This window comes from Camelus dromedarius, chromosome 18, assembly GCF_036321535.1.
Source record: "Camelus dromedarius isolate mCamDro1 chromosome 18, mCamDro1.pat, whole genome shotgun sequence".
Taxonomy (NCBI): domain Eukaryota; kingdom Metazoa; phylum Chordata; class Mammalia; order Artiodactyla; family Camelidae; genus Camelus; species Camelus dromedarius.
The window spans coordinates 23,654,736-23,725,573 of NC_087453.1; the positions used below are offsets into that span (position 1 = coordinate 23,654,736).

At 49.6% G+C, this 70,838-nt stretch overlaps 1 protein-coding gene across 2 annotated transcripts; it reads left to right on the forward strand.

Annotated features, from left to right (window-relative positions):
• The first annotated feature begins 1,817 nt into the window (after positions 1–1,817).
• Positions 1,818–38,611, forward strand: STK35 (serine/threonine kinase 35). 2 transcript variants are annotated; one of them, XR_010376655.1, is made up of 5 exons: positions 1,818–2,307; positions 2,896–3,496; positions 11,982–12,732; positions 33,187–33,213; positions 34,066–38,611. XR_010376655.1 is itself a non-coding variant. In XM_031434073.2 (4 exons), exons 1-3 carry the CDS (start codon positions 2,011–2,013, stop codon positions 12,692–12,694), a joined length of 1,611 nt encoding a protein of 536 aa, XP_031289933.2. In that variant the 5' UTR covers positions 1,820–2,010; the 3' UTR covers positions 12,695–12,732; positions 34,066–38,611. The 2 variants fall into 2 exon arrangements, 1 of the variants encoding a protein (XP_031289933.2); XM_031434073.2 differs by lacking the exon at positions 33,187–33,213 and having other exon boundaries at positions 1,820–2,307.
• The last annotated feature ends 32,227 nt before the right edge of the window (positions 38,612–70,838 follow it).

Below are 70,838 nucleotides of genomic sequence, written 5' to 3' on the forward strand. Positions count from 1 at the left end.
AGAGAGGTCTCAGGAGTAACCAAACCTGCCAACACTTTGACCCTGGACTTCTAGTTTCTGAAACTTCGAGAAAATAAACTTCTGTTAAACCACCCAGTTCGTGGTATTTTGTTATGGTAGCCCTAACAAAGTAATACAGAGGCCTTCCAATCACTACTTTGTTACCATTAGAATAACTGACTCAGGCAAGAATCATTAATGAATATTAAAAACAGTGGGTGAGGGTCTGATGAAAAACAGGATGGTCCCAAAATAACTTCCCACTTCCTACAAAATACTTAGTTACAAAGGGAACCTTGGCAGACACCACCTTAACAAAATGATCAAAGTTAACATCATCAATATTGGAATAAGCCAACATATTGCGCCTCCTGATGTGATACACTGAGGACACAATTTCTTTCAGTGGCATCCTGCCCAAAATGCATAACCTGATTCTAATTAATCATGAGAAAATATCAGAGAAATCCAAACTTAGGGACATCTACAAAATAACTCACCAGTACTCTTCAAAAATGTCAAGATCATAAAGGACAATGAAAATTAATTAATTGCCTTTCTAAATTAAAGGAAACTAAAGAGGCATGACAACCAAATGCAAAATGTGATCCTGACTGGATCTTAGGGAATGCTATATTATTGGGACAATAAGCAAAAATTAAATATGAAAGATGTATTAAAGAATTGTATTATTGCTAAAATTCTCGATTTTGATAATTGTACTGAGATTTTGCAAAAGAATATCCATTTTTTGGGAAATACACATGTAAGTATTTAGGGATTAAAGGGGCACGAGGTCTGAAACTTACTCTAAAGTGGTTTGGGAAAAAAAGCACATATACATATTGTGTACAATATATACACACATATCCACAAGAGAGAACATGATAATGCAAATGTAGTAAAATATAGCAAATCGTTATTCTGGTTAAAAAGTGTATGAGATTTCTTTACTATTCTTGCAATTTATATGTAAATTTGAAATTCTATTGAAAAAAAAGATTAGTCTTTCAATGACCACACTAACAGAAGCGGCCTGTCCCCAGATCCCAGACACTTTTTGGCTCATTCTTTTTCTCTATGACACTTATCACTGTCAAAAAAAGATGCTATATTATTATATATGTGTAAATTATTAATGTATTAGGTTATTTAATATCTAACATTTAGTGTGTGCAAGGCCCTGTCCTATTTTAACCTCACTGAATCCTCCAACTACTGTTCTTCCGTATCATAGATGACTCGAGACACAAAAAGTTAATTAACTTGCACAAGGTCACCCATATGATTTGATGAGGCACAGTACCTCAACCAAGGTAGACTGTCTTGTTTATTGCTCTTTCCCTGGCAACTTAGAACAAAGACGGCACCTAGTGCATTAAAGACATTCAATAAATATCTGGCGACTCAGTTAATAAACTGGGGCACCTACTAGGCATTGAGATACAAAGCAGTGAACAAAATATTAAAAAATTCATGCTTAAGTGGAGCTTACACTAAGCGCTCTTAGCCTTGCATCCAGTTAGCCACTTTATATATAAATATATACATTTCACTTGCGGCTATCAACCCTGGGAGGTAAAAAGCAGTTTACCCACTTTGTATAAGAGGAAACTGAGGCTCCAAGTAGGCAATGATCTGCCCAGGATTAAGGGGCTAATAGGAGACAGGGTGTGGATTCCAGCCCAGTCCTGGCGGTTCCCAGGCACGACTTGTGAGTTAATTAAACCGACCAATCCACTCAACCAATCAGCATTTATTAGGGCCTACTGGGTGCGGCTCCTCTTCTCTCAGAGCCAGAGAGGAAAAGAAGAGGTTGCGGTGCGCAGACAGCTGCGGAGGCCGGGAAGCCACAGCGGATCGCTGGAATTTGGCGCCTATTTTTTGTGGGTTTTGTGTTCTCGCCTGTGATTGGGCCCCGGCGTGGCGTGCCGGGTGCGCCCGGCTGCGGCTGGCCCGCCGACCTTGGCAGGACCCCGGCGGCGCGGTACTCGGCCTGCCTCCCGGGAGATGGGACACCAGGAGCCCCCGCGGGCCCGAGTGAGGGCGGGAGGTGCGGCTTATATAAAGGGGTTACGTAAAGGGCTCAGCTGGCGCGAACACGTGGAGAGCCTAGCCGCCCAGTTCTCCCCTGAGAGCGACGCTGCCATCACCCGTGCAGCTGCAGGCTGCGCCGCACGCCTGGCGCGGGCCACAGCCTCTCGCGCGGCTCCGTACCGGAGGCAGCCCCAGCCTGGAGCAGACCATCCCCAGCCGGGGGCCTTAGGGGGGAAACGGGCTGCCCGGAAGTGGAAGGGCGCCGGCCAGGTAAGGGCGCGGTCCGCGGAGTAAAAGCTAGTACCGAAGCTGAAAGTACCCCCGCCGTCTCGGGCGCCTAGGGAGGGCAGTTGGAGCCCCCTGGTCGGCGCGCTCAGGGACGCCGAACTTTTAAGTCATCCCCTTCCACCCGCGGCCCTGCGGGACTTGGGCCGGTCCGCTGGGCTCCAGCTCGGGCTTAATTCAATGGTCTGTTTACACCCGGGAGATCACAGGGCGGGACGCGGGGAGGGGCATCCCACAGGGAGTCAGGCGGGGAAAAAGACTTAAACAGTCCGAATTGCTTCTTAAGGCGATTTTCCTAGGTCGCGAAATCTGCGGGTCCTCGCTTTTCGTATTGCTACACGATAAATTAACTGAAAAGGCGGGGAGTTTTTGCTTTTCTTTCCGGCTCCCCCCTCTGAGCCACTGCCCTGTGGTTTCGTCTTTCCCGCTTTCCCCTCCCCCGTTCAGTCAGCAGCCGTGGCTTCCGTCTTAAAGGGGCCGCGGCGGCCGGAGGAGGAGGTGGGACGCCCTGCGGCCTGCTCTCCTGGCCTCCCCGCCTCGGCCTGGTCGTTTAACCGCTTCTTCCGCCCGCAGGTCACAATCCAAGGTCCCGCTCCTCCGCGTCCCGGGGCCGGACGGAGGGATGAGGCAGGGGGGGCCCGGGCAGCGCCGTTGCTGCTCCCCCCGCCGCCCGCAGCCATGGAAACGGGGGAGGAGGACGGCGCCCGCAGAGGTACACAAAGCCCCGAGCGGAAAAGGCGAAGCCCAGTGCCGCGGGCGCTCAGCGCGAAGCTGAGGCCGGCGGCGGCGGCCCAGGCCATGGATCCGGTGGCGGCCGAGGCCCCGGGCGAGGCCTGCCTGGCGCGGCGGCGGCCGGAGGGCGGCGGCGGGTCGGCGCGGCCGCGCTACAGCCTGTTGGCGGAGATCGGGCGCGGCAGCTACGGTGTGGTTTACGAGGCAGTGGCCGGGCGCAGCGGGGCCCGGGTGGCGGTCAAGAAGATCCGCTGCGACGCCCCCGAGAACGTGGAGCTAGCGCTGGCCGAATTCTGGGCCCTGACCAGCCTCAAGCGGCGCCACCAGAACGTCGTGCAGTTTGAGGAGTGCGTCCTGCAGCGCAACGGGCTAGCTCAGCGCATGAGCCACGGCAACAAGAGCTCGCAGCTTTACCTGCGCCTGGTGGAGACCTCGCTCAAAGGTAAGAGCGCCGCGGGCCGCCCTGGCCAAGCAGGGCCTGGACCCAGTAAGCTAGTGGGCTCGGCCCCAGCTGACCCCTGGGCCCCTAGACCGTGCTCCTGGTCCTGTCACCCTGGACGTAGACACACCCTCCTTTCGGGACCTGGCACTCGGGCCCTCCTCTCTTTTCAGCATCCAGGTTCAGACCCCAGCACAAACGTTAGCTGGTATTTTCATAACAAGTGCTCATTAAGTGCCAACCATTGTCTTAGTAAGTGCTCAGTAAGTGTGAGCCATTATTATGAAACGTCCTGCTCTCTTAGGGGTTGATTTGGGAGTGGAGGGCGTAGGATTCAGAGTTGGTAGAAGAACTTCAGAGTCCTCCCCGCTCCAGGGCCTCTTCTCTTTCCCTCCCAAAACTAACAAAAAGGAAAAACTTGGCTGGACCCACCCACATCCCCTCCCTGTCTGGTTCCAAATATCCTGACACCCTCCAGCTCCACCCTGCAAACTCTTACTTCCTAGTCTTCATTTTCCTCTGAGACAACCCTCTGCCCCTCTCAGCTCTTCCTTCATCCCAGGGCAGTCAAGCAAATTGGTGGTTTTCTGGCTAAGTCCTCTTGGGGCCTGCAGAATAATAACCCCACAGGTGGGCCTAGAGCTTTCACATAACAACATCTAACATCTTTTCCCTCCAGTTTTTCACATTCTTAATCCTCTGAGGCTGGTTTGCAAGTGGTTTTATTTATAAGAAGGATGGGGCTCAGTGAAGCAAGGCGGGGGTTGCAGTCCTGGGAGGGCTCGTCCTAGTTTTGAGGTTTTACCGCAGTTAGGGAGTGTATTCATCCTGAGTGCTCAGTACTCAAATGTCTTGTCAGACTATAGGTGGCCAAGATCCGTTTGTTCAGAGAAGAGAGGGCCAGTGGGCTAGGGAGGCCCAAGGAGACGTTCTCAGCGGAGAGGTTGCTAATCTGAGCCCTAACTATGCTTCAGATATCTTAGAGTGACTTTAGATAATAACTTTCAAAGTAAATCCTCTCCTCTTTCTATAAATGGAGAAAGTAAAGGTGTAACAAGCATAAGTTGATGAAGGTTAATCAGCATGTAAGGGAAGTAGGGTTGTACTCCTAGTTTCTTTACTAGAATTTTTCATGGCATAAGCGACGGGAACCCAGATCTGTCTTGATTCAAAGTCTCAATCCTGTTTAAAAGGGGTCACTGTACTCTCCTTACCTGGAGGATGAACGAAAGCTGACCTGTAAGAATGGGTAGGATTTCGGGTGGGGTTGGACTGGGCATTTTGTTTGTAGCTGTTGCCTGACTTTAAGATCCTACACGCCCATCCCAAGAGAACTCTCTGTCTTGTTTCAAGTACATTGCTTGACAGTGGATTGCAGGACACGATCAGTATCACCAGTGGTCCTTTTTCAAAATAGGCTTCTGCATTTTATGCCCATTCCTGCCCGATCGCCCTACAAAGCCCACCCTCTCTCCTGGGTGAATATATTTGTTTCAAAAAGACTTTCCAGGAGATGCCTATAGCTTACTGGTATCCTGCAAGCTCTTTATTTCATTCTCAGACTGTCGTCTCCGTGAATAGTGAATGGTCTGGGCTTCATATTACACGACTGTCTTTGGATATAGGAATTTGCCAAAGAATCCCCTTCTACCCTCAGTTCATTGATACCAGTTTTGAAACTTCAACCTGGGGTAGAAGTCTTCACTTCCTCTCCCTGCATACACTGTTCAAACTCTTCATTTGTAGAATTTGTCAAAACTACAGCCAACAGTAGCAGCATAGCACAGTGGTTAATACCGTGCACTATGGGGTCAGACTTTTAGTCCTGGTTTAACTGACTTCAGAAGACAGGGGACAAGTTGTTTAAAACTGTGGGGTGCGTTCCTTTATTCATAGGATAAGGGTCGCCTGTCACAGAGTTGTTTTGCAGCCTGAGAATGTCAGCAAGGGCTCCAAAGGAGGAGAAATTCACTGTTTTTCCAGTAAATTCAGGCTACATCTTGAATCTCCCACCATCATCCCCATCGAGATTGACAGTGTTCCTGTCTAAGTTTCCCAAATTTGTTTGACCATGGAACACATTTGGTTTCCTGTGTTGTCGGCAGCGCCAAGTTGACAGAAACACTGGTATTTTCTTACTCCCTTTGTGAACTAAAACTGAGGCCTAAAAAAAAAAAAAAAAAAAGAAAAATATTTTGTTTTTAGGTCACAGACTTAATATGTCCATTTTAGTTGTTTGGAGTCTTAAATATGAGCCTCTAATGTGGGTCAGTCCGTGTTCTGGGCCCAGGGATGCAGCAGTACAGACCATGCATGTTGTCTCTGCTTATGAAACTGATGTTCACACTTACACGTCAGGTGTCAATTTAAAAAGCAGTAAATGGGCATTGAGCTTTTTGCTAGCAATATTAGAGAACACAGACCCACAATACTCCAGGTTAAGTTTTCTTGACTTCACCTTCCGAGAGTTAGCAGTCTTAATCTGCCCTGGGGCAGATTCCTTCTAGTTTACAGATAATCTGGTTCAGCTCTGTCATTAATCAGAATGTCCTTTGCAGTCACCTCTTGCCCAGTCGCCTGCAATTCACAATAATTTTGAACAGATAAGTGTTAATGTGCCTTAAAGTTTCAATGAACCAAATCCACAAACTTCTACTGAGAGCCTATAGTGATATTTGCAGAAGAAAAAAAAACTCTTTGACCCAAAGGAACTTAATTTGAAAAGTTTAAGGACCTGTAGGAGATTCAAACACTAACCAGGGTCACAGGAGGAATAGGCAAGTTGGCTCATTAACAGCGGCTTTGTACCATGTTCTAGAAATTAACAGAAAAAATGAGAATCAGGAGTTAGCCCAAAGTTAGCAGAGAAGTGGGCCTAGGAACATGTAGATCCGTAGAGAAAAAAGTGGAATTTATTTCACAATTGGGCCAAATAGAGAATGATTGTTTCTTCCTCCGCTGTAGTATCAACTTGACCAGAAGGTGTTCTATAGTTTAAAAAAATTATACATGAATAATCCAATATCAAAGAAGGGGGAGGAGACTTCCTAATGGCAGGTCTTCATCTTAGCCAACTTTGATAGACTTCTGTCTTTGTGTCTTTCCCTCCTCTCTAAACATAGACCAGGTAAGTCCTACGCAGAGTATTATATAGAGAACCGAAGTTGGTCAGTAGTGAGCAATCTCAGACGTCTGACCTGACCTTCTGTTTCACAGGGGAGGAAATGGAAGCCCAGAAAAGGGACAAGGCTTGCCCCAGATGAGTTTGTGGTAGGATTCAAACCACCCTCCCAGGCTTTTTTAAACCAGATTAACAATCCTGTAAATTATTTGATTGATGGGTTGGTGGCTTTAACTTTCAAGTAGTTTTCATTAAAAGAAAAGAGTTAAGGCATCAAGAGTTTGCTTTTATACTCTTGTTTCCATCGCCGAAGGACCCTGTCCTGAATGCACCTAAAACTGGGTTCAAGATTACTGCCACTTAGACAGCAGGCAAGCCTGAGCTCACTGTCAAACTCAAATCCTGGTGCTCTCTCTAAGGTGCACACTGATCTTTCTGACAAAGGCAACAAATAAAGACAAAAAGAAAGAAAAAAAATCCAAGACAACTGAATTAGAAGTTTGGAAACTAGGAGCCTAGCTTATCCTAACTTGGTAAAACTTGTTTCATTTTACCAATTATTTAACGTTTGCTGTACTCAAGATGCCTTTAGGTGGCTTGACATGGGTGGGAATCTCGGCCTGGGGGCTGTAGTCTTGTCTGCACACTGATGCCCAGTGGTGACTGAGCCACACATCGTATTAGAAGAGGCTGTACCACGTTTCCTCCATGAGGCGCACAGAAGACACGTACGTACCCAGACGACCACAGTGCAAGGTTACGAGTGGTGGGTGTCCTGGAAAACAGTAGAGTTCCTCCTGGGAGGAGAGAGGCCTGGGGAAGCAAGGAAGGAAGTAGACTTCAGTAAGCTGTGAAGGGGAGCGGGTGTGGGGAGCGGCCAGGGTCTTAGTGGAGGGGCTGTCGGCCTGCAGTCTCTCAGCCTAGGGAAGCTTCAGGCTCAGAGTCAGGCACCCGTCCCAGGCCTCCAGAAAGCAACTCTGAATTCTCTGCTGTAGGGTGGGGCCTCAGAGTTTAGAGAACCCCAGGTAGAGGTAGAGGTAGCGGCAGCGGCTGAATGGTGATCTTTGGCTACCCTGACATACATAAAAGGCGGCATTAAGGGCCCTGGAAATGAATGGGATACAGTAGAACATTGGTATTGACTGGAGTCAGAAGGCCTTAGTCCCCGTTTCATCCTGTTAATAAAAATAAAACTCATTGGCTGTGTGCCGGGAGCTGTTCTCAAAGCCTTAAACCTGTTAGCTGATTCAATCCTCACAGCCACCTTTGAAAGTCTATAATTATCCCTATTTTACAGGTAAGACAACTGAGGCACTGAGGTTAGTGAGGCTGCTGATGTAAAGCAGCTAAGCAGATAGCCAAGCCCGGATGACGTCCCGGCATCCTGCTCTCCTTGACAGCCGTGCTGCACTCTTGGGAAGGGGCTTAAGTTCTGGCCTCTTCTGTTTTTCTTGGTTGTTAAATAGGCATAATCATACTTCACTCAGAGACCATTTGTTTTTGACTGTGTATTAACCAGTACTTGGAGCACTGCCGGTGCCTCCCCTATGTCTCAGCTGCCAAGGACCCTCCACCTCCTTTCTGGTGTACCCTTGATTGTCTTGGGACAAGCACACAGACTTCTTTCTTGCTATCACAGACTACCTGCCTTCTGGGCGCATTGGGGGTTTTAGATACCAGCCCCAGGAGATAGAAACAGCCCTTACTTAATGGAGAGCTTTGATTAATTGGGGTTGCATTGGGTAGGGCTCTTTATAGTATAAATTAACTCTCCAGGAGAGCTTAGATCCCTAACAACATCAGTTTATTTTCGACTGGAATTTGGCTTTTGGTGGTATGGAGCCAGGGCCCTCCGCAGTGACTCACAAATTCTGGGTGTCTACCTAGTTGTGTTAATCTACACATTCCGCGTGCCCTATACCAGAACATTCCCTGTTGTTGCTGTTTGAAGCCTCTCCAGCCAACAATTCTCATCTTGATTCATCTCAACCCAGTTATTGAGGACCTACTGTCAATAGGTGTGAGTTGCATTGCGGGGAGTGCACAAATGCGGTCTCGTTCCACTGTGATTGCCCGTCCAGGGGACCCAGCACAGCCACTGTTATTTCCCTGCAGCCTGTGAGAGGTGCCCTGGGGGGAGCAGCTGCCAGGAGTGTGGACTCCGTTCGGGGGCGGGAAGGGCGAGTTGTAAAAGGGTGAGAAGTGAGCCTGGCAGGCGGACTGCATGGGCTCCCCCGCTCTGCTGGCTGTTGGTTCTGCAGTGCTAACAAGTCCCTGCTCTGTTCCAAGTTCTGATACCCTTTCATGGCGTTTTCATGGTTCATTCTCTCATACAGGCCTCTCCACTTTAGGCTGCTGCTTTTGTAACCCGGTCTTACAAGAAAATCAAGAGCCATCAGGTTGAGTCACTTGTCCAGCACGCAGGCACTGTGGGGTCAGGGTCTAGGTTTACATCCAGATGTTCTTGTCCAAATTCCACATTCTTGACATACTGCTTTATGACCTGCCAGACACATGAACATGATTCGTCCCCAGTGTTTGTCTGCTTAAGTGTCCAGGCACCTTGCAGGATGCTTCGTGTGTCAGCTAAATCTTACAACAGCCCAGTGAGGTGGGTGTCTCTTCCCAGTTTATGGGGCAGGGATGATATAATCGCACACTTTGACTTTCTGATCTCAGTGTCATCTTTTGCCTGACATGTGGGAGCTGTCTTCTCTGGCCTCCAGTGCCAGGAGTATTGAAGTTGGTAACTTGCTAGGATTGGCTGCAGTCAGGTGGGAATGACGATGGTGGTGGTCAGGATGTGGCTCCCCAAGGTACCTTACCCTCTGCAAAGCGTGTTTCACATCTGTGACTTAACTCACTGTAATAATGCTGGGTGAGGAGACTGAGGCTGAGGGGGTCAGAGATTTGCCCCAGGTTCTAGCTACCTTCCCATCACCCTCAGTCTCAACCACCCAGTAAACCAGTGGGCAGAGTTGGGGTCTAAACCTTGGCTCTTCATCTTCTGCTCTGTGCTCTTCCAGTTACCTGCCTCTCAACAGAAATGCAGCCAGTGTGTTGAGTGCCTCGTTCCCTCCCTCCACCTTCCCGTGATGTGAGGTAGCCGAGAGGCCCAGGGAGGCAATCTGCCTGTAGGAAAGGACTGGCATGCTGACATGCCTCTCATGTTTTTTTGTGGGCAGCTGAGATTCCTGCATGAAAACACATGCTGCAGCTTCTCGTGAAATGAGTCCAAGGCGCTTGCCTGTGCAAGGAAGTGCTTTTTGTCTTTGGGACAAGTAGCTGGCGTCCCCCGTTTCCCTTCTGTCATGGTCACTGATGCTGTGTCTGAGTCGGAGACTGCTCCCTGTCTGGTGCTGTCATCTCAACAAACAGCCCCTCCTTTAGCATCTCTGACCTTTGCTCATTCCCCCAAAGGCTTCCCGGGCCCAGGTCTCGTCTGCCTGCCCACTCACCAACTCGTTCACCTTTTTTTTTCCCTTTCCCTGGATTCCCATAACCTGGACTTACATTATATGTAGTCTGTTTTGCAAAGTTGTTTTCTTTTTACTTCAATTACCATAGTTACCAACTTTGTATATAAAATAATCATCATTCCCCACCCTTTATTTCCCCACTAGAAGTTTCAGTGTTTTCTGATGTGGCCTTTGCAGAAGGAATTTGATAGCTTTTTAATAGTTCCTTTCTGACCCTACCACCAGCGAACATTTCTTGCCCTCATTTTTATGGGTCTTTACTCTGGAGTGTGGATTGATCGGGGCTCAGATCGCCGCTTCATTTTGCAGTCTTTTTAGATAAAGAGCCTCAGCCCGCTAGAGCCAGTGACCTAGAAAGAGGATTATGAGATGGGAAACAACTGATTTTTAAAAAACAAAAACCCATCTGCCCTAAACTGGTTCTACCTGTATTACTTTTGATTGTGAGCAATATAAACAAATTATGTAATTAACGGGGGAAGTGTGGTCTGTCAAATCATGGTCAGAAACCTAAAGCTTTTGGCTTGTCCATCTTCTTGCATCAACATAGAACTTCCAAACCACTGGCTTTGACAGGCTGTGTGTCTTGGTAATTTCAGGGCCTTTTGGCTTGGCGGGGTATTACCCAGATCACCAGTTCTCATAATAAAGAAGAGTAAGTGACGGGTGAAGGAAACCCTCTGGCAGACCTTCATTTTTGGCAGAAGGGAGATACTGGGACTTTTCTCAGAGGACTTGTCTTCAGGGTTGGGCTCAGTCACCAATGGTCCACGTGACCGCCCAGGGCAGACCCAGCCTCCTCGGTGGCAGGATGAGACATCTGCCACTTAGGCTCAAGCTTTTGGGACACTTGTCGTCATCAGATAATTTCATGCTAGGGGTTCAGGGTACCATTAATTGCTTTGTAAAGATTATTGGGATTTGTTTGAAGATGCCAATCACCAGCTTCTCTGGAGTTTCTGTTGTTCAAGAGGAAAGACTTTTGGTGGGGCTGGAGTTTCAAGCCCACACAACTTGACTTCATATTCTGTCTCTACTTCAGACTCCTGTTTACACCTCCCCGGTCCTCTTGTTCCTGTGCTTCGTTATCCATCCCATCTCAGCCTGGAGCTCCCTTCTGCCCACTCCTTACTGATCTACTGCCTATTTTTTAACTTGAGTCCTGACCCTTCGAACTCCTTTAGATCAGGTGACCCTTTCCACCCTTCACCGTTAATAACACCTGGCCTTGATGCAGATGCACCGCTTACGGTGCTTGCTGTTATGAATACCTGTTACTCCTTGAAACTAAACTTCGTAGCAGTGGGCCTGTCATGTACCTAACTAGTGCTAGGTGTAGGGTGGGCTACCAGAAAACACTGAGTTGCAGTGTGCCTCTGAAATAGAATTGTAGTGGCATTCTAGACGCATTGACAACAGTCAGTGGAGGGAAGGGGAGGTCTTTGGCCTGGCATGGAGTGACAAACACAGTGGCTTTGTGGTCATGGATTTGATTCTCTAAGTCTCTGAGCTTCAGGGTCTCAGCATTTCTCCTCACTCTTAGGGTGGTGGTAAATATCAACTTGAACGTCAGATACCGTCACAGATACTCTGTCAGTGTTACACATGGCCATTTACAGGTGAAGAAGCAGTAGAGACTTGGAAAGGTGAACTAAGATGCCTCCTGGCTGTTCAGCCTGTCAGCAGTAAACCAGATTCCCTTACCTTGTTCTCCCTGAGCTCACCCTGTGTGAGTAGAGATGGCTCCTGGCCCGTTGTGCCGGTCCTCTTGCATTGGAGTGATTGTCATCACTGTACCCTTATTGTAACAGGCTGCATCCCTTGAGTCTAAAAGTGGTGTGAATATGTCCATCTCACTCAGGCTCTTTCTGGTCTTCCTTTGATTTAGGAGAAAGGATCCTGGGTTACGCCGAGGAGCCCTGCTATCTCTGGTTTGTCATGGAGTTCTGTGAAGGTGGAGACCTGAATCAGTATGTCCTGTCCCGGAGGCCGGACCCAGCCACCAACAAAAGCTTCATGCTACAGCTCACCAGCGCCATTGCCTTCCTGCACAAAAACCACATCGTGCATAGGGACCTAAAGCCAGACAACATCCTCATCACAGAGCGGTCTGGCACCCCCATCCTCAAGGTGGCAGACTTTGGACTAAGCAAGGTCTGTGCTGGGCTGGCCCCCCGAGGGAAAGAGGGCGATCAAGACAACAAAAATGTGAATGTGAATAAATACTGGCTGTCCTCAGCCTGCGGCTCAGACTTCTACATGGCCCCTGAAGTCTGGGAGGGACACTACACAGCCAAGGCCGACATCTTTGCCCTGGGCATTATCATCTGGGCAATGATAGAAAGAATCACTTTCATTGACTCTGAGACCAAGAAGGAGCTCCTGGGGACCTATATCAAACAGGGGACTGAGATCGTCCCCGTTGGTGAGGCGCTGCTAGAAAACCCAAAGATGGAGTTGCACATCCCCCAGAAACGCAGGACTTCCATGTCTGAGGGGATCAAGCAGCTCTTGAAAGATATGTTAGCTGCTAACCCACAGGACCGGCCTGATGCCTTTGAACTTGAAACCAGAATGGACCAGGTCACATGTGCTGCTTAAAATTCAGGGCAAAGCATCTTGGGTGTTCTTAAAACTCGGTGAGTGCACTCCTTTTGTTCTGCACGCACACTTCCTGGACCACTGGATTCTTCTGCCTGGGCCCGGGGTTGGGGGGGGGGGTGCTGGAAAGTTGGGGGGAACGCGGAGTTGAAGAGAACTAAGTGCTTGTTATCGAAGATTTTCCCCCCCGAGTCTCGATGAGGGGGTGTGGGATTATTTGAGTGCAAGTTTTTTTGGAAAGTCTAGAGAAGTTTTCTGAGTGGATGTTGCGTTTGAGTTGAGTCTCTTAAGTCTTTTAGAAACACTTTCTCATCAGTTAATAAATGCTCACTGTAGAAAATATGCAAAAGAAGTATGGACAGTTTTTTCAGAATAAGCAATATTTTTCCCCTACTCGCATGTCCAATTCTGATAGTTTAGAGCATGCTGTAGTTAGGTATAATTTTGTTTCCTGTCTTCCATTGAACACTAATCTGAGGATTTCCACAGGTCGTACTTTGAAAGTGTGGCCCTCAGTAATTGATGTTCCATAGTACGTAGCGTATTGTAACCATTTCCCCACTTTGGATATCGGATGGTTTCTCCATCTGAGATACTCTAAACAGTGTGTGAGTGCCACATATTCTTATATAGAAATCCTTGCTTATTTAACAGATTTATTACAGACTTTTATTTGTCAAGTACTGTGCTAGGCTCTGGAGGAACATTGATAAGCAAAATCAGAAACTTGCCCCATCCTCAAAGCGAGTACTGCAGCTTAGTCAGGGAGAGAAACATTAAAGCAGTATTTCTGATGGTTGCTTTCCAATGTAAGGAAATTGATCTTTCAGGGAATAGTGCCCAGAGGCAAAAGGAGGGACTTGGGAGCCGAGGAGAGCATTCCAGGTGAAAGGACTAGCCTCTGCAAAGGACCTGAAGCCCAAGGGAGCCTCCAGCAGTTTGGGGTTGGGAAGAATGCAGCCAGGTGGTGATTGGGGAGGACAGTGGCCAGCAGGAGCGTGGCCAGAGCTGAGCTAGAAAATCCAAAAGTATGTGCCAGGGACAGTAGTGGTAGTTCAGTTAGACCAGAGTCTGAGGTGAGCAAGGGAAATAAGAATAGAAATAAGGTGAAACAGGGGACCCTGGAATGTGACCTTGACTTAGTAGGCATGTGGGAACCATCTGTGAACCAGAGCAAAAGATTGTATCACTGAGAAGTTCAGCATGTGCAAATTGAATTGAACTGGAGATTGGGAGATCAGCTGGACCAATTACTTTGTTCACACCAGTAAGGGATGTTGTTGAACCTGGACTGGAGTAGCACTGAGGGTAGAGGAGTGCCTGGATCTTGGGGCTGAGAATTGGCAAGACAGCTGCCAATGTGGAAGTAGGTAAGAAAGTAGTAATAGATATTGGGAGATTCATGTCAATAGATACAAATGCTGACTAGTCAGTATTGGTCAGATTTATTTTCCTTAAAAAAAAAAAATCCCCAACCTTGTTCTGTGGGAATGGAAAGAAAAAGAACAGTGACCACCATAAACACTAGGTATTCTCATATGTACCATTTTGTTTCACATTTGCAGCCCTGCAAGGGGTTAAGTCATTTACCCAAGATCCTACTAATTGAATAATTGAAGGGCAGATATATCTTACTCCTGTTCCTTCCTCCTCCCTCCTTTTTTCCCCAATATGGCGAGTTGGAAGTAAGACACTCTTCAGATTTTGCTGAAGCCTTGAGAGGAGGTGTTGGCGGGCAGAAACTGATCCCAGTGGTCACAGGGAAGGAGCCTCGTCAGCACCTAGGTGCAGAGCCGTCCATTCCCTGCATGGGTGCTTAGTCTCCCTTTCCCATCGGCGCCTGCAGATTTCTAGTTGAGTTGGTTAAGACTGAGTTGATCCTGGTTACACTGCAGTGTTCTCAGTGAACTTACTTCTCGAGTGAGTCACTCTAGGTTTAATTCTTCCATTCCACAAACACTGAGTATCTTCCAGGTGCCAGGCCAGTTTGTCCTACGGCCCAATGAGTAAGAGAGCAACGTTCCCTAGAGCTTGGTTTGGGCTAAGAAGGGTTGGCTGGACAGTGTTTTAATTATATTTCATGCTGTCACTTCCCATTTCCATCTCATCTTGTCCACTTTTTAAAAACCTCTTAGAATTCAACTTTGCCCTGGGGTAGGAGGAAGGTTGACATTGGAAGAGGGACCTGAATTTGGGCTAGTATTATGGGGTTGTCACAACTAATTGAGATCACGGCTCCCATTTGGATATTCATACTTGGGATTTACTCTGTGTTACTGGACAGAGTTAAAGCTAAATGGAAGTGATTGCTTCCGGTAGGAGAAATAGGAGGTGACCTTGAGATAAGAAAAGATCAGGAATATAGTTACTGTCAAGTGTCCCAGACTCTGAAAACTAGTGAGGACAGTGCTTGGTCAGTTGGTTCCTTTCCTGCCTATGTGGGCCTGGGCCCAGGTCTGTGTGACCCGGGGCTGAGCCCTGTGGTACCAAAGCTTCAAGTCACTTGTGGGATAAATGAGGAGTTTGGCTGGTTAGAGAATCAGAGACCTGAGTTGGGAGGAACTATTGAGTCCAAGCTCCCCTCTCTCCCAAACCAGCTTTATAGATGGAGAAGCCAGTTCCATGTATTCACTCAACGTGTTTATTGGGAAACTATTTGCCGGGGGCTATTGCAGGCACAGAAGATACATTCGTGAACAAAACCGACAGTTCTTGCAGTTGTGGAGCTTGCATTCAAGTGGGGAGACAAATGATAAACATAGCTTTGTGGATGAGGGCAATGCAGAGCAGGAGAAGGGAGATCAGAATGCAGCGGGGGAGTGGGGGATGGAGGCATACATATTTTGCCGGGAAAAAGATCAGGGTGGGCCTCCTAAGACGGTGACCTTTGAGCAAAGGTTAGGAGTGGAGGGAGTGAGTCATGAGGACTTCTGGAGGAAGAACATCCCAGACAGTGGCAACAGCCAGTATAACAGCTTGAAGACTGGGTGAGCAAGAGAAGAGTGTAGAAAGAGGCCAGAGAGGTAACTAGGAGTTAACCAGAACAGCCCTTGTAGGCCACTGTAAGGGTCTGGCTTTTATTCTTGGGTAAGATGGGAAGTCATTGGTGTGTTTTCAGCTGTCTGATATCTGACCCTTTTTGAAAGGATCACTGTAACTGCTGTGCTGAAAGTAAACTACAGAGGAGCAAGTGAGGGGATATAAGATGGGAAGCTACTTTGATAACTCAGGTGAGAGAGAATAGCTTCAAACAATGGAGCAGGGGAGGTGTTGATTGGATTTTGGGTGAATTTTGAAGCCAGCCAACAGGATGCTGGATTGAACAGAAGATGTGAGAGAGGAGAATTAAGGGTGGCTCCAAGTTCTTGGCCTTGGAAGCCTTTGGAAGGAGAGAGAGGATCAAGTGGGTTGGGGAAGACATTGGGAAGAACAGGTTTGGCTGGAGAAAGTTAGATTTTAGTCATCCGAAAGCAGGAATGCCTGTTTAGAATCCAGGTACAGAGACCGTGTAGGCAGTTGAATGAGTCGAGTTCAGGGAGGAGATCTGGTCTAGAGATACAAATTTGGAGACGGCTAAGGTACAGAAGTGGGTATAGAGAAGATTTCAAAGCAAAACTGAGCTCAGGCCATCCAGCACTGAGGCTGGGGAGAAGAAAAGGCGCCAGAGAAATAGGAGACCTAGGCATGGTGTCCTGGAAGCCGGGTGAAGAAAAGACACCCGGAGGAGGAAGTTACCAGCCGCGGCACATAGGCAGGTTGAGCGAGATGTGGACTGGGTGTTGACCTCTGGATTTAGCAACTGGGCAGTCCTTAGTGCTCATGAGCAATTTTGGTGGCACGTAATGAGAACCCCCTAGCTACAGTGGGTTTGAGAGAGTGAAGGAGAGGAATTGCAGATGGTGAGAGAATGGACCACTGATTCTTAAAGTTTTTTGGTCTGAAGGCCCCATTACGCTCCTGAAATTGACTCCAGAGTTTTTGTTTTGAGTTATATCTATGGATATTTGTGGTTTGACAAATCAGGACTGAGAAACGTTTTAAATGCTCCTTTCAAATGAATGATAATTTAGTTACATATTAAGATATGTATCATAACTGATAAAAAATAACTTCAAAAACAAATATGTAGTGAGTAGTGTGGCATTTATATTTTTGCAAATCTTAGTATCTGCCTTGGTAGTCAGCGGATTCTTTTGCTTCGGCATTGTAACTTCGGTGCTGTGTCACTCATCATGTAACTTCTGGAAAAAACTTTACCATACTCTTACAAGAAAATTAAACTGAAGAAGGCAAATAATGTCTTAGTATTACGATGAAAAGGTTTGGCTTTGTGGACTCAAGCTACTGACCATGCTTTGACTCTTCCTGAGGAATTTTACTGTGAAAGGGAGCTGAGAAGTAGGGGGAAACCTAAAAAGAAGGAAATTGTTCAAGGGCCCAAATGAAAGGACAGACCTTGTGTGTCCTGATTCCTTGTCAACTTTCCTATTAAACCTGTTGTCAGGGCTCAAACTATAGCTGCATAAAGGAAACAGCTGTCCCCAGTATCAGAGTGATCTAGGGTTGTAGATTTCAGGGTAGTGTTTAAATTGGGGGCTAAATGATTTTAGTTTTTTACAACAATGAATGAAAATGCACTTTGGGTTGGAGACATTGGATTCCTCTGAAAGGAGTGTTGCCTAGTGGACAGTCCAGGATTGAGTCCCATTTCTGTGGTTTCCTGGCTATGTGCCCTCGGGCAAGTGATTTTACCTCTCTGGGTTTTGTCATCTATAAAGTAAAGTAGATCATACTTATCTGATTGAGGTTTTATTATCCTTAAAATAGAATAGATCATATTTATCTGATTGAGGTTGTTGGAATGACAGGAGGTTGTGACAAATACCCTCTCTAAACTGTCTAAATGAAATGTTAAATGGTGAATTTTAGGTACACACCTTGGCTTGAGGTAGAAGCATCCCCATGTCTTCCATTCCTCTGAAGACAGTGGTATTTCTTAGCCTTCCGTCTGAGGATTACCCAATAGCTTTTTTTTTTTTTTATAAACAAAAGTATACTCAAGGCAATGCTGTCCAATTGCTTGTTCCAAAAAAGTGTGTTTTTAAAGATTATTCAATGATGGGTCTTCTCGCTCCCTTATTTGTCACTTTTTGAAGATGGCTAATGATTTCTGATGGTTCCTACCAGACAGCCGCAAGCCTTACCCAAAGCAGGAAGCCAGCAAAAGTGATGGTCCAGGTGCCACTGCCCACGTGTTACCAGGGAGTGCTGTGGGTAAGAAACTCTGCATTCATGGCCAAGTTTGCTGTCTGATAGCAAAGCTCAGTTACTAGGGCCTTTGGAAGCCAGGGCCTTGAATGACATTTATTCAGAGTAGGCATCTCAGGCCTGCTGAAGGGAATCAGATGTTGGTGTGACCTGAGAGGTCATAGAAAATACTCCTCACACTGTATGTGATCTTGGTAACTGCCCGGCATCAGAGAAGAAAATCAGACCTCACTTCTTACTGATGTAATAAGTGATATATTTTCTCCTGGCCTGGGGTCCAGAGATGTGGCTGGGTGACCTGGGTTGACCCTTTGACCTGGGCTTCAGATTTTGCTTCTGTTCTATCAGTTTGAGGGTTTGTTTTGTTTTTGTTTGTTTTTTAGTAACATGGGAGTTCCCATACCTCTAGTTGGGTCCCTTTGCTGGGGACCCAGCAAGACGAGCTTTTCCAGCTCATCTAACAGGCAGTGTGTACGCTCACACTGAAGCTGTAGAAGCCAGTTCAGATCATTTGCTTCCTTTTGGCTAGGATTAGACTTAAATTGTGTCACATTATAGGTATCAAGTTAATAAAAAGGATCAAGTTAATGAAAAGTAAGGGTAAAAACTTAAAAATGGGGGTAAAATGCTTAATTAATGTGGTTTGTTTTAAATAGGAAAGTCTTCAAAACAGAGTCCCTGGGGGATAAATTTAAAAAAGGATTTTAAGTGAGAAATTAGGAACCCAAGTCTAGATAGGTCTCCAGCCTCCTCTCTGGTGAGTGTAACTTATGGGGACAGCCACAAACTAACTAGGCACACAGCAGACATGCCTTTCCCTCACAGGACTGCCCTGACTGTGGGGAGGGGCCATATGAGACCATGAATGACACTTAGCTTCTGGGGGTGTGAGACCGCCACCTGAAGCCAGCCTTCTGAGTCTGGAGGGCTAAGAGGTGAGTCTTTGTTGGAAGGCGATGAGGCCAAAGATGATGACAATGAATGGCTGTCCCTGGGCTGGGTGCTTCATGACAATGATTTCATTCACTTCTTGGCAAGTCATTTCTGAAGCTCCCAGAGCTAGTAAGGGTCAAAGCCTAGATTTGAACCCAGGTCTGAGTCCTTGGCTTTAACCAATATGGTGTATTTCCTCATTGAATTGCCTATAAATTTCAAAAGTTTTCAAAATTCAGCCAACAGTTGAGCATCACGTAGGTTGCATTTCCTGCCCTCCTGGCACTGCGCTTTCCGAGACGAGGGACATGAACCCGAGGCTCCTGGCACCTAGGTGGTGTCCAGCTGGAGGCGCTTTCCTCTGCGCTGAGAAAGTACAGAGTGTGCTGGTAAACAATGAGGTGGCCCAAAGGACAGTGAGCGGGGAAGGCGTCACGGAGAGGGTGTTACTGCTGAAGGGACCCAGGTCGGAAGTTGGATTCTCAGCCCCAGAGCCTCATCCCTCTTAGTGTCCCGTGGAGCCTTGAACTGCCCGAAGGGAGGATGGCAGAGCTAGAACCTCAGCCTCTTTTGAGTCCCTGTCTGTAAGCGGAAGCCCCCACCTTGCTTTATATACCCTGTCTCACTAGACTTCACGGCGCTGGCCGCTAGCACGGACTGTGGGTTGTGTTCTCTTTTCCTGAGAAGGTAAAGCTCAGCGTTCACTGTGGACACCTGGTAGCTCTAGGTCTCGGTACGTGGTCTACAAGACGTCCCTTGGTTCTGGGTCCGTCTACTGGTGTTGGTGTTTCATGGGAGTTCCCGGTCTCTGTAAGGCCAGGCAGCTCCCTGGGCCCCAGCTTTTGCCTCCGCTGTTGCCATCTCTTGACTGCTCCTACTGCAGATGCCGGAGGAAGTGAGTGGTCTGTTATGTAACGGGGCGGGTTGCCCCAAGGATAATCTGTCCCTTGAAGCTCTACAGGATATCAAAGCATCCATGAGGGGACAGGCCTGCCCCAGGGCTGTTGTTGCTCACACTCTCCTCCTCCCTGGCATCCTGGCTCCTTCTAGCTGCCCAGGGCAGCATCCCTGTGGATAAATCAAGATATCTCTTGTAATCCTCCAGCTGCCAGCAAAGCTGCCTGGTGGTTGGGGTCCTTCCAACTCCTGTTTCCTCGGACCTGGGGACGCAGATACTCCGACCACCACCAACAGCTCCTGGTTATAAAAACCTGCTTTGAGGGGTCCTCTGACTTCTGCTGGGCAGAGGCCTGGCCCTTTTATCTCCAGCCCTGAATTAAGCACTTTTTACATTAAATCTTGTTATCATACAACATCTGCATGGCTGTTTTGTTATCTGCGGTCCTTCTGCGGATGAGGAGGCTGAGAAGCACCTTCCTGTGTGCTGAGAGTCAGGATTTGAAACCAGGCATCTGCCTGGAAATTCCACTATTCCATCCTGCCTCCTATAGCCTCTTGAAAAGCAGCTTTTGATGGGTTTACATTTTGAGGCAGATGGTGGGTCCCCCTCCTAGTAGCTCCGCACAGAGGACCCCTCGGGTGTCGGTGTCAGTGTCAGTGCTGCCCGCAAGCATCTTTCAGAGTCAGACAAGGAGCTCAGCCCTGCACATGGCAGCAGGGCCACCATCTGCTCCTTCAGGTGAGAGCACCTGTGTGCGCTCCCCCTTGTGTCCCACCGACACTGCCTCCAACATGGGCAGGTGAGGCAAGGCTGGGATGGCGAGGCACCCACACAACCAAGGGCTGGCAGCAGAAGGCAGCAGCCACACAAGCAGGCACAGTAAAGTTCCCCAGAGGTTGGGAATCGGGACCCAAAGCACACACGCCCCTCCGTAATGGCAGCAGGAGTGTGCTGTCCCTGAGGGATGCTGACAGGGCAGCCTGCGCATCAGGACACGGAAGGGCTCTGATGTGACCAGGGGTACCCTGTGGTCTGTGTTGCCGGGACTGGGCAGAAGCCCTGTTCTAAGTGAGCTTAACCTGGACTCTTGAGGTTGATGGGGATCCAAAGCAAAGTGGCAGGGGTTGTTGGGTTTCCCCCTGACTCATCTTCCAGCTCATTTCTGACTCTTGACCAAAGCAAGGGATTTCATCATTTGTCCCTGTCGTCAGTGTGGCTGCCCGCAACCCCGTGTCGAAAGATTCTGAGTTCAAGTCAGGTTTGGTGAGCACAAGCCCTCCTGGCTGTGGCCGGCACGTGCCCAGCAGTGGTCCTGATAGTGTGGGCCCCAGTGCTGCCCACTCTAGGAGCCCACAGCTCAGCTATGTGCACTTGCTTGTAGTAGGAGTGGCTCAGGGGAGATACAGGAAGTCTGGGAGAGTGGAGGGAAAGCTTCCTGGAGGAGGTGGTGCCTGGGGCTGGTACTTGAAGGCAGGTTTAGGGGCACCTTGTCAGCCAGGTGATAAGTGAGGAGGTTGCATTTCAGGATTTGTCAGAAACTTGCCTTGGCTTACCCAGGCTTTTTTGGGTACAAGACTCAGCGGGCAAGGGGAGAGGGGATCGCTGTCATGGTGAAATCCCCAGCCGGAGGTGTACTTGAGACCAGGGCCTGGACAGGATGCCCAAGTTTCTCTTGATAAACTAGGACGGTGACGTCTCAGCTCCCAGCCCCTTTTCATTTCCACTAGTGAGTCTTCTGTGGTTTTACCAAATCAAAGGAAACGGAGACCTCCTCCAGCACTTCTAGAATTCAGAAGCAGGGCAGGCCTTAAAACTGCCAGCCAAGCTTAAAATAAATCAATACTGTAAAATACTGCAATGAATTTTCCAACTTTAAAGGAATTTCTCTTTTAGTTAGAGGTGCCAGGGGAAAGCGATAACTCAGCCTACACCGTACACAGGTCAGAATTCTGTATTTTGTTTCCTTGTGAAAGAAAGTGATGTCTAGGGACTCAGGAGGAATGGATTAGAGCCACCCCGGCACCCCGTAGAGCACAATGAGGAAGATGAAAATGCTTGTGTTTTCCCAGCCTGCAAAGAGGAGCTGTCTGTGGGGCCTGGGCAGGAAATCTCATGAACAATAACCTTGGCTTTCATGCTTCCGAGGCGCGCTCCTGGAGCAGTGGTGGAAGGCGGGAGGCTGTAGTAGCTCACACTGGATTGTGATGTTGACCCTCTGTTCCAATGGGAAGGTCACAGGTGATGTGAGCTATTGACTCTGTGTTTACTTCCATCACGAACAGCGCCCTTTTGTTTTTTTCCTTTCTGCCTTTTGCAGACATGTTTAAGACATGTCCTTCCAGAAAGTTACAGTCGAGTGCAAATCTAAGGCACAGACTGGAAGGGTGGTGCTGTCAGATCTTGGCAGAATGCATGGGTCTTTTGAGCACAGCCCAGCCTTGTACGAGACAGAAGGAGAGCTGGAAGTCACCAGTAAAGTCTCATTTGTTGTTAGTAACCAGATTGCAGACTTGGATTTGATGAATGTTTGGAAGGAACCCTTGGTTTGCATGGGATAGCAGAAATGAGTGACTGTGCCACACCCCAGACCAAACAACAGGGTGACTTTTACCTTCCAAAGAAAAAAGAAAAAAAAAAGTTATTTGGGCCAGTTGCCTAAACTGAAATCCGGATGTCACCACTGACGTGAGCCAGAGGTCCTCCTCCCTCCCCTACCCTGAGCATCTCAGGGCATGGGCACCAACCAGGTGTAGCACGAAGAGCCTCGGGGAGCACGTCACTCCAGCCTGATGTTTTGGGAGGCCCTAGAAGTCCAGTTGGCCACCTACTCATGGCATTTCATTGAGATGGACATACGATAGTGATGCCATAGCAGACCCAGGTGTTAAGTCTCCAGGATCTGCAGCATACTGACACGGCCTGGGTAAAGTTTAGATAGATTGCGAGTAAGAATTTTGCGACTTCAGAGATCTGGATTCTAACCTGTGAACCGGAAGGTATCCACAAGCTGTTGCTGCATTTCTCCTTGCTCCTCCTTACTGGCTCCTGCCCCCCCCAGCACACACACAGTACAAACCTTAGCACCAGCAGTTCTCAAAGTGTGCCCAGACTGGCAGCATCTCTTGGAAACTTCATAGGAATGTGTATTTCTGGCACCCCCTCAGACCTACAGAGCTGGAAGCTGGGGACAGGTGCTTCAGTCAGAACCTCCAGGTGATGCTGGCTCGTGCTCATGTTTGAGAAGTACCCTGGGGAAGAGGGTGAAGGCACCATCTGCCTAGCATCTTACCTCTCTACCCTCAGAAAGCTTAGATCTGGGCCTACACTCAGAGAGCCTGCCGGGTTCTAATCTAGGCTCTGCCTTCCGTGTTTACCTAGCACGGGGGCTCTGGACAAGTCGCTTCACCCTAGGCTGTGGTTTCCTCATCCAGAAAACCAGGGCAGCAAAAGGACCACTGAGCCCTCTTTCCCCTACGCACTCAGCCCTGGCGCATTCAGAGTGCCACAGTGGATGCGGTTCTAGCACCTGGGACTCCTAGTTCTTGTTGAGTTTCTCCCTTATGCATTTGTCTTGAGATGAGGTGAAGCCTTGTGCCTACCTGCTCCTGGGAGGAGGAGGAAGAAAACAACTGAGCTTCTCTGCCAGCTTCCCTGGCCAGAGAAATGGGCCTCTGAGCCATAGTAACAGTGAGCGCATTGGGATGCTCTCCAGAGTCCCGTTAGGGACTGACAGGCCCAGTGAGGCCACCATGGTGGGACAGGAGCCCGCTCTTGGAGAAGGGGGAAGCCGAGAGGCATAGGAAAGGGGGAGGCAGTGGGATTGGAAGTCGGACTTACGCTCTGAGTGGGGTCTTAGGCACGGCTTTGAACTGGACTAGAAAACTTCGCTTACTCATTCCACAGACATGTGTCGAGCACCTGCTGTGTGCCTGGCCTGGGCCATGGAGATGCAGATAGCTCCTGACCTCAGTCCGACTAAACCTCGGGCATCTCTCTGAGCCTGGGAGACCTTATTTATAGAGTGAGGTTGCCAGCTTGCCCTCAGGCTTTTCATGAGGAGTAAATGGAAAATCCATGTAAAACTAGCCTGGGGTGCTGGGCTCACAGTAGGTAGCCCCCAGATGTTGAGGCCTGTCACCCTTTCATACCAGTTCTTGGTCACGCTGCTACCAGAGCTAGCAGTAGTATTTCAGAAAGTGTGCAGGTTCTTGTGCTGCCCCCCCAACCCCATAAAAAGGAAAGCATCCCAGAAGAGCCCATTAATTTTTTTATTGATTGCTGATGTCTGTCCAGGCACCATGGTAGGTGCTTGTGATACATCAGTGAAAAACCAGACCTGGTCCCCACCCTTGAAGCCTTTATACCTCAGTTTGAGAGACAGTGTCATACAGGAAAGCTACAGATGATTTTTCCAGTGCATCTGGAGGGAGGGCGCTGCAGAAAATAAGGGACCTGCCCCAGACAATCAGAGAAAGCCTTTGTGAAGAGGTAACATTAAACTGAGGTCTGAAGGATGAGACCTCTGCCAAGCAGAGGGACGAGGAACCGGCAGGTCCGGAGCGAGGTGGGAAGGTCCAGAGAGACGGGAGCCCAAGCGCGTAGGTCTCGGGAAGTCACTGAGTGGCAGCTTTAACCATCCGACTTGCATGTGTACAAAAGCTCTCTGGTTCTGTGGCCAGTGGACTCGGAGAGAGGCGAGCGTGGACGCAGGAAGCCCGGTTAGGAAGGGTGGAGGGTGCAGCAGGTGAAGAGTGAACGTAAGGTGCATGTTGGAGAGGTCTGAAGGGCTGGCAGGTGGCTGAATTAGGGAGGTGAAGGAAGGGGCGGCTCACGGGTGGCTCCAGTATCTGTGGCTTGAGTCACTGGGCCGTGGCAGGTAGAACCACCTAAGAGATGGTGAACACTGGGAGGGGGAGCTGAATACACAGATGTATCTTGCATACCTGGGTATAAACCCTCCCTCTGTCCTCTAGGTAGGTGGGTGTTTGTGGTCAGCTGTGGGTCTTTTGTGGGTTTTGAATCTCAGGTTTGGGGCAGAACATAAAACACCCTCCTGGGCATGGAGTGACCCCCACAGCCCAGGGCTGCCTTCATGGCCTTTATTTGGTGGCTGAGTCCTGCTGAGTTTTGTTCTTCCCCTTGGTAATCAGCTTCTCATTAGTTGACTGATGTGTCTGGCTCTTCTGCATATTCACTCTGCTATAATTACGTCCCAGGAACAAAGCATTTTGTTGTTTTTGTATTTACTTTTGCTTTTTAGAGCTGAAAACCTGTGCAGTGTCCTGTCACATGGGCAGGCCGGTGGTTCTGCCAAAGAGCAGCTCTCTGGCGCCCACATCTCACTGGTTTTGTGTGTGTGTGTGTTTTTTTAATGGTTATATAACATCAGAACCATGATTGCTGGCTATAAAGTTGACTTTGAGAACCACTTCAATTTGTAAATTGGAAAATACTTTCTATTTGGGGTTAAGGAAAGGAGTATGGTGGTTTGTGGGGGGGTGTTGGGGGAGAAGGTCTCTGGTCTCAGTTGCCTTCAGGTTTCTAAGTGCAAACAACCAGGAGCAGAGGGGTGGCCCGAACCTCAGCCAGTGGGGTGGGGGCTTCCGAGTCAGTCCTCCAAGCTGTCCTGTCACATTTTGGTTTGATTCTGTGCAGGCCTTGGGGGGAAGGCTGGCCCCACCTGCCTTTCACCAGATCTCTGCTGGAAGCCCAGGAGAGCCTGAGTTCTTTTTTGCACTTGTTCAGCAAGTGCTTACTGAGAGCTTTTGTGGCTCACTGGTGGTCTCCTATGCACTGTATCTGTTTCTGTTTGGGAACGAGGCTGGTGCAGCCTTCCTCCCATCTCCAGAAGGCATGGTGGGTGGGGTGGGGAGGGGCCAGGATCACCTTCTCTCTCAGCACGTGCTGGTTGCCAGATTCACTGTCCCCGTTTACTGTCTTGTCAGATCCTCATGTGTGTCTGTGCTCTTTTCATCAAGCTTCCGAGGACAGGTCACCTTAGGTCAGTGGCAGCACAGTCCTGTCTTAGTGCTCCCGGGAGCTCAAGAGGACTGAGTGCTGCCTTTTTGTTGAAGATGTAAGTGATGGCAGCATGTCAGACGTGTGACTTAAGATGGCCCTTGAAGAAAGGAGGGCAGATGGGGGTCTTCTAAGCAGGTGACACTGTGAGCAAAGGCAGAACACTGTGAATTTGTAGAAAGAGCAGGTCTTTGCATTGATTCACGTGGAGGCTCAAGGTGGAGGGGGAGACGGTGCCAAGTTGCCAAGAGCCTTGAGCGTCAGCCTAAGGAGGGTGAGCTTTGTATGCAAAGGAGGTGGTGGTGGTGTACAGGCTGGAGTTCTGGCAGATGAGTCGGTCACAGTGATGGGGGAGCTGTTAGCCCCCAGGGGAGGGAGATGGGATGCTCTACCCAACAGTTCCCATCTTCAAAAGGTGCAAGACCTCGCAGGTACCATCCTGAGCACATGAGGAGAGAAGGGCCACCACTGGCCAGGGCGACTGGAGACCCTGTGCTTCCATGTTGGTGCCAGGACATCAAGAGACTTGCTTTTGAACCTGATATGCTGATAAATGTAGGTTGAATCGCATCTCTACCTCTTAACCAGCTGGGTGCTGTGGGCGAGTCACCTAACTTCTTAGGGCCATTTCCTTACCATTAAACAATGCTCATTTAACACAGATGCTCATGGTGTGCTGTTATGAGGACTAAATGCACGAGAAGTGTGGGGTGCCCAGGGAAATTCCTAGCACACAGTAAGAGTTCCGTCAGTGATGTAGCTCCCCATCCTGTGTGTTTTTGCCAAATCCTCATAGGCTGATCATTTTTACTTCACTCTCACTAATAATTGCATTGCCCTTCTTTTCCCTAAGAGAATGCCAGCCCCCTGAGCAAGTGCCCCCAGTGAGTTCCCATTAGCATACTGGGCTTTGGACTGGTTGCTGTAATAACCAGATGTCCATATGGTCTCCTTCAGCCAGACCCCTCTGGGCGTGGCCTGGTTTGAGTCATGCTGCTCATGACCACAAACTGTCTGGTCCCCGTGGAGAAGCGACCTCTCCCCGCAGTGCTAACAGCTCCTCAGACATCTTCCTGGCTCAGGGCCCGGGAGGAGCGCTCTCCTGGGAGCCCAGCCTCTCCCCTCAGCCCTTTCTCTGCTAATCACAGCAGCTGCAGCTGAACCCCAGTCTCTAGGGGCAGCTTTCATCCCCACACTTAATAAGTTGAGGAGGGGAAATCGTTAGGGTATCCCCACAGTCAGCTGCCAATTCCTGGGGCTGTTTTTCTGGAGACAGAAAGTTCCCCAGTAGTTTGTCTTGAGTGAGTGAGTTCCACCCAGTACCTGTTTACCAGCTGAGCTGGTTAAGGGAACTCACCAAACCCCAGGCTCTGACAGCCCAGTGACTTCCCAGGGCCAAAAAGTCCGGGTTTAATTGGGTCTGTGCCCTCAGACCTCAGTGACATGACTCAGAGCACAGGCCCGCACATGGCCAGTCCCCACAGACCTCCAAATCGCAGAGCCCTATGTCTGGCCTGGTGACTTCTTTCTGTGTGTCTGGCAAACTTTTAAATACTAACATTGTGAATGGCGCTTCAAGGAATCAAAGGGTTTCAAACAATAGTAAGCAAATCAGCAATGGTGACACCGCGACACTGCCGTAACAGGACCGAGTCTATGTGTCCAGGACCTTCCACAGTAACTGCTTACTGCAGTTGGCATAGAACCTGTCACTGCCCCGACTGAACTCCGGTCAGTCTTGAGGTGAAGCTGACTTGTGTTTCCATCACCGCGCCTCCTTGGCTCTAAGCTCTCTCGCCCCCTTTCTCTCCACACATTGGGCCAGCCGGTTGTTGCCCCTGACTGTGTGTCCTCTCTGGTGAGTGGGCCGTGGGTCGGCCTCAGCTGACATGGCCTAGCGCTTGTCTCCTCTGGGTTATATTCACCCGCTTCAAGGGCATCTCAGGTTCTGCTTAAAGCCTGTGGGGAGACGGGTCTCATCAGCCCGCTGTGGGAAGGGCTCTGCCGGCCCCAGGGCACTGCACCCCCCACCCCACCCCTGCACCGACCCCAGCTCCTCCTCTGCCTTGGGAAGCCCACGGGGCACTCCTGTGCTGCTGTCAGGTTAGAGTTTAACCTCCATCCAGAAGGAGCCTACAAAGGTCATCTTGGTTCTCAGTGCCCTTGAGTCCTGGGCCCTCACTGGAGAACAGAGTCCCCGCAGAGGCCAGGGCCCCTGGGGATGCCTCCTGGGAGGAGGCCTGTGTCATTGGAGCTGACAGCAAGGGGCAGGTGGGGGGCCGGGCAGGTGGGGCGTGCAACCAGACCCACTGTCCCCGAGGCCCAAAGCAGAAAGGAGGCTGTCACCTCCAGAGAAGACTGACATGAGGCCAGCTTATCTTGTCTGGAGTTTTTGCCTGAGCCCGTGACTGCTGTGAGGATTTGGTGTTTGGGGATGTGATCGAAGGCTGCCATGACAGCTAGTAAGTGCCTCCTGTGTGTCTCACTGTGCCCATTGCAGATCCCGTCGCAGGCTTCTCACCCTGCAGGATAGACGTTTCCACAGTTTAGGTGGAGAAAACGGAGACTTGATAAAGATCAGAGCCAGTCATTGGCTGAGCTGGGGTATAAAGTTTAGTTCTTCCTCCTCTAAAGCCAAACCCCTTGACAGACAATCGACTGTCTGCCGTTCTGCAACCCATGCTCTTCGAATGGTGCTCCACTGTGTTTGGGACCTGCTCCTAGGCCACTGCCTTGTTTCGCAGTGATAATACCACCAGGCGGCACTTACGGGAGAGTTTAGGTCAGGGTGAGTTTTTGGCTACCCACTGAGGAACACCACGTTTTGATTATGCCAGTCTGATGACTTTCTTTCCTGTTAAAGAGGCATAGAGGAATAGAGAAAACTAAACTTTAGATTTGAATCCCAGTTCACCATTTACTAGCCATTTAACCTTTTGCAACTTGCTAAGTAACCTTCAAGACTAGAACTCCTCTGTGGAGAGAGCCTCTTGCCTGGATCAGTGTGTCTGTGTAGTAGAGAGAGTAGGAGTGTGGACTCGCTCCCCTGCCTACTGTCTGTTGCTTCCCTTAGCAGCACCGAGCACGGACTCAGGGGCCACCCTGAAGTCTGCAGGCTGGTGCGTGGGCCCTCCTGACAGGTGCCAGTGGTGCCCTGGGCACCGGCCCACCCTTTCAACGAGTAGCTGTGACACTTTTGTGTGAAGCCACGGAAAATCAGTCCTCGCAAGCAGCCGGGGGTATTTTGATTTCTAGGTCCCTGGACTTCAAAAATCCCCCTTTAGGCCTGAGCAGGTCACCATCTGGCTGTCCTTGGGGCTTTATGGCAGAGGTGTGGCAGGGGGTCAGATCTTTCACAGCGGGGACCAGAGTGCTTCCTCCCCCTCCACCACCTCCTCCGCTGCCCTCATACTTAAACCCCCATATTGACAACACAGGAGAGGAAGTTCCCAAATTAAGCTTCGACTCGAGATAAGTTATAGAGAGTTCAGTCTGTGACCTGCGAAGAACCAAACTGACCATCAGCATAACTAACAAGACAGACCTCAGGGTGAGCCCTGTTCCGCCCCGCGTGCTGGTAATCCTCTCACCCGCCCAGAAAGGGAAACGGCATCCCCACTTGCTAGTAAGGAAAGAGGGGCTCAGAGAGTGTAAACAGCTGGGGGGTGGCAGAGCTCGGATGTGAGCCAGGACCATCCACCGTAGCCCGTGTGCTCCCCTGGAAGAGCCTGGAGTGAAGCTGCTGACCTAAAACGTAGCTGTGGCTCCCAGAGTTTTAATCCCGTGCTTGCTGGGCTTAACATTTCCAAGAACAGTACGATTTAAAAGCCAGGGGAGGAGGTGGGGAGAAGGGGTGGATAGGAGATGGAAGACCGGGTTTTTAAACCACTCCCATTTACTTTCATCATCATTTCATCAAAGAAATGACATTCGGGCACCAGCAAAGTAGGATGGCCATACTTGTGGGATAAGGGGTAATTTTTTGTTCATGCAGCCTTCCCAGTCTGTGCATCAAGGACTTGGGGAGGGAGATGGCCTTACGAGCCCATTTGGTCCCCAGCCCTGTCATGGCTTCTCCCACCTTGGCTTTCCCCAGCTTCTGTTCTCCAAACTGCACGTGGCCTTCATGGGAGCAGTTTGGTTCCCCAGTCTCCTTGAACAGACCAGACAACTGCTTGGTGGGCAGACGAACTTGCCAGAAAGCTGCCCACCGCCTGGTTGGCACCACATACCTCTTTGTGCTCTGGACCCCAGACATGTGCAGGGGCACCTCAGCCAAGCCTGCCTTTTCTGAGTGAATCTGTTTATGGATGAAGGGATTAAATAGGCTTTAAACTCCACTTAAGCTCTTCTTGTCTCAGTAGGAAGGGATTTTGCAGTACAAAGTTACATGTTGAAAGCGGGAGCTTTGGAGCAAGACAGACCTAGGTCTCTAGGTCGCAGCCCCTATCTCTCCCACTTACTAGCCATGCAGATCTTCTCTGAACTTCCATTCCCTCGTCTCTAAAACTGGGGCGACAGCAGCTCCTACCTCATAGGGTGACAGAGTGAAATGAGGCAGTAGATGTAAGACACTTGGTCTGCTCCGCGATGCGGTGAGTGGAAAGCAGTGTAGGAGGGTTGGCATCCTCACCAGGTTGTTACATCTAAAACCGTCCTTCTTACATACTTCATAGAACGTGCCCGGCACGTATTAAATGCTGAGTAAGTGATTGCTGTTATGATAATTATAGAGAAATTAGGAGGTCGGATGTGCTGCCGGAACTTAGTCCAAGAGCTGAAATAAGAAAGGGAAGCACTTGCCAGCATTTTCCCAGATCACTGACACCTTTCCTCCCAGAAGACCAGCTCAAACCCAGGAGCCGTCTCTGGGAGCACTGAGTGAAGGCTCATTGTGGGAAGACTGGGCAGTGAGGCTGGAGGAGTTCGGACTGAGTACCGGTACCAGTCCTCAGCAGCGCTTCTGTGGGGCAGGTGGTCCCATCTCCGGGCCTGTTCCCTTGTTAAATCCTCCCTAGATGAGACCAGGCAGTGGCGGGGGTGGGGGGTGTACTCAGACGTCACCCGGCATGTTAGCCTGCAGGTTAATCACATCACTGCCTCTCATCGTGCTCAGCAGGGGTGGCTTTGCCTTCAAGGAGGGCTCTGTGGTGGGTGGGAGAGGAATCCGAAGCCAAGGTTCTCTCTGTGGAAGAAAGACCCTTATTTCCTTTGTCCCTGCCCACAAGGGAGATGCAGACAGACCTGTGGGCTGTCCTGAGACGTCCTACCAGAAGGGCTGGAGCCAGTGCTGAAGCTGGAGGGAGGGTGGAGGAGCCTGTGGGAAACGTCGGCCTGGCATCCTGGTGGGAGACCCGGTGGTTATCACGGTAAATTATGCTGGCATCACAGAGTGCTGTGCGCTTGTTTTGCCCTTCTGCGGGCACACTCTGTTCCTCTAGTTTATCATGGAAAGGAGACTACTGGCCACTGAATCTCTCTGCCTCCTGACAGCACTGCTTTTCAGACGCCATGGGCCACCTTCCTGCTGTGATGGGCATCCGTTTGAGGTTGTCCTCAGTTCTCCTCCCTCCTTTCAACAGTGTTGAAAAGGTCCTAACTGGTTCCAAAGATTATCTTAGCAAATCACACATCACCATACAGTTTCCCAGCCTTCCCTTATATTTCACAACGGACCTAGTGTCTTAGATGGTGAGGTTCGCCTGTCCTCTCCGTCCCGCCATCTTCTGTTGGTTCATCTCCTGAAAGCAGCGGGGAGAAGGCGCTAGGCATGCCGGATAGAGCCGGAGTGTGACATGGCGGCAGCATCATCACGGGCTGTGCTTGCGATGACTGTTTTTCCAAGTCAGAACTGGCGTGCAAGACCCACCGATGGGTGCTTGTCAAGCGGAATTAACAGGCAGGGAAGCACAGAAGCAGCGGAGCACAAGGGCCAGAGAGATCCGGTGTCTCCTTTCCAGATCAAGTACTTTTCCAGCGCCTTTATCATCCATCCCACTGGACTCCACACAGACCCTGGGTCACCCCTCACCTGTGCAGCGGAGGAAGAATCACACAGTCCAACCTCTCGTCTTACAGGTGGGGAAAGTCCTCCACTGTCCACGTGTGTGGAAGAGCAGAGAAGAGCCTGCGTCTGGCCTCTGGGGCCCCTGCCTACTCCAGGGACCTTTCTGTTGGGGCTGCCAGCTTTCCTTGTTCACTAAAGGACGCTATTTTTCCCATTAAAAAGTAAAGCGCCACAGCGTGCTGTGTACTCAGTATTAAAAACACAGAGGAAAAGTGGGGGAAGAAGAAAATAACGCCCACGGCAAGTGCAGCATTTTGATGTGTTTCTTGCCAGATTTCCTATACTTAGAGGTTTTGTTTTTCACATCTCAGGGTCATACTCTGTGTCACAGACTTTGTAGCCCACTTTTTCCATTTAACCCATGCAAGTGCTCCTGCCATAATGTTCAAAATGCCACAGCCCTCTCGTTTCCTCTGTACCGTATCACCAAGTAGATGGGTCATTTGTTTCAGTCTCTTACTTTTGGATTTGTGGGTTATTGCCTCATAATTTAAATACCACTTCAGTGAGGATCTTTACTCTCAAAGTCCTTCTCATATTTAGGATAATCAGTTAAACTAGAGTTCCAGAAGTGGAATTACAGGGTCTAAAGACATCCCAAGCTTTGAAAACGTGCCCACGTTGCTCTCCGGAAAGCCTTGTCCCACTCCTCCAGTGCAGTGCGTGTCTTTGCCGCGGCATCCTCACTGGCTGGAAGCAGTTTGGACGATTAAGCGGCTCGGACCACAGCCTGTTCAAGGCTGACACATGCCTAGTTTCTGGTTGGGGGCAAATGGCTAGGAGAAGATGGGCTCATCGAGGAGTCAGTCCCTGCCATGAACAAGTACTTTACAGTCCATTCAAACCTCAGAAAAGAGCCCCCTGTTTCTCAGGGGAGGAAACAAAGGCTGACAGGTAGAAAATAAATGATCCACTATCACTGTACCCTGCTGCCTCTCGTGAGGCATCTCCCCAGGACCTGAGGATGACAGGCCAGTGTTATCAGGCTGCACAGGAGGCAGGTTGTGGTGGGGAGGGCACCTGTCAGGCTGCAGAGGGCTTTCAGAGCATTGAAGCCAGTGGGGGGTGGGAGGCTCAAGCATGCTGGGAAAGACTCCTCTGATTCAGTGATTTGAGCGAGAGAGGGCACTTTGAAACTCTTAGATGAGACCACCTGCCGCAGAGACAGAACATCGCTACCCTGGGTGGCCTGCCCTGCTTGGGGTAGGGCTATACTTAGCTCTCATCAGGCTCAGACTGGGGAAGTTGGCTGGGCAGGGTGGGGGCTGGCCCAGGGCTAATCTCTGTGGTCTCTTTGTTTTCCAGATCTCCACTAGAACAGGCCCCCAAAAGGTAGGCTGGTCTCGTTCCTGGATCCTGGCACCAAGGCCATTCCCAAATAATAGTGAATGATAATACAGCCAGGGACTGTTGTCAGTTTTACATATGTCAGTTCATCTGATCCTCATAGTAACCTGTGATGTGGTCCAGGTGATGAGACCAAGGAACCAGAGGACTGAAATTTGCAGAGTCAAGTGGCAGAGCCACTCTGTGCCAGAGCCTCGTTCCTAACCACGGCAGGGCACGGCAGCACGGGGCGCAGCACTGCCCCTGGCTGTGCACCTTGCTCCTCTTGTGCCCTTGGCAGGTGGCCTAGTGCAGTTCTCACATGCCTGGGCCTCATTTTTCTTGTCTCTAAAATGGGATGAGTAAACTTGAGAGAGTTGCTCTGGAGTTTCAGTCCAACACGATTAGTCAGAGAGGGTGGAGAGGGGAGGGTGGGGAACTTGCACTGCCAAGGCTGCTGGACCGACCAGCTAGAGTCCTGTGGCACCTTTCTGCTAACAGTGTGCGGAAGCCAGGAGAGGGGAACAGGGTTTGAGGTCAGATTTGTAGCTGGGGCCCCCATGCCTGGACTTCCCACCAGAGTGCCCCTCAGTCGATGGGACCTCAGGCATGTTGATTGACCTGCACCGCAGTTTATCTGAAAAAGGAGAATGACGTGTCTATTGCAGGGCGGTCGTAGTGAGGCCAGATTCACTCCATGTAAAGTACTTAGAAACCTCCTCCCGCTCCCCCAGCACCGCCCAGCTCCTCCTGAGTTCATCTCGGTTGATCTGAGTTCACCTAGTGGGGATCTGGAGCTTGGAGGTGCCCCACACCCGCTGACCCACGTCCACTCTTTCCCTGCATTCTGTCTTTCAGGTTGATCCTCGGGACCCACAGTCTCATCAGATCTCGCACAGAGGACGGCAGAGGGTACAGGTTGTGGCTTGGCCGGTTGGCGATCTCCCGACAGCTGGGTCTCCAGCAATGTGAAGCTTTTGTTTGGGTTTTCCCCCGCCTTTTAGTTGCTTAATTTTTTTGTTGTTGTTCTTTTTTTTTTTTTTTTTTAGTCTTTTTCTTTTTTTTTTTAATTTAAACAATTAAGACTTCAGAAGAGCTATGCTGTGGACAGGCACCAGTTTCTTTAAAGAAACCCAATATGGACAAAGCATATGTATAAATTTCATTTTTAATTTTTACAAGGGATTAGGGAGCTATTTTATTTTTGTCCTTTATTTTCCATATCTTCTTTCTTTTACCCATCTCCTAGTTCTGCTTATAACACCTCACTTCCCCAGGGAAGGTCTGCCTCTCCATGTAGAATTTGGGGATCTCTCCTGGAATGGGGGGCAAGAAGCCAGAAGGAGGCCTGTATGCTGCCTCCCACCAGATGCAGGAACTGCCGGACTCCCTGATGGGCGGTTCCTGGCTGGCCCTTGGGCCTTGTAGATGATCGGAAGCCAAGAACCACCTGGAAGGGGAAGACCAGGGCTCAGCCAGGAGAACTGGAGAAAGAAGATCGAAACTGCGGGTTTGTCCTCCATAAGCTGTTGGCAGCCCCAGGACACACCAGGACTTACAGCGGTGGGACTCTGTTCCCTCTGCCGCCCTTTATACCTGGGAGCTCTGAGAGGGGAGGGACAGAAGGTGACCATCTCGTACTTCCTGGCAGGTGGGTGGCCAGCCCACCCCAGCTCTACAAGCCTGCCTTTCTGTTAGTGACCTTCCTCCTGGAGGAAGAGTCCCAGGAAAAAACTGTCGTGCCAAACCTCTGTCCGGGACACAGCTGGGTCTTTGGTGGGCATCTGTCACTCCTGTGAGGTCAGCATCCATCACCTACTGCCTCCTGGATCATTGTCTTCCCAGGTGTGCCCACCAGACATCCAGGTTGTCAGAGACCTCCCCCGAGTCCCTGTGATCCGGTTGTGACCATTGCCATAAGAACAGGGTGTCCTGAGTGGCTACCACTGTCATCTGCTCCCAGTGACAGGTGTGCCCTGTGTGCCGGGCCCCATGCAGTGACGGTGTCAGGCATCATCTTCCTCACCCCAGGGACTCACTGTTAGGCACCTCCCTCAGTGTAAAGGCGTCTCATGGGGAAAGGGTGGACCTGCCCAGAGCAGGGAGCCTACCGTGCCCCTGATCCCACCACCGTCTGTACAGCCTTTCTCCCGCCCTCCAGCACTGCTCCTGCAGCCCCCTCCTCCTGGGCCTCTCAAGTGAGGTGTCCTTGCCCCTCGCTCTCCCTTATCACCCTTCCCTGGAAGCCCCTCGGCTACTCCAGAACCTCACCCACCCCATTGTGGCCATACAGGAAAGGGGAAAGGCATTCTTTGTGTTTGTTTTTGTTTCCTGTTTTCTCTAAACCAGCATAGGATGGATAGGGGAGGTGCTCGAGGGCGTCTCAGTTGGTGTGTGACCAAGGGGGCTTCCCCTCAAAGCCACAGCCCTTCGCCTGGGGAGTTTGGGAGAGACCAGCACAGCGTCAGCCCGAACTCATGGACTCAGCTGCTCACGTTCTTCCCGCCTTTTCACGCCCTCACATCCCAAGGCTGCTTCCTCCTCCTGGGCAGACGGCTGGCTGTGGTTGGCAGCATCCGGCAGGGCTGCAGGTGGTCGGCAGGCCCTTCCCTTCCCTCGGCCGAAGTCCTTTGTCATCGCCTGTCTCTTCTCTCTCCTCTCTGACTTCTCAGCCACCCCTTGAGAGTCCCCTGAGCTGCAGCTGGGAGGCCACACCCCAGATCGCAGCAGGCGCTCCTTGCCTGCCCATCTCCCTGCCCTCCCTGGGGCAGCTGTCCCTCTGCACGTGGGAGAACAGTCCCCAGACTCGGCACCCCCAACTCTCCCTGGCCGCAGCCCTCACTCTGAGGACCTAATGAGGGTTCAGGCCTAACAGGTTTTTTGCCTTTTGCTCGTCTTTCCCTTCTGCCCTCCCCTGGTCTCTTCACCCCTGACTAAGGCCTTGGAGCTGTAGGTCACAGGTGGCCATACCTTTTGGGTGAGGTGGGCAGCCTGGGTCGAGGTCACAGCCTCCATGTACCCTCATCTTGCAGGACTTCCAGCCCATCCCTGCTTCGTGGCAGACCCCTGTCCCTTGTTACCCCAAGTGCCTGACTCCTGCCACCCCTGCTTTCCACTTCGTCTGCCTCGGGCGCCCCGCGGCCGGCCGGATGTCAGCCCTGTCAGCCCGCCTCTGCCCAGCTCGGGCGAGCCTTGGTTAGACCCCGGAAGCCTCTCCCTCAGCCCGTCTTCATCTCTTTCTGACTTTTATCGTCTCCACCTGAGTCTTGGGCCTGGCAGCCGCTCTGGGACACAGCATCTCAGTGCCACCAAGTCTGTTAGTGCCGTCCAAGTTCTAGGAGTGTCCAGCCCTCATTAGCAGTCAGTTGTTCTCTTCTTGGATCTGTGAAAAACAGCCAGTTGGAGGGAGGATCTGGGCCACAGCCATACGGACCTGAGCTCTGTCTCCCCTCAGTGAGAGGAATCAGCCGGACAGATCATAGTGCCTTATTCCACCCCTACACCCCACCCCGGACCCGACTGCCCAGCCCAGCTGGAAGTCCACGGCTTCTTTCTCCCTGTCTCTGTCCATCTGTCATTTAAACTCTCACTCCCAGTCACAGATAGCCACCTGGGAAGGATTCCCCCCCTGTCCCTCATCCCTTCCTGAGAGCTGTAGCCAGGCACACAGCTCCCCACCCAGCCCAGGGCTCTCAGCAGCAGCTTTCGCTGAGGACAGAACTGTGCTTCAGACAGGGGTACTCTCGGCCTCCTTCCAGCCTGCAGGTCCCCGTCCTCTTACCTCTAGCCCGGAGGATGCACAGTCTCTGCCTTTGAGACCAGCTCCATCTGACTCCTCCTGGGCACCGGGACTAGGGTCACAGGCCTTAGCCTCCTCTCATCCCAGAAGCAGTAAGACAGAGAACGGGAATTCCTTCTTCTCACTCGGATGTGGTTTGCACCCCACAGCTGCCTTTCCGAGGGAGTGTATTCAATGTTTACTTAAGAAATACCCTGTTTACAGCTGGAGGAGAAACGTACCCAATGCTGGGTGGAGATTTAATCCCTGGAGGGGGCCTGGCCTACTTCATGGCACTGCCGGTGGTGACCCCAGAGTGAGTGAAGGCCGGGGGCTGGGGCGCTGGCCCTGCGCCCCGTCTGCCCCCGCCCCCGATCCTGCGGTGCTAAGACCACCTTCCTCACGGCCTTCCTGCCCTTGGACATTCCCTGCCTCCCTCATTCCCTTCCTCCAAGCGTCTTGGCTCCTTAACATAGCAGTTATCGCCTAGAAAACCAGTGTTTGGAGCAATAAGATTATTATTATTTTTTGCTTGAGTCTTTTTCTAAGAAAAGGAGAAGAGCTGGCATTGTGGGAATCTTTCTTTTTTTGCTGTTGGCTGTTTACCTTTTCAGAAGACAGATCTTACTTGGGTGGATGTCTGGGTTTCAGCCTCGGGGTATCTTCAGGAAGCTTAGAGAGGCAGGGCCTCCACCCCTAACTGCCCCCGCCCTGCTCCGCACTGCCTGGGCTCCCAGCCCTGCCCACCAAGCGCTCCGCTCTCCCTGCCTACCTGGGGGGCACTGGTGGCTCTGCCTCCGAGTGGGGCTCTTGGGTTCTTGCTCCTTTCCTCAACCTGGGCCTGTCTGGTGGCCCCCAGACAGGCATTGCTGCTGGAGTCTCCTAGGACCTGGCGACCTGAGAAGAACGCGCTCTGTGGGCCCCAGGCCTAGGGCTGAGGCACAGTCTTGTAGACATCCTGGGCCGTCTGATCCTGCCCTGCCCAGGCCTAGAGGGCAGGGCCTCCTGTCTGGAGAGAGACCCTGGCGGTGGGGGGGATCAGGGACTGGGAGTGTGCCGTGAGGTCAGCTCGTGTCAGCCTCCACAGCGGTCAAGGGATGAGTCCACTGCCCTCGGTTCCCAGAGCCCCCACCAGAGCCCCCAGGACGGCAGCGGAGGTGGGAAGGAGGCCCCGTGTCTTTCCCATGAGAGGCCACAGGAGGAAGGGAGTTTATTTAGGGTCGTTTTAAAGCAATCTTTCTGTGCTCCAGGCGCCTCTCCATTAGGGCAGAGGAGTTTGTTGCAATGATTTAACACTCGTGTGGGGCCAGCTTGGGTGTGAGGGAGGATTTGACCCAGGCACAGAGTTAGTTACAAAGACTAGTTAATAAATCTATTTTTCTTTATTTTCTTTTTTTGCACAGAAGCTGGTAATCTAGGACCTACGTGTGAACAACTTTATATATGAATATTTTTTGTACTTGGTTTACTTGGGTTGGTATGATACATTATATTTAAGTTCCTTGAACACTGTGGATCCCCCTAATGTGTATGAATGACTGAGGCTTTGTAAATTAAGGGACGTTTGTGTGAATAAAGTTATTTGATGGGGTCAAAGAAGCCATACGTGATTTGAAAAGCAGTGCTTTGTGGTTTTGTTGCCTCCTGTTTGGAGGAGCCTGTTCAGGGCTCGGTGGGTGAGGGGTGGGAAGATGGGACACCCTGCTGCTTGGAGAGAAAACGCCTGGTGGCTGTGAGTGGCCTTCCCACTGCGCCCGGGGCAGGCACTGGGCAGCAAGGAACCTGCACGTGGGGGTTGGGAGGCCACACCAGGCCTGGTCGGCCCTCCCCAGTGTCCCAGGGCCCAGCCAGCACTGCCAGCCCCTCCAGACATCTCCAAGGCCCTTCCAGCCACCGCAGCAAGGGGAAGGGGGCTCTCCCCTTGAAAAGCTCAGCAGGGAGGTGGGCTCTCAGAGGGGCAGGGCAGCTCTGTGGGTGGAGGGGGTAGCACCCATGTCCGGAGAGCAGTGGTTGGCCTGGGGGTAAGAGAAAGGGTGTGTAGCCATCTCCCTCTGCCTAGCCAGCAAATGCCACATCCCGTGAGGAAGGGGGATGGGCATTTATTAAAGGCCGGGTGCTTCTGTTACCTCCACTGGCTTGCGTGGTGGGTGTGTGTGCCCCTCTGCTGATGAGAAAACTAAAGCCCAGAGAAGTCCAGAACGCTTGGTGCACCAGGAGACCCACATGCCGCATGCCAGCTGGGACGGCGATTCAGCCTCGCAGCACGTCCCTCTCAGGTACAGGGGCGGTGATGATAGCTACCTTCAGGGCAGTTAGAGGTTAAATAATAAGAACCTAGTATTGGGCCCAGTACTTTGCACTCTCAATAAATGGTTCTATAGTTCCCTCTTCCCGAAGAGAGATTTGGGATCCTCCGGAAGTCTGCTGGACCCCGAGCTCTGACCCGGCACCTCAGCCTCGGGAAAGCTTGCCAACCCGGTCAGGTTTGGTGCTGGACATGGCGCCCACCATCCGGGCTTTTCCTGAGGAGGCCTGGTGAGCAGAGGAGTAACAGCCACAGGAGGACAGTCAGGACTTTGGAATGTAGGTTGGGAGAGAAAGATAAGACAGGCTTCCTGGCCGATCTGAGAGTCCGCATGCTGCGTTCCAGGCCCGAGCTTTGGTGTCCAGTAGCTTCTGCTGAGGAAACTTCCTGCAAAGGATACATCTGTGCTGAGCCCGGGCGCTGGCCTGGACCTTGGAGAAGAACGACCCACAAGGATGTTTCTTTTTAGTAACTGCTGAGATTATTCACCCTTTTGAAGTGTGTAGGCTAGTGGGTTTTAGTATGTTCAGAGTTGTGCAACCATCACCACTAATTCCAGAACGTTGTTATTGCCTCAGAAAAGAAACCCATGCCCATCAGCAGTCATCCCCTCCCAAACTCGTGCCCCCAGCCCCAGGCAACCGCTAATCTACCTTTTGTGTCTATGGATTTGCCTCTTCGGGACGTTCCAGATAAACGGACTCATACAATAGTGACCTCGGGGCCGGCTTCTCTCACTTCATGTTGTTTTCAGGGCTCATCAGTGTCCTAGTGTATATCAGTGCTTCGTTCCTTTTTACTGCTGAATAGTATCCCATTGTATGGAGATACCAAATTTTTTTACTCACCCTCCAGTTGATGGACATTTGGATTGTTTCCATTTGTTGACTATTACGAATAATGGAAGCATTCCTGTACAAGTTTTTCCATGGGCCTGTTTGTAATGCCCTTGGGCACATACATTTATGGCAGAATTGCTGGGTCATACAATCACAGCATAACTTTTGAGGACCTGCCACATTGTTTTCCAAAGAGGGTGCACCATTTTACATTCCCACCAGCCACGTGCGAGGGTTTTCCTTTCTCCACATTCTTGCCCACACTTGTTACTGTCTTTGTTGTCACCCTAGCGGGTGTTATGAACGTCTATGGCCTTGCACTGCCAATGGTGGGTGAGGGGAGACTAGCAAATAGTTACTTAGATTCAGATCCAATCAGGCGCTGGGTGCAGGGCTCAGAGAACAGACTGGTTCTGCTGTTTGTTGGCTCCTTGACCTTGAGGCAGATGGCCTTTCTGATTTCATTTGCCTCTCTGCAAAATAGGAAATACCCACCTCATATGCTGGTTGGCAGGACTAAAGGTTTTTCATGCCACATACATGGTTGGCACCAGAGCATTTCCATATCTCCCCGTGTCCCGGGCACTGGGGGGTTAATTTGGGCAGAGATCAGAAATGAGGGGGCTTGAAGGGCCACAGTGTGTCCGATTTGGGCCTGGATGATGAAGAATATGGGGCGTATTGCTGTAACACGGGGTCTGTTGAGGCCAGACTGCAGAGGAGAGAGGTGAGTCCCCCAGGCCCTGGAGGGAAGAAGGGTCTAGAGCGCCCAGAGCAGGCCAGTGTCCACTCCAGTGGAAGGGGAAGTTAGGCACCTGGCCTTCACTGACAGTCCCTTCCACCCTGCTTCCTCATGTCCCTCTAGTTCCAGCCTCTGGCTTAACCACTTGGTAAATACCTGCTCTCAGTCACCTACTCGGTGCTTGTGAACCAGGCAGGCCCTGCAGGCAGGGGGTTCCAGGTCCAGAGGAGGAAGGACTCGGAAAAGCCAGGCACATCCTGGAGTGCCAGGCCTGAGACGGAAGGATGTTCTGGGGCTTGTGGACTAAGGCAGGGTGGAGCGTGACCCAGGCCCTCCGCCCTCTCCAGGCCGTGCTGTGGCCCGTCCACCTGCAGGGCCCTGACAGACTGCAGTGAGCACTGCACCCTCCTCCTTTTCTAGCCTTTTGACTTGGAGAGTTGTGGCATCTCCCCACCTCCCAGGTGGTTTTCGCCTCATGTCCCACCCCGAGGAGAGCCTATGGCCTTGAGACCCATCCCTTGGTCCAGCCTCCAAGCTTCTTGGATCATCAGTGCTTCCACACTGAACACCTAGTAACAGCTCCTGACACTAATGTTCGGGAAATGCAAAACCAGATCATCTTTGCAGCTCTCAGATCCTAATTCCCTGTCAGGGGACCTTAGCCGCCCCATCCTGTTTCACCTGGGGGCTGGAATCACTTCCCTCTTGCAAAAGCCTCCAATTATTGCCTCTGCTTGGTCTACTTGTTCCTTGAGGGCAATCGGAATATGAGGAATTTAATAACCGTGGTCTGGGTCTCCTGCCAAATGCAGTAAGGCCCCAGCTCAGACAACTCGAATGTGGTGAGAACACAGAGAGCAGCTCCCCCAGCCAGCAGACCGAGGCCCCTGCCAAAACCCTCGCATTCCTGCTTCCCATGCTGGCAGAGCCCTGCTGCCCTCCAGCTCATGCTCACCCGATGCGATGAGTAACTCAAGGTCTGCTGGGAGGCACCTGCAGTCAGCAGTGCTGACCCAGGCCCTTCTGAGAGCCTGCCTGGTTTGGAACTCGCTCTGCCTCTTTAAAGACAGCCCATGGGGCTGACTGCATGAAGTCATCAGGGGTCCCATCTCCTTCTGGCTTCCTGCTCCAACGTCTTCGGCAAAGGGCCTCCACCTTTAAGGTCACCTCCCGGTCCAGGAAGCCTGCTGGAGCTTCGGGCATCTTCCCCTCATCCCAGGCAGCAGCAAAGAGGGAGGGAGGAAAAATGAGCGCCCCGTCCTTTTATGGCACCGTCCCCCAAAACCCCTGCCACCCTGCCACTTACTTCTCATTGGCTAGAACTTAGCATGGGGCCACATCTGGTTCCAATGAGGCTGGGACCCAACGGGGGCAGTGGACCAACCTCACTAAGGTTGAGGGGAGACTGAGTGTTGGGTCGGCAATTAGCGAGCGTGCCTCTGGTTCATTCTAATAAAGGTTAGGCATCACCATTATTAATAATAGCACCGCAGCCTTGGGTTCAAAAAGAAAATACTCGAATTAGCCAGAGGGGATCCGGGGCACCTTACTCAGAGCTGGGGCAAAGGGCACCTGTGCGGTGCATCCAGCGGGACTACCTGCTGCTGGGAGAGCTGTCAACTTGGGTTCTTCCCTTACTCAGTGACTCTGTATTGAGCGCCGTCCATGTGGCAGCACTCTTCTAGGACAGGGGATACAGGAGAGATGGGTGAAGAGGCAGCATTTTGTGACAATTAAGAGAGTGGGGTCTGAAATACAGTGCCTGGGTTAGAGTCCCAGGTCTGCCACTTCCTGTGTGGTCCTGGGCAAGTTACTTAACCTCTCTGGGCTTTGTGGTCTTCACTTCTAAGATGGAGAATGTGATAAACATCATCACAAGATTATTCTGAAGTCTGAATGAATTAAGACAAATGAAATACTTTGAACACTGAAAAGAAAAAAAACACTGTGATCTCTTCAGTGAGCTCATGGAGCTCCTCGACATCTAGTTTGCTTTCTTCCTTTCGCCTTGAGTATCCACTGAGCACCTATTCTGCTGGGCTCTGCAGACAACTCAAAGATGAAATACATCTAGACCAGTATTCCCTCATCACAGGGTTGTTTCTGAGCCCTCAGCTGTGCCAAACTCCACGTCCCAAGCTGACAGTCCTGAAGGAGCCTAGGCGGAGGTGTAGAGTCAGGCGAGGGACACACAGAGAACATATCCTGAGAACTTTGGTCCAGGCAAGATAGACCTAAGGGGCTAAGAGACTTTCGTTGGTCCCAGTCTCCCAGTGGGGTGCAGCCTGTCCCCATCTGTTTCCCATAGTTCTGGATAGGCATCCAGGCCTGTGGAGGGGACTCAGGAGACAAGGCCACCCAATTCCAGCATAGAAAAGTTGTCCTTTGTTTTCCCAGGTCATCAGATGAGCAGTAATCGGGGAATAAAAGATTAGCTGTGGATGCCTGCAGAGCTGAGCCAGCCGCCCTCACCCCAGAGTCCAGCTAGGTCTCTGCTCTCAGGGCCCCAAATTCACTTCCCAGGGCCATTTCTCTGGATCCTCCCTCCCCGCAACACACACACACGCACACGCACACGCACACGCGCACACCCTATTCTTGAGCCCCTCACCCACCCTCCCCAGCCAGCTTTGGAGAGTAGTTAATACACTGAGTTCTGCCCGCCTGTGTCAGTTATTAATTTTTTGCCTCTCGTTCTAAAGTCTCCTTCAATATTTGCTTTAGAATAAACAACAGAATTCCTTTAAGAGTTCCTTCTTTAAAGTGAGCACAATTTGAAGCTCTCCGTAGAAGACTCTGGAGGGGCATGGCAGGAGGGAAAGGCCTCCTGGAATTTCCAGCTTGGGGAGGGAGGTCTGCGGTGGATTCCTATCCCAGCCACAGGCACAGACTGCAATCCATCTGTGAATTTGCAGCCTCAGCCCAGTGATAACCTTTCCACAGCCCTCTTGAAACCACAGCCCCCTCGTGACCTGCACACAGTTGCCTGTGTCCTGGAGAGTCTCATGTACCTAGCACTGCTCCCTCTGCAAGCCTGTGTGTGGCCTGGGTAGCCTGAAGGCCCCCACTGCCCTTGACACTATTTGCTAAAGGCCTGCTGTCCCTACAAGTATACACTCTGGACAGTTGTCTAGTGAGTGCTTGCCCGGAAATTCCACAGCAGCCCCAGCCTGGTTAAATCATCAAACTTCTCTGCTATCTGGTGGCTGAACTATATACCTTTTCCAACAAGGGCTAAACCCCTTCAGATCTGTCCTTCTTGAACATTCATGCAAAAGCTACAGCTAACATTATACTTAATGGTAAAAAGACTGAATGCTTTCCCCCTAAGATCAGGAACAAGAAAGGATGTCCACTCTCACCATTCAACATTGTCCTGGAATTTCCAGCCAGTGCAAAGAGGCAAGAAATAAGACTAAAAACAGAAAAGCATGAGATTCATGAGATTAGGAAGACGTAAAACTGTCTTGATGAGCACACGACATCTATGTAGAAAATCCAAGGTGGGAAGGGATAAATTGGGAGTTCAAGATTTGCAAGTACTAACTACTATATATAAAGTAAATAAAAAAACAGATTTCTTCTGTATAGCACAGGGAGCTATACTCAATATCTTATAGCAGACAAAGATTATGAAAGTGAATATATGTATGTATATGTATGACTGAAACACTATGCTGTGCACCAGAAATTGACACATTGTAACTATACTACATGTCAATAAATTAATAAATAAATTAATTAATTAAGGTGCTCTATTTGGAAAAAAGGAAAGAAAATCCAATAGAATCTACCAAAAAGCTACTAGAATTCATTGAGTTTAGCAGGGTTCCAGGATATGAGATCGATATACAGCAATCAATTGCATTTCTCTGTGCTAGCCATAAATAATCAGAAATTGAAATAGAAAGGATAATACCATTTACAATGCCATCAAAATATGAACTACTTAGGAATAAATCTGGAGAGCTACAAAATATTGCTGAGAAAAATTAAAGGAAGCCTAAATGACTGGAGAGACAGAATTTCATGATTTGCGGACTCCACATTTGCGAATTCACATACCCTCTGAAGTTCATCTGTGACCCCGAGTCTGTGATGACAGTGCTGCTGCAGTTAGTGATTCACAGGATGCACAGGGGAGCCCGGGGCGCACGTCCCAGCTGATATAAACAAGGTGGCACTTGGCTGTCTTGATTCCGACTCTCAGCAAGAGATTTGAAAAGACATGTAACAAGAGAAAATAAACAAATGGCAAGTAGCATGTGAAAAAATGCTCAACGTCATTTGTCATTCATTTAAAAACAAGTTAAGACCACAATGAGATAATCACTGGATATCTAATGTAATGGCTAAAATTAAAAAAGACAGAAAATGGCCATCTTGGTGGGTATGTGGAGGAAATGGAACTCTCACACTCTGCTGAAAGGAATGGAAAATGGTGTAACCAGCTTGGAAACACATTGACCGTTTCTTAAAAATTAAATGTACATCTCCCATATGATCAAGCTATTCCATTCCTAAGTATTTAACCAAGAGAAAAAGAGATATATGTCCATATAAAGACTTACATGAGTGTCCACAGAAGCTTTATTTGTAATAGCCACAAACAGGAAACAACCCAAATGTCCATCGACGTATCAACATACAGATGAGCAAATTGCATACATCCATGTGACGGAGTGCTACTCAGCGACAAAAAGGAATGAACTCTTGGCACACCCAACAGCATGGATTAATCTATAGTAACTATGCTGAGCGAAAGGAATTAGACATAAAAAAGGAATCATATGAAAGTATGATTCTATTTATATAAAGCTCTGGAAAACGCGAACCAATCAATAGTAACTGAAAGCAGACCAGTGGTTGCCTGGGGATGCTGGAAGACTGGAGGGAGGATTAGGGAATGAAAATGAGGATGCCCGAGGAGGCTTTGGTCAGTGATGGGTATGTTCACTATCTTGAATGTGGACGCGGTTTCATGGGTGTACACATACATCAACAGTTATTAAATTGAACACTCCAAACATGTGCAATTCACTATGTCAGCTGTGCCTCAATAAAATTGTTATTTAAAAAAAGCTGGGAGACACAAGATTCAGTTTGAAGGGACTCCCACAGGCTAAACCTGGAACAATTTGAACATCGAAAAGAACAATGGTGATAATGAATTTTTAACACATTGACTAGCAATAATAAGAGAATGCGTGGTAATGCTACAGAAAGAGGGAGGGGAGGAAGAGGAAAGCTTTTCCTTACAGAAGAGTGTAGAAAGGGTAACAGAATTAGGAGAATTTCCATATTGCAGCCACCAATGCAGTAATCGATTCCGGCAAGGAATCCATAGCTTTCACTGCATGAAAATCTGGGGAGAATTCACACAGGATATTCACACAGATACAAATATCATCATTCATTACACAGATGAATTGCTTACAAGGGGAGAGATTAACTTTCCAATGGAGAGATCCGTTGGAACCACTTTAATCAAATGATCACATTTAGCATCACTGATGACAAGATAAGCTGGCATGACGCCCTCCTTATATAATGTGCCGGAGGGCACACAACCTCACCTCTGTAGAGCTGTTACCCAAAATGTTCCACCCGAATCTAATCACGAGGAAACCATCAGATACGCCCAACTGGAGGGATATTCAACGTGACAACTGGGCTATCTCTTTAAAAATGTCAATGTCATGAAAGAAAAACTAGGCAGCGTGGAGGGTGCAGTGGACACCCTCATTCCAGGTCAGGCACTAAAGGAATGTCACAACCAAGAGAAGTTCCTGATCTTGATAGAATCCTGGGTTGAAAAAACAGTCCAATTGAAAGAGCTGTAAAGGGCATTGTCAAGACGTTTGGGGAATTCAGAATATGGGCCACATGATAACAGATTTTATGCTGATTTTATTGTAACAGTGCGTGATGACACTGTACCGTGACGACGTGAAGCATTCTGGTTGCTTTGGTGTTTGGTGTTTTTGTTGTAGAGGAGAATGCCCTTGTTTCTGGGTGGTACGCACACGAGTACGTGCTGATGTATTTAGGGGTGAAATTGTGTGACAGTTCCACCCGTACACCTCCATACTTGTCCTGTCTATCTGCCTGTCTGTCTATCTCTCCAGGGAGAGAAGAAAGAAGGAAGGGAAGGAGGATGATAAGGAAGGAGAGGAGAGAGAGCGAGAGAAAGTGATAGAGAGGGAGAGAGAGAAGGAAGTGCGTATGTGACAAAATTCCAGCGATAGGTGAGCCTAGATGAAGGGCATATGGGCGTCCATTGCAAGCTTCTTAACTTTTCCGTAGGTATAAGGTTAGAATTGAAGTTAAAAGCTGGAGGGGAGTAGGTAGGGGTAGCTGCCCCATGGAGGGTCTTTCCAGCTTGGTGAATTGGCTTAGGGCTCAGACCTTTGAGCCCCAGGCAGTACCTGGGCCCCTCCAGACCGACCACCACCTGCTGCTTCTTTCTATTCTCAGCAGCCACAGCCTTTGGCCTGTCTGGCCTAGGCCACTGGTGGCAGGATGGTTGTCCCCTCCAGCCCGGCTCCTCTTGCTGCCCTTCTCTTCCAGAGTCCCTGGGGTGGCGCTCAGAATAAAGTGCTGGGTGAGTCGTCGGGGTGGGGCCAGACATGGACAAGCATCACAGTGGTCCCTTCCAGCCCCTGCCACAGCCTCGGGAGGTATGAGGCCCCCAGCTCTGCTGGTAGATGGGAAACCATGTTTGCTGACAGCCGGGCTTGCCCTCGGAAACCCCACGTGGCTTCTCTGGCACTGAGGGTGACAACTCAAGCCCTATCATGGCACAAAGGTCCTGGGTCTGCCACTGTCCCCTCCCTGACTGTCTTCTCTCCTCTTGGTCTCACTCACCCCGCTCCGGCTCCCCAGCTCACTCCCTCCCCTCTTGTGGTTTTGTTTCATCTTTCTCCTGAGCTCATGTCACCAATTTGCCTGCCATTGATCTGACGTGTTTACTTCCTGTCTCCCTCGCCAGAATGCCACTTTCCAAGGGTGGTCGGTTTGACTGTCCTGGTCCCTGCTGTATTCCCAGCACTTAGAAGTGTGTCTGGGATATGGGAGGTGCTCACTAAAGACTTCCTGAGTTACTGATGCCTGCCTCCCTGTCCGGACAGTGTGTGCATGTGCGTGTTGGGTGGGCTGGGGCCAGCCGGACCCTCACCGGAGACCCCTTTCCTGGGTGTAGGCAGAGTTCTCAGAGGGCTGGGTGGATGCCACTTGCAGCATCAACATGTTACATAATCTGGCACCAGGCAGGGTACGAGGAGCAGGCAGGGCCTTTTATTACGTGTTCACCCAGAGAGGCTCCCCAGGCCGTGTCCCGAGCTGCCAACCCTTCAGCTTTGTGCTCCCTAATTGCCACGACAGGCCTCACCGCCCATTCTCTGTGCCCACTGGCTCTGAAAGGAGGATGCACGGACGCTCAGGGCCTGGGAGGCGCTGGTATGTCCCGGACACTGTTGCCCAGGGCCTCGCCCCGCCTGGGCAGTGGTGACCCAGGAGGCCGAGACTGCCCGTCCCCCTGCCCACACATGCCCAGGGTGAGATGCTGCCTGTCTGCCCACTGACCTTTCCTGAGCTGGGACTCATGGCCTGAGCTGCCAGGAGAGGCACAACCCAGGGCCTCAGGCCTCCCCTGCCCACAGAGTGACCCAGGGCAGGTCACGGGGCTCTGCCAGCATCGGCGTCCGCTTCTGCTACCAGGCAGTGGTTGTGACTGAACTCACAGCGTTATGGACGCATATCAGGGCAGGTGGCAGGGCGGGTTCCCTGCACAGGTGACCCTTGAGCAGAGGCATGGCTGAAGTGAGGGGTGAGGCAGGTCAGGGCTGGGGAGGGGGGAGCAGCAAGTGCAAAGGCCCTGCATGGGGGACCTAGAGAAACAGGAGGTGGCTGGCCAGGGTGGAGCTGACCGCCCTCTGACACTTGCCCTCTTCTTCCCACCCCCGGGGCAAGGACCCCAGAGTCTCCCTCAGCGCTTGCCCGTTAACAACCAAAGCTGCCCATGCATCTGCTCTACGAGGTGGGCACCACATGGAACCCACTGCGCAGATTAGAAAACCCAGGCACAATACAGTGAAGTGACTTGCCTAGAGTCCGGCCGCTGGTGAGTGGCAGAGCTGGGATTTGAACCCCAGCAGCCCTGCCCCAGAGCCGAGCCCTACCCTCCGCTGCCCTCCAGTCAGGACCAAGGGAGGCTGAAGCCTGAGGAACACAGAAAGGGCTTGACAAGTGTTCCTCATCCTCACCTTTGTACATGGTACGACCACCTGGATGGCTCGTTAGGACTGTTGGATCTGACTCGTGATTTTCGTGCCCATTTTACAGATGAGAAAACCAAGGAGCTGTTAAGTTACTAGCCAATTTCACACAATTAGAAGATGGCAGAATAGGGATTGATCTTGGGTCTGTCTGATGCCAGAGCTCATGCAGACCCAGAGGAAGACAGTTTCTTCAATGCCTTCTCTACATGACCAGTAAGTGTCACATAGAGGAAGAGGGGCAGAAAAACCTGGTGGGCAGCAGACCAGGCAGGGGGAGGGGAAACGAAATCCAAGGCTTGTTTTACACTTTGGGGTTTTCTTCTGGATGGAAAGAGTCATTCATTGTTGAGATGGCCACTGCGTTCCGCCTACTGAAGCATCTATAGCCAAGGTAATTGGGGGCCTCTGTCTGGACACTCAGTCCCTGAAAAGAATTTTCAGGTATTTTTCAGCCAGGAGCGCTGGATTCTACCTAGAATGTAAAATGCATGTGTGAAGTGTTTTCTCTGAAGTGGGAATAGGTAATTGATTTTTTTTAAAAAAAGAAAGCAACCTTTCTGGGCTTGGGGAAGCACTTTCAGGTCCCTTTCTTACTTTTCTGTGCATAAAGGCGATTATCCCAGGTCAGCTCTCCACAAAGGCAATGGGACTCGCTAATTTTGCACACCAAATGTTTCACTGTAGCTTTTCCTTTTTGCAAGAAGGAGTATTGTATCAGCTTGTTTCACACCAGAGAGAAAAATCAGGTCCCGCCTTAACCTGCGGATTGAGGTGAGAGATTCCAGAGGGTCTGGTACATCCTCTCTTTGCCTCTGCCTAGGGCAGCTGGGAGTCAGGCTCCCTCTCTGTGCCTCAGTTTCCTCATCTGGACACAGTGATCATCCTGGCACCCACTGCTAACAATCCCTGCTGGCGGTGGATGGTGAGAATGGCCACACAGGGCCCCTCCCTCTGTCCATGCTCTTTGGTGTTTCCCCTTCTCCCTGACTCCAGGCGTGGCCATGTGACTTGCTTTGGCCAATGGGACAATTGCAAATGGGACACAAGCAGAGGCTTGCAAAGCATGTGCTGCTCTTTGAGACTTTGAGACCATCCCATGAAGAGACTGAGCTAGCCCCATGGAGGATGTGGACCAGGAGAGACAGAACCAAGCTGTCCCAGCTGAGGCTCCAGACCAACCAACCTGTCAACGGCCAGACAGGTGATTGAGGCCATTCTAGATCATCTAGCCCTGAAGAGCTGGTCCAGACCAGAAGAACTCCCCCAGGAAACCCATAAAACTGTGAGAAATAATTGTTTGTTTTAATCTTCTAAATTTGGGGGGACTGTTTTGTTCCACAGCTGCAGCTAGCTGACACATCACCTCTTGATCTTGTATCTGTTAGGTTCTTTGGGACTTGGGTAAAAGGAGAATTTAGTGGGGGATTATTGGGGATCACAGAACAGAGATGAAGCCTGGAGAGCCAGGCTTGGAATCAGGCAGGAACTGAAATAGTGGCTACCAGATTGTCAGTCCCTCCCTGTTGAAAGGCCACGCCACCAAAGCTCCCATCCTTGCGTCATCTGCTCAGGAGTCAAAAGCCCATTAGGCTACATGCAGTCACATGTCCAGCCTCGGCTGTACCCGTGCAGTAAGAAGCAGGGCCTGAGGGAAAGACACCCACAGGGCAGTGATAAAGCATGAAGCCTCTGGAGCCAGCCTGTCTCAGTTCAAATCCTAGTCCCCTGCGTCCTAGCAAGTGACTCTTCAAGCTTGCTTTGGCCTTGTGCTGATGCTCAGGGCACTGACTCCATGTTCTGGGTTTACTGGGAAGATGAAATAAAGTGATATATGTATGTAAACCTGTGCCTGACAGTCAGAAAGCATGCAGTAAATGTTATTATTGTTATTACTATTATTAACTTCCGCAGTGGGAGGGGAGAACGATGGAAATTATCTTAAGTGATTGTCAAATCAATAGGACTTCATGCAATGTGGGAAAGGTCACTCCTCAAAAGGAAATCTGGGTTCTGTTAGGAAGGAGAGGATGGATGCTGGGTGATCAAAAATGATAAATGTCCCCGCTTGTGGTGTCATGAGGACTCGACTTCAGCATTCCTGTTCTGGAACTGGGCGTTGCACAGGGAGACAGCTTCGTCCCTGACCCCTGTCCCCTCTTGGTTGTGGGGAGATGGCCACTGAATAAGTGGGATGAAAGGAAATGCGCACGGTGCTGGTGCAAAGGGAGCACTTAGCGTCTTATTAGAGGCTGCTCAGTGTACGCAAAGCCCCTCTTTTCTCCATCCGGTCCCCTCCACGGACTTGCTCTTTGTCTTGGCCAGCTCCTTCCCTTTCCCAAGTGTGATGACAGCTTGGGATTCCTCATTCCAGCTTCCCCCCTCCCCCAGTTCCCCCACCCAGAATGGGTCTACCTCTTGAGGGGCATGGCAACCTAAGGAGTCCCCCAAAGCACAGCCTGCCCCCTCTTCCCTCCTAGGCTCAGTGGAGGAGAGAGATCTAGGAGGACATTGGCAGCCCCACAGCCCAGAAATAGCAGGCCAGCTGTGGGAGGCTGACCCCAGGGCACAGGGCCCAAGCTGAGGCTGGTTGCCTGGCAACAGGCACCATCGCACACTGTGGGTGGCCACAGGTTCCGGTGGTGGCCCACATCACCAGCCCAGCCCAGACCTGCCTGGGCGCTGGAGAGGGCAGGTGGAGTGTCCTTGGAGTCTTGGAAACAAAGCTTCCATCTGCAGGGCCTTTGCACGTGGCCCTCCTAGAAGCACACAGGTGCGCCTGTGGGGTCATTATAACCCATAATCCTGACGAGAACTCAGCAGAGATCGCTGTCTTCTCTGTCCAGGTGAGGGAACTGAAGCTCAGCCTGGTCAAGTGTCCTGTCCCAGATCAGGTAGTGGGTCAACAGAAGCCCCTCAACTGTGGCCTGAGGACAGGGAGGACGGGGGTGGGGAGGTCGGAGGTAGGTTTCCAAATGGATTTGGTGAGAGAGGAGGAAGATGAGGAGGTGGAGAGACATGGCAATTGTGGGCCTGACACCTCCCAAGCCCCAGTGATGTAAGGTCCAGGTGTGACTGCAGCTGAGGTGATGGTCCCCTGGGGTGAAGTGGTCAAGGCACTGAGCTTCTTGGGGTGGGACGATCCTGTGTGGCACCTGGGCCGGGGCTCTAGGAGGCAGTCCCTTCCGTGGAGACACTCAGGATCATGGACCTAGAGTCTCTGGACACTAACCCATTTCTTCAGACATCACCTCACCCCTTCCATGCCCAGCTTGGGTCTCTAGGGACTGCATTGGAGTGTGGGACAGAGACCCAGCAAGATGCACGGCACAGGCCTCGGGCCAGACTTCCACCTCTCTGCTTGCTGTCTGTGTGGCCCCTCACAGATGAGGCCACCCTCTGGGTGTCACGAGGTTTTCTCCTAGGAATACTTCATCATGGGTGTCCTTATCCTCATTCCAGTTGAAAACACTGAGACTCAGAAAGGTTAAGCTACTTAACCAAGCCCACACAGCTAGTAAGGGCAGGGCTGAGCTTCAAGGTTATTGATTGCAGTTAGCTATTGCTGTGTAACAAACTACTCCACCATGTAACGACTTACAACAGCAACCTTTCTTGTGTGTTTGAATGTGCAATTTGGCAGGGCCTGGAGGGGACCACTCATTTCTGCTTTTGGCTTAGCCAGCTAGATACAGGGCTGGGGCTGGAGTCTCCTAAAGACGTCTTCACTCTGGGTTTGGGTGGTCACTGCTGGCCAGTGGCTGAGTCTCCAGTGAGCTGCTCTCCATGGGTCCTGGGTCCCAAGAGCGAGAGTCCTGGGAAAGCCTGTCTGTTTCCAAAGCCCCTTTCTTCCCCATCCCCCCAGGAAGGACTGAAGGGGTGGATGATAAAGCTTAGTGAGGAGGCAGCTGCCTGGAGCTGACAGGTCCCCTCATGGGATCCAAGCAGAACACTGTGTCCCTGAAGCCTGGGGAAGCCTGGAGGGCAGGGCTGGAGCAGCTGCTCCTAAGGCAGAGGAGGCAGGAGGGGCTGGCCTTCAGAGGTCTGAGCTGGTCAGACAGGCCAGGGAGCCAGACAGAGGGGCCCCAGGCAGAAACAGGTCTTTAAAATGCAAAGTGGCCCCTGACACAGCTGCTCCCACTTAGAAGTCGAAGCCTGTCCAGGCCGAGAGCCCAGGGGTGCCCCTGCTTCCTCCCCTCGCAGGAGCCTGTGTCTGTCCCCCAGCTCCACAGTCACACCAGGGCCCGGCTACCATCCACTCTTGCCTGGACCCTTGCAGGAAGCCCCTCACTGTCTACCCTTCCCAGTTTCAAATCACTTTCCACTCAGCAGCCAGAGAGCTTTGAAAACTGTAAACAGACATCACATCACTCCCTGTTTAAAAAGTCTGAGGACTTGCTATCTTTAGATAAAATTTAAACTCTTCAATTTCAGACTCCTACAGGCATTGCCATCAGTCCTTTGCCCTCTTCGCTCCCTCTGCTGGGAGTGATCTCCCACATCTTTGCTTGGCTGATTCCTTCTTGTCTTCCTGGTCTCAGCTCCCATGTCACTTCCTTGGAGACGTGCTCTCTGCTCACCGGGTCTCAGTGAGTCCCAACCTCACCTGAGGTCAGCTTGTGATGTCACAGATGGCTTGCTTCCTTCTCTGTCTCCCCAGGACTCAGCCATGGCTTCCCGGGAGCAGGGACCACATTCGTGGTGCTCACTGCTGTGTCCTAAGCATCTAAGCAGGGCTTGGTGCAGAGAGGATGCTTAAAAAACACTTGAAATGAGCGAGAGAGTTGAATGAATAAATGCACTCACAACACATACATCCTCACTCAGGGCACTCAATCACACGCTCAGACCTTCTCCCACATTTGCAAACACACACACTCATCCACACCTGGCTCGCATGTTCAGACACTCCTACTGGGGAAAATCTCTGATGCTGGAGTGCCTATAACCAGGGATGCTGCCGCCCCCTCCTGGTCAAATCTGGGAAATGCCGTTAGGTTCCTGCTTCCGAGGCTAACCCTGACTCTCCTTCCTCGCAGATATGGCAGCCCCTTCTCAGGCAGGGTTTCTGTGTCATTTCTGGGTTTTCCCTTCCAACCATGGTGTTTGGCCCAGGACTAAGCATCATTAGTGTGTTCTATCCAGGTGTGCAGAAGGAAGGAGGGAGGGAGGAGAAATGAGAAACTGTGACCCAGGCAAGGCAGACAGCTCACCTCTGCATCTCTCCAAGCCAGGTTTCAGGGTCATGGTCACACGTCCACCTTGGTGGGTGTGTAATCAGCGTTTGCACTTCATAAGCTTGGAACCAGATATGAAAGTCTTTGAATGGCAGGATGAAGCCCTGGGTTTTATTCTGTGTTCACAGGGAGCCATCACAAGTCTTCAAGCAAGGAAGGGACAGGATCAGAACTGTGCTGTGGGAAAATAAACCAGGCCAGTGCATCCGTTTACTCATTCATCCACTCATCTAACAGTCTGTGGGGATCCAGCGGTGACCAGACAGAGGTGACATTGGCCTTCACGGAGCATGGTCTGGGTGACATGTGTAAGAGAGGGGGTTTGGACACAGAGGGCATCACCCCAGTCCTAGGCATGACGAGTCCTGGGGTGAGAAGAGACTCACACAAGAGCCCCAGATCCTGCCCAGGTAGCCCTGTGGGCGGAGCGGAGGGGAGGGTCTGCCCAGCCACTGATTAGTGCAGACCCAGGGGCAGGGCCAAGCCTGGGGCTCCTTAGCCCCTTTCCAGCCAGCCTGACTCAAAAGCTACATCTACTGGGATTTTTGTTCCCAGTCCAATCAAATAGATGCAAATAGCATGCAAATATATGCAAGAGGTCCTAATTCAAGGTACATTAAATAAATGTATTATGGTCTGCCTGCTGCAATTACAGCCAAACTCAGCTTTCAGGATGTGACCGACATGAAATGCTGAACTGATTTTAGTATCGGGCAGCCTAATCACATGAGAGACAAGATGAGGCAGAAGCCCAGAGACCCCAGAGACGCCATGCGGGCAGATGTACACTCAGGCAGGTGTTTGTAGAAGATTCTCACTGCAACATGGACAAGGAGTTAGAAGTCCTGGGTACTCATCCCTTCCTGGGCCACTGGATAGCTCTCTGACTTCCAACTAGCCACTTCTCCAATCTGTTTTCTCATCTGTATAACGGATACAATGACAAGGAAGCATGAAGGAGACTATGGCAGGGGTCTTCGGTTAGGGTCCCCAGAAGTTGACCCTGAGACAAGGATTCCAGTGAAAGTAAAGATTCCATATAACACAATATGCTGTGATATAATGTTAGTATAATTGCTGTGAAGCATACCCAGGAAAGCTGGTAGAGGATGGGAAGTCAAGACAGAAAATGAACAGAAGCCAAGCAAGGATGTGTCATCTCAAAGTCCCGCTGTAGACTGGTCCTACAACAGTGCTCTAGAAATCCTGTAGGTGTTACCTCAGAGTTGTTGCATCTGGGGGGAAGGGAGCTGGGGTATTGATCCTCCTGTACTCATCAGTGATTGGAGGAAGTAAATGCCTCTCAGAAGGACATATATTTCTAGGCACTTCCCTCTCCATCAATGCAGGCTAAGTGGTCTTCTGCTATAGGAGGGGAAGTGCTCTGTAAACTGTGATGTGCTGTACCAGGTCCTCATCCCAGCTCTCACCTGAGCTCACTGATCATCCTCAGGCAAGTCACCTCACTTCTCTGAGTCTGTTTCTTCTGGACAGATGAGAGCAACAATAAACATGGATTGTCATGAGGATAGGAGAGATTGAGAAGTTGTAACTACTTTAGAGATGAGACTATTGGGGAAGCAGCCCCCTCACACACTGCTGGTGGGAGTGAATTGGTGTAACTGCTGTGGAGGGCTATGTCGCATTATCCATCAAAATTACGCATACATGGGTCCTTCAACTCCACAACTTTATTTCCAGGATGTTGTCCAACATATATTCTCACCCACACGTGAAACAACATATCTCCAGGTTTATCCATTGCAGCGCTATTTGTGGTAGTCAAGAATTTAAAACAACTTAATTGTTAAATAAATTATGCACACTCATGTAATGGAATATCCTGCAAACAAACCAACAAAAAAGAGAACAAAGAAGTGCTCTCTAAACTGTTATTGGATGATCCCCAAGCCCTATAGTTAAGTTATAAAAAATAAGATTAATAAAAATCAGGATAAAGAACAGCATCTGTATTTAATTAACAGACTCTTGTATCGCCAGCTCTTGTCTTATGTGCTTTCAAAATATGAATTCACTTAGTCTTCCTAAGAATCCTATGAGATGGGTGTTATTATTGCACCCATTTTGCAGATGAGGAAACTGAGAAACAGGTTAAGTAACTTGATCAAGGTCATGAAATGAGTAAACGGCAGAGCCCGGATTTGAGGGGTGGAGGGACTGGAGAGTTTGTGCTTTTTATCACTGTATTTCCTCTCTGTAGCCGGAGGTTACTCCTAACAAATCATGGCAACTATTTTCCTGACCAGTGATTGGTTTGAGAAGGGCACGTGCCTCAATTCTGGCCAATGAGATGTGAGAGGATGTCTGGGGGTACTTCTAAGAAAGGTTTCTTATTGATTAAAAGAGATGTCCAGAGAACCCGGAGAACGCAGTCTCCTCTCTTCCTGATGTTTTTCATTGTGAAGCTGTCAGCGGATGCGGCCACCTAATGACTGGGATGTGCCAAGCCTGAAGATAGGCCCATACACTGAGGGTGGAGGACAGGTCCTTATACAGCCGTCAAGCCACTGAAGTAACCAGCCCTGGGCTCCTGCTTTGTGCGATTACAAACACCTTTACTGCTTCAGGCAGTGGTTTTCAAACTCACACACAAACATTAACATCACCAGTTAAAACACAGATGGCTGGACCCCACCCCTGGCATTTCTGACTCAGTAGACAAAGCCAAGAATTTGTGTTTCTAACAAGTTCCCAGTGATGCTGATGCTGCCTGGTCTGAGGACCACACTTTGGGAACCAGCATTTAAGGTGTTTTGAGTTCATCTTTTTGTTCCATGAAGCTGAAAGCACCTTGAGGCTTCCTGTGACCTGGAGCCGCGTGCCTCCCAAATCCTTCTGGTGGGCGCAGGGGTCACGGGCGTTTCATCAGGACGCAGAATTGAAGTCAGGAGCTGGGGTGCTCCCCCCTCCCTGGTGACCCTGAGCGATTCATTTCTTCCCTGCAGGGTCTGTCTCCCCACCTATGAAATGGAAATGAGTTTGGATGAGATTATGGCTAACCTTCTTTCTGGCTTTGACACTCTGTGCTCCAGGGTTCACTGGAACGGAGCAATCTGATCTTGGGGACTCAGGTGGTATCCAGCCAGGCCCCTTTGTGATGCCATCAGCTCCTCTCTCTTCCTCTCTCCCCAGGGAGCCTGCCGGCTCCTACAGCATCAGGTGCTGGGAAGCAGAGGCGGACACCACAGTCATTTTTAACATATTAAGTTCTAAGCAGAAAGCTCATTTGGAGTCTGTTTGAGCTGGGAGGGGAGGCTGGAGCCAAGTCTCTCTTCACAGGGGTTCCGTCTCCCCCCAACTCGAGCTGGGATGTGTCACAAGCCAGCATCGGAGGGGCACGATGCCCAGGCCCCGCAGGAGCCACTCCCTGGGGGGTCTCACTTTGAAGGTGTCGGGTAAACACAGACTTTGGCACAATTTCTTCCTCCATATCCAATCAATCACTGAGAACTGGCTTCTGCTGCCTCAGTGTCATTCAAATCTGCCAAATTCTCCCTGTCTCTCTGGCCTGGATTCCTGGAAGCAGCTCTAACTGGGCTCTCTGCCTCCAATCTTGCCTCTGGGCCCTCCAGCTCCACAGTGAACCCCTCTGGAAAAAGTCTAAACTCCTGAGCAGGGAACACCCACCAGGGCCCTTCACACCTGGCCCCTGCGCCTTCCCTGGTGTCCCTGAGCCCTCGACACTCCGGCTGGAGCAAACCTCTACAATTTCTGGGATGTTCAGGCTCACTCTCTCACTTCTGAGCCTGGAATGACGTGCTTCACAGGCCCCCTCCCTCCACGCAGCCTCTCGGGTCTCAGGATGGGTCCCACACCAGCAAGTACTGGATATACGATTTGCTGAGCCCAGGGCAAAATGAAAACACAGGGTCCTTTTCAAAATGTATTAAGAACTTCAGGATGCAATAGCAAAGCATTAAATCAAATTTGCAGCCCTACTAAGCTAGGGCCCCGTGTGACTGCACACGTTGCAGGGGCAAGAGGCCCACCCTGCTCCAGGCTGTCACCCCAGTGTCTCCACCCAGGGTCCCCCCTGTGCCCCACAGCCCTCCGTGTGTCCTTGTCTCAGTAATGATCACCTGCCTTGATTGTCTATCTTTCTCCTCCCACTAGACTGTGAGCACCAGGGGCAGGACTGACATCTATCTTGTTCCCAGAATGTCCCAGATGCCAGGCACAGAGCTTGGCACAGTAGGCTCTCCTTAAAGATCTGTCAAATTTTCATTCAATGCATAAACAATCTGTTCAACAAACATTTTGCAAAGCGTCCCTCTGATGTGCCAGGCATGATTCTAGGCGCAGGGGCTGAATCCCTGAATCAGACAGAGACCTTTAATCTTGTAGATTTTACGTTCTAGCAAGGAGACATGCACTGTCTTAGGGGTTGGTTCTAACAAGAGCGGACCCCGAGGTTAGGATCTGAGCACTAACGGGGTTTTTGAAGGGCCAGGGGGCACCGCTAGGGGACTGGGGATGTGGCACAGGGAGTGAAAACGCAGGTGACTGTGGCACAGGGGCTCACCTCCAAGGGGACTCTGGGAAGTGGTCTCCCATCTGGGGAACAAGAAGGATGGGGAACTGATCCACCAACTTCCATTCTTCAGCAACATCTGGTCACCCTGGCCTGGCCCGTGTGCCGGCTGAGCTGCTCCTGCTGGATGGGTCTTCAGGCAGAGTCCTGGGTGTGGCAGCCATTGGCAGTGAGAGCAGTGAGGGAACCGCGTATGCTGCATGTGCAATCAATAATAATCACAACAAATAAGGAAAATGTGTCATCGGTGAGATGGGGTGAGTGGAGCAGAGTAAGGGGCTGGGGTGTGCGTGTGGGGAGGGGCTGCAGAACCCACCTGACTGGAACTCACCTCCCCTGCTGTCAGCCCACCTTGGCCTCAGCAGCAGCGGGTATCCTATCCCCCCTTCCACCACCCCCTGCCACACCACAGTGTTTTTCTTCTCGCCCTTAATTTGGACCATATATTACAATGTCATAGGCACCAATGGCATGAGAGATGGGGACCTAAATTGCTAGAGACTTTTAATTTGGCTTCTGACATCCCCTCACTGGCCTGCTGGCCTGGAGAGCCCATCTCTGCTCCTGCTGGACCTGACAGCCAGGAGCAGGGGTTCACTGGCTCTCGTCTTCCGGGAGGAGCTGCTAATAAAGAGAGGGGAGGAGGCGCTGGTCCTTCTCCTGTTGGTGGTGTGATGTCCTGCATCATCTGCTGCTGAGGGAGCGAGACCCAGGCCTGGACATCAGCAGGGCAGCCGCTGGCTTCCACAGAGCACGCCCCCTACTGGCCGCCCCTGTGAAATTACATTTGTTTGATTTTGCGTTGATTTGCTGCCCTCAGCAGAAAAAGCACTGAAGTCCAGCGCCCAGCTAATTTTGCTTCTGGGGTGGACTGGACCACCAATTCCCTTATGAACCAATGCCTTGCCCCCTCCTACTGTCCCCCACAATAATTCACAAAAGGACAATTATTAGCCCTGGGGTGCAGAGCACATTATTTAGATGCCTGATTGTTTTCGAAGTTCTTTCACATCCATGACCTCATTTGCCCCCAAACAATCATATGGATTCAGCAGAAGATGTATGACTCTTCCTCTTCCAGAGAGAAGGCAGTGGACATTGAGGCAGGCTAAGGCAAGGTGCTGAGCTGGTCTAGAACCTACATTCCCGAGCCTGGATTCAGCGCCTCCTCCGTCACCCCAAGCTATGTCTGCCTTCCATGAACCCTCTGGGGAGGATCAGTTCTCAGGGAAGCATTTTTAAAACTTTTTTTAAAAAATTGAAATATAACATAGATTAAAAAAGCAAACAAACACAAATTATAAGTGCCCAGCTCAGTGAATTTCACAAAATTTCACTGCAGATTCAATATCCAGGTCAAGAAGCAGAACATTTCCCCAGAAGCTCCAAACTTTGGTGTCACCATTCAGTCACAATTCCCGGGAAACACTTTTACCTTCAGTTTGGTCTTCAGTGGCATCTTTACCCTGAAGGGCAAGAATTTACATTCTTGGGGGAAAAACCCCAATGGTTTCCAGGTGGACATAGTTTAATGATATAAGAGGACTGGGCTGGGGTCTGGAGATCTGGGTTCTAGTCTTGACTTGGTTCCAAACTTACTGTATGATTTTGGCTGTATCACTCCTCTTTCCTGGACCTCAGTGTCCCCGTCTGAAAAACTTAGTGATTTTCTCAGGCCTCCCTGCTTGGAACTGGAGCTGAAAGCCCTCTCTGCAAGCCTGAGGTTGTCAGCATCCTTGATTTCAGGTTCCCTATGGGACACCAGCTCTCTGCAGCAGCTGGCCTAGTGACCCCTGATAACTGACCTGCATGACCCTCTGGGACCCAGGTTTAGCATCTGTGTGTCCCCTCTGGTGGCTGCTAATACAGGCCCGTAGTGGGAGCGGGTTATGTTTAGGATGTAAAATGATAATGCCTTATACTTGCCAACACCTGCTAACTTTTACTGCTGCTTACTGTATTCTAGAAGCTCTGCCAAATGCTTTACATGCATCCGTACCTCGTTTCAACTCCCAACAGTCCAATGAGTAGGTGTTCCTCTTCTCTCTATTATATAAGCTAGGGGTCCCTTTGGCTGCAAGTAAAAGACCACCTTTTTAAAAAAAGAAATCTAACTATATCATGTAGTCAAGTCTGAGGAGGTCAATTCTGCTTTGTTGAGCTGCTCAGGGGTGTTGTCTGTGACTTGACTTTTCCTGTATGTCTATCCAACCATCCTTGTCTGTTCTGGTTAATTGTGAATGGCCCTGTAAGGAGATGGAATCCCTTTTCCCACCTCCTGAATCTGGGCTGGCCTTGCTACTGTCTTTGATCAATAGAATGCGATGGAAGTGAGGGTTTGAGAAGCTCTAAGCTTAGACCCCTGGAGACCTTGAGCGCTCATTCTCACCCTCTGGAAATAGTGCTGCCACATGAACAAGCCTGGACTGACCTCCACCTCCTGGAGAGAGACTCAGCCATCCCAGGGGAGGCTCTTGTCATAAAAATGATCCCAGGCAATGCCATGTGGAGCAGAGATGAGCCATCCCTGCTGAGCCCAGCCCAAATTTCTGACCCATAGAATGCTGAGCAAATAAGTGATTGTCATTTGAAGCCACTACATTCAGGGACATTTTGTTAGTTGGCAAAATTAACTGATACATCTGTGCTGGATTTTTGTCTTTAGGTTTGTCATCACTCTCATGGTTATAAAATAGCTGCTGTAGCTTCCTAAAACCACAGTCAAGGCAAGAAGAAGAGGATGGATCAAAAAGGGACCATTTTCTCAAAATGTCATTTTCTTTTTTCTGGGACAAAAATCTTACTAAGCGCCCTCATACTTCCCAGGCACCTCACTAGAACGTGGTCTTAATCTCACTCATCACCAATCATTTGCAAAGGGACCCAGCACTATGATAAAAGATACCACTCATCTGGTGGCAGGTCCTGCCCTCAGGGAGCTCACAGTCTCAGGGAACTTACAATACAGGGCAGCTAGCAAATGCACATGAAAAGCCCAGATGGGTAAACCCACAGGACCTCAGAGGAGAGGGGCTTCATGAGTAATCCAGGAAAGCTTCCTGGAGGAAGCAGCTCCAGGGTCTGGACCTGAAAGATTATGTGTTAGTCAGTTTCAGAGAACAGAATTACTCTTGCTCATCTGTTCAGAAAGAATTCTACCATCAGAGCAGTAAGTGGCTTACAGAACTGTTGGAAGGATTGAAGAAACCGCCTGTAGGCTGACCTTCCAGAAGGGACTCCCAAAGCCACACTGCAGAACTGGGCCACCAGTTGAATTACTGTCTCTACCACAATGAGGAGCTCTTTGGGGTACAGTATTCTTTGTGGGAAGTTTTGTGGTAACAAATTCAGTATCTTTAACAGCTATAGAGCTATTCACATCTTCTGTTTCATCTTGAGTCAATTTTGCTATTTTTGTTCATTCTGTCTAAATTGTCGCATTTGTTAGCTAGTCTAGATTATAATCAAACCGATCCAGTGTGTCCAGCACACATGAATAAACTCTGTTCTCCTCAGAACCGGGAGATGCTGGGATGGTTTTCATGGGTTTGGACCAGAGCTCAGTCAGCTGCCTAAGTGTTGATGAGTTATGGAGGGGTAAGGGGACAGGCCAGAAGGCTCTCTGTGTCAGGCCATCTCCTTAGGTGGGGATGAAAGTTCTATGTCTGTCCACCTATGACTGCAGAAGTTAACATGTCTGATGTGTTGGGGGTGGGGAGGTTGCTTAGTGTGTCTTGAGTACAGAGCACACCTTTGGGAATGCCGTGCCTAACAGTTTCCCTGGTAACTGTTCAATCACTCAAACCCTAGGGTAGGACCCAGGCTGTCATGTTTAAGCAATGTGACCCCAGCCACTCCTCCCCTCACCAACAGCTGATTGGACCAAGGGTAGACTCCTGATCTTGGCTAAACCAATTTCTTTCCCGGAAACACAGACTTGGGATCAAGTTTAATTTGGGCTGATCTCTGGAATGGAGGAGCTCTAAAACCATAATGGTTCTTGGCAGCCAGGGGAGAGAAGGACAAGTATAGCAGAATGACGTGGGGAGAAAGTTTCTTGGAGGTCTGCGTCCCAAATCTGCACTATCCCTTTGTCCTTGGAGCTCCAGGAGAAAGGTCTACATCCTGTAATTCTTTTCCCTTCAGGAACCTTTGAGCTGGGGGTGGAGTGGCTGTTATTTACAACCAAGAATTCTGACCACTGTAATTGGATTCTCTAAGACTGAGGGTTGGAACTCAAAGGCATATGGGCCCCCAATCCACCCTCATCATCTTCCTTAATTTCAGCTCATTAGAACAAAGTGGTATGAAGATCATTGCAGAGAAAAGAGAACTATTTTTTGATATATATATGTATTTATTTATGTATTTAATATACATATGTCTGTGTGTATATGTGTACATATACAAATTAATGTGCTTATTTATGCATGCTCATTGCACATTAGTAAAAAGAAGATGAAGACCCTCTGTCATCTCACCCTGAGTAGGTAAATACATAAAGAGTGCCGTGACAAAGGGAGGCATGGCAAGCCTTTATGATTAGCTGAGCTTTGCCCCAAATATCAGCAAAGAGAACCTAGTGAGTGAAGTGGACCAGGGTGATCCACTCCTTTCTCAAGGTGGTCCGAACAAAATCGCTCAGACTAGTGTATTCTGGTCTACTCTCACCCCATCCCCACCAAATGCTCAAATTCCAGAATTAACTGAGACCAGCACCTCCCTACAATTAAAGTCGGACATACAACAAAGTAAAAGTATATTCATATTTGGCACCAGAATTTCTCTGGAATGGGAATCGCTCCTCATCTGGGAAAATACCTGGGGAAATCACTAAGGGTAGAAGGTGAGGGCTCAGGTGTTGGCAAGGTCAGAGCACCAAAGAGGAAATATCAAACTACACTGCCTGAGATGCCTTTCTCCCGGGAGGAAGCAGGAAAGGAGAAAGAAGAAGGCAAAGGAAGGAAGGCAGAGATGGTTGGGCCTGAACTGTGGCGGGCAAAGGACATGGAAGAATCCCCCGTTGCTGGGAGACCAGATGGATTCCAAGAACAGGGCCGGGTACCACAATGTGATGTTACTTACAGAATGACATATAGCGTAACGCCTCCCTGTGACTCCCACAGCTTATTAAAGTCTGCCGTTTTCACAGATGCTTTGTGTGGATCGGTTTTTGTTGTTTTTTTTTTCCTTTCACAGGGGATGGTGGTAGCGGTGGAGAAGATAGAGAAGTATGGGGACATTTGAAGGGTGAAACAGAGTGAAACAGAGATAACACTTGGGGAAACAGGAGTCCAAAGCTAGAACTGACATTGAGGGTATCAACCATACTCCTACCCTACTCTGGAAATTCACAGATACCATAAGGAAATCTTTAAAGGGGCTTGGAGCCAAAAGTTCTATCCAATTTTATTAGGATCTAAAGAGGTAGGGAGACCCAGCCAACACAGGATTTGGATTAAAACATTAAAAATGGCAACTACAAGCACCATCCCCCAAACACAACAGCAGTAGCATCTGTAGGTTGAGGTAGATATACCGAGGAAGACTGTGTGCCCAGACCAGTGGCATGAATCACAATTGATCTAAGCCATTCTCGACATTCCTTTTCCCCTCTTTCCCAGTTAAGGGTGGCCTCATGTCCCAGTTCTAGCAAATGAGACCTAAGCAAACTTTGTTGACTTGGGTGTAGGATGGGGTTGGGTGTTCTGAAAGCTTTTGCTTTCTCCTTCTACCTTGAACACAGACATGATTGTTGGTGTAGTGGTAGCCATCTTGTTACCATGAGGAAAGGGCCAAGAGACTCACAAAGGCATGTGTCCTGACATAGTTGAGCTGCTGAACCAAAACCAACAGCCACCTACCTCTGGCCTTATTATGTTAGAAAAATAAACCTCTATTGGATTATAGCCTCTAGAGCCAGATTTTCTGTTTCTTGCACCAAGCACGTTTCTAACTGGTACAGAGGTGGTTGAAGGAAACCGCTCCCCCAAATGACTTGATTTTACTCATGTTTGAGAATTAAAGACAAATTCAGAGGACAATTTAGTCTGATGCTTGGAACCAAAAGGCACAGCTCCAGCCCGGTGAGAACAGAAAAGAACTGCCAAATCTCATTACCGAAGGCACTGAACAGCCCTCCAGTGAAGCATCAAAGTTAATAGTGTATCTCAAACTCATCCACAGGCAAAGCCAAGGCAGCAAAATGAAGCCAGTGATGGATGCTGCCATATCGGCTGTGAGCTTGCTATGCGTTTAGTCCCTTCATCAGCAGCAGCTTCAGGATCCCACGGGAGAGATGGATGTTCAAAAGGAGAGCTGGGTTCATCTTGGGAAAGGAACATGCCGCGTCTGGCTTGCAGGAACAGGAGCAGGCATTCACGGGCAAGAAAAATCAACTAAGAGTAGGCAGCTATTGTCTCTATTTTGTATATGAGAAAACAGGCAGGATGAGAGTTTTAAGGGCTTTGTTTGGATTTAAATTAATTGATTCATTCATCAAGTACTTATTGAGTACCAGCTGCATACCAGGCCCCATGCTGCTTGTCAGCAAGATACTCTGAGTGTAGTGGAGTCAATAAGCCAAAGACACAAATAACTACGACATAAACCAAAGGGATCTTGGGAATCTTGGTGGAGGAACAAAATGTGTTGGAGTCCTAGGGAGTGAGGTAACTTTGTACCCAGTGGACCGGAGCGATTCAGTTCAGCTGCCCAGTTACTGCTGGGGTACCTATGACATGAGCATACACAAATAAAAGGGAAAGGAAGAAAAGGAATGGACTTATCCATGAAGCAGGGGCTCTGTTCCTGATTGGTCCCCAGAAACAGAGACATGCTCATGTAGTCACCTTCAGTGTTTGAAAGGCACTGTGCTGGGCACCTTTGGTATATGGTTGGAGGGGTTATTGACATTTTTCAAAAGAGGACTGAGACCCAGAAAGGAGATGACCCTCATAGCCATAAACAGAAGAAGAGATTTACAAGACAATGGAACCAAAAAGTAAGTAGGTTCAGGTAAAGGTTGATCCAGCAGTTCAAATGATGTCACCAAAGGCCTAATTTCTTTTGATCTCATAGTGCTGTATTGTTTAGCTTTTCCCTCTGGCTCTGTATTTGCCCAATCACAAAACATGCCCAGGTTCTCCTGTGTGCACAATGGTCCCATTGATCTAGACTTTATGTACTCTACACTATTGACTAAGGGAAGAAAGAAGATAAGCCCTGTAGCCCTTGTAGAAAGGAGAGAAAGCTTCACCTTTCCAGAAATTCTGGCAAATGTTTTCATGCATCTCATTGGCTCTGGTGGATCCTGTGCCTATTCCAGAAGTATCAGTGTAAGTTCCCTGAGGATGACTTTTATACCCAGAAAAACACAAATTTAACGTTAAACATATTATGGTTAGAAATTTAAAACCTCATTCTTTAAACTGTTAAGTTCAACTTATAAATATTTATTCTACCTCTACATCTAGCAAATTTTAATAATCAAGTTTCAGGGGGCCTTTGCAATTAACTTAAACATTTTAAACTGCACTACTCCATTTAATATAGTTGATTTTATTTTAAGTTCTTTATTTATCTGTCTAATAAATAAAAACTTTTAATATTTAAGTAATTATTGCAATATGGTAACTTTTAAGGCTTACATATTTCAAATCAGTTTACAAATTCAATAAAATCACTTCTACTTTTTAATGTAAAATCATAAATCTAAATCAATTACTCAATTACATTTTTAGCTGGAATTGTAAATTGATCTCTTTATACTCCAATATGCCAAATAACCTTAAAAATTACAAGTACTTTAAAAATACCAGATATATATAAATTATTCCTAAACCAAACACATAAAAATATTCAAATTGGAGTATGATTTACATCATTGTTTCTATTAACAGCACTAAAACTTCTTGGAGTTATAGACTCTTCCCCGCTTAAGAAACATGGCCTTCTAAGCAAGACAGATGTCTATCCCAGAGCAAAGGGTACAGGTGGACTCACAAAGTTTGGGATAGACTAAAATATGATTCAAGCCCGAGCCACTGAGGGGACATACTGAAGCATACTTAAGAGTTGCCATAATAGAGATTCCATAATTTCTACAGAGGTTGTGGCAGAGCAGTAATGATGGAAGGAGGAGGAGGAGGGCTTCAGTCATATAGGATATTTTGGACCATCGTAAGGACTTCAAGGTCTCTAAGTATTTCCCTTTAGACAATTTTGAGTAGAAAAGTGGTAGTCTCCTCATTTTAATGGTGAGTGTGAGACCCAGTTCTTGCCAATGAGTTGTGAGAGGAAGGCTGCCTGAGGGCTTCTGGAAAAGGTTTCTTTAATTTCAAAAGGAAGCATGAGAAAGAAACCCACTCCCCCTACCACACATCCCTTTTCATTTCCTTTTAGACATCGTCCCATGAAGATGTGATGTCTGGAGCCATGGCAGTCATCTTGTGATGATAAGGAAGCTACCTGAAAACAGTATGACTCTAAACATGGCAAAGATGAAATTTTTTTTAAAACAGCTTTATAGAGAGATATAATTTGCCTACTATATAATTGGCTCTTTTAAATTCAGTGGTTTTAAATATATTCACAGAGTTGTGCAACCATCCCCAAATAATTTTGGAACTTTTAAAATCATTACAAATATAAACCCTTTACCCATTAGCACTCTTTATTTCTTCGTATCACTCTTCATTTCTTCTCAACCTTTGCAACCCTAAGTAACCATTAAATTACTTTCTGTCTCTATAGATTTGCCTGTTCTGGACATTTTGTATAAATGGAATCATATAGCATGTGGTCTTTTGTGACTGGCTTCTTTTACTTAGCATGTTTTCAGTGCTCATCCATGTTGGAGCCTGCATCAATATTCCACTCCTTTTTATTGCAGCTTCAGTTCAAGGGACTTTGAGTCCAGGCTCTGGCTCCTGGCTACGACTTGTGACTTCCAAGCCACTGTTCCCCATCTGTAAAATGGGAGGATCGTTGGGATTAGATAGGACCACAGGTATTGGCCCACAGCAGGGACTAGTAAAGGTTAGTGTTCCCTTTGTCCCCTGCCCTGAAACCAAGGATGGCCTCCCTCCTCACACTCTTCCATCCCCGCCCTCCTCAGCCTCCCGCAGGCTTTGGCAGCAAAACGAACATTTTCTGTGCTGTATCAAAGACTGACATGAATCAAAGGGTCCCAAACAACTGCTTCGTTCCCAAAATTTTGCAAGAAGAAAACATCCTAAGTTCTCAGCTGCAGTCTCCCTGGCACACCCTGACTTGGTTTCCTGATGGATGAATGACAAAGCTGATTGCTACTTCACAGAAAGGGAAACAGGACAGACATTCTGCAAAGGCTTTTCACATGTCGGTGACGGAGCGTGTGGCTGCTGCAAGCTCGGGGGCCCACTGGGATTCTGCTTCCAGGACTTCTGTGCCTTCATTTTGCTCATTACATTCTACGTTTCACCCCACTTTACCTCTATTGATCCGCTTCCATCTGATTTTGCTAATCTGAGCAGCTCTAATTGGCCCAGAAGACAGCTGCAAGGTAGTCTCTCTCCAGGGGTGGTGCACTTTGGGGCATTTGACTAAAAATGGCGTGGAAAGACCACAGCTTTGGAGCCAGACAGGCATGACCTTGGACAATACTGGGCTACTCAGTTTCTGTTTCCATGCCTGTAAAATGGAGAGAATCTTTGTGACTCCCTAAGATCATTGCAGGAATAAACAAGGTCAGATGTGGTTGGCACAAGGAGGCAGAGATTTTTGACAATAAGCCACTGCATTCTTGAAAAAATTTTTTTATTACACTATAGAAAATATATGAGCATGGAAATACCAGGTAGCACCAATGGCTCCGTGAGCCACACGGCCTGGTGACATGTTGTCAGATTCCAGAGATTCACTACTTCCTCCAGGTCATTACAAAGCCAGCCTTGGTTCCTGCGGTCTGTGATCTACATTGAGAAAATAAAATATGGACACAATGTCTGGAAAATGACTTTGAATTTCAACACTTAGATTAGAAGGCAGTTTCAATTCTCTGGCTTTAAATGTTGGAGTTTCTTTCAGTTATAACAAATAAACATGCGGAGGCAAACTGATCAACCATTTCATTGCTTTTAAGAAACAGTGAGATAAACAGCTTCCCTAAGTCAGGGCGTCACTGCATTTAATTTGATGATGTTGTTTAGAAACTCTATGTACTGTTTTCCGGGCCAAAACATACCAACCATTGATGAGAGGAAAACCAAAAGCTTCCAGTAAAGAGGGAAATTATGGTGGTGGTTGATTGTAAGCACAGACTCCATCCCCAGGGGAGGGGCAGGGGTTCTTGCAAGGATTAGAAAACAGAAAGAGAAAGGCCAGTGGTGCTCGGGGGCTGAGCCTGGAGCCAGAGCCCTGGGAGTGGAGACCCGAGGACCTGTCCTGGAGCAGGTCACTCCCCTGCCTGCCACATGTCCCCGTCCTCAGATGGATGAGAGTCATTCCTCCTCCTGCTCCGAGGCGCATGAGGGTCCGCTGCGGGAGGCCGGCCAGAACGGGCACTTTATCCCGCAGATGGCATTTCATCTTCACAAAACCCAGTGAGGCTTGTGACTTGCCCAAGGTCTCAGAGCTAAGAATAGAGACCAGGATGAGAATGCTAGTCTGTTTGCTGTCACTAAACTTTAAGGAAACACAGCAAGCACTGTTATAGGTATCACAGCCATCAGAACCACTAGGAGGCTGCGGCCAATGCAGAAAAATATTCACTCATTCATTCATAAATATTTGTTGTATATAGTAGGAGTCGGGCACTGTTCTGGGCATCACGATTATGGTTGGCTTATGAGCACAGGCGGGGAGATGTACAATAAGCAAGTAAATAAAATAGTTTGGGATGGTGGTAATTGCTGGGAAGAAGTAGAAAAGGGATCGCAGCGCTGGGAGGCGAGGGGTGGCGCACTGAAGTTGAAGTTGAGGAGGACATCGCTGAGGAAGTGACTTCTAAGAAGAGACTACCAGGAGGGGGCCGTGGAGGGCCACCGGGGAGGCCCAGGTCCTGGGATCAGCGAGAGCAAAAGCCCAGGGAGGGCCAGTGCTTGGCGTGCTGAGGTTCAAGAGGAGGCAGGGTGGCGGGAACTTGGTCAGAAAGTGCTGGAAGGTGAGCGCAGATTTGGGGCAGGTCCTATTACAAGGTTTTATAGGGGAAGGGGAGGAGACTAGATTTGCTAAGCAAGAGGAGAGAATTAATTATGTACCTTATGTAAACATTTTAACCAGTTTATTGTTGAACAGGTAATAGGGTCACCTGATTCAAAATGCAGAAGATACCAAAAGATAAACTATTTTCCCTCCCTGACTCCACCCCCCACCTGCCTAGATCCTCTCCCTGAAAGCCATATAGGTGCTGGCTTCTTGTGTTTGCTTAATATCTCTGTAAGGCATCACACACATGTACAAACACACACACAGACACAGACACAGACACATCGTCCCCCACCCCTTACAAATGGTGGCTTAACATCCACACTTTGCTCTTTTCATTTTGTGACCCGAAGATAATTTGTACTGGGATGGACAGAGTTCTCATGATCGTATTTTGGGTATGTCTGCAAGTATTCCATTCTGAGGGCGGACCGGTATTTACTTAACCTGCTCCCTAGTGATAGTCATTTAGGCTACTTCACTTGAGTGCTCTAAGGGGAAGTAACATTCAGCTTTATATTTTAGACAGAACCCGGCTGCGAGGAGGATGGCTCGTGGGCGAGAGGCTGAGGAAGCTATCTGCGCAGGCAGGGAAGCTATATGTTCCAGCAAGAGAAAATAATGGTTTGGGACAGGGTGGTGGCAGTTTGTGTCTAAACAAGTGAGATGTTCTGAAAACAGAGCCAACAGCACTAGGTGATGGCTTAAAGATAAG

Coding starts and splice junctions, on each gene's coding strand:
- STK35 (XM_031434073.2), top strand. CDS start 2,011: ATGGGACACCAGGAGCCCCCGCGGGCCCGAGTGAGGGCGGGAGGTGCG. Junction 2,308..2,895: donor AGTGGAAGGGCGCCGGCCAG/GTAAGGGCGCGG, acceptor TTCCGCCCGCAG/GTCACAATCCAAGGTCCCGC. Junction 3,497..11,981: donor GGTGGAGACCTCGCTCAAAG/GTAAGAGCGCCG, acceptor CCTTTGATTTAG/GAGAAAGGATCCTGGGTTAC.